The sequence below is a fragment of the Trichosurus vulpecula genome, chromosome 5 (assembly GCF_011100635.1).
Source record: "Trichosurus vulpecula isolate mTriVul1 chromosome 5, mTriVul1.pri, whole genome shotgun sequence".
Classification (NCBI taxonomy): Eukaryota; Metazoa; Chordata; class Mammalia; order Diprotodontia; family Phalangeridae; genus Trichosurus; species Trichosurus vulpecula.
This window is the reverse complement of record NC_050577.1, coordinates 95,949,280-96,021,136: the sequence shown is the minus strand read 5'-3', so window position 1 is coordinate 96,021,136 and position 71,857 is coordinate 95,949,280. Positions and strand designations below refer to the sequence as shown.

Below are 71,857 nucleotides of genomic sequence, written 5' to 3'. Positions count from 1 at the left end.
CTACCGGGCCACATGTGACCTCGAGGCTGAAGGTTCCCCACCCCTGCTCCAAACTATACTCCCAATTGAGTCCCCTACCATGTATAATGAGTCTCAGCAAAATAATACAAAAGAATGATGGTGATTGCTAGAGAGTTCTTGGAACTTTGTACTAAGGTAATTTTCTATTTGTTAAAAGAAAATATTAAGTGAACGTGCTCTGCAAGTTAGTATTTAGTTAGTTTAAAGTTTTTGAGCCTTGCCTTTACACCACAACTTGTCCAATAATTGCTTCTGTGTGGTACGGATTTACGAATCCAAGAATTAAAAACAGAGGCATCACAAGGTGAAAGTAGAAAGGAAAATTTATTACGATCCTGTAGGAAAGGGCAACTCCAGGCACCTCTCAGTGTCAGCGTACACTGGACACGGAGAATTGGGGTGTTTATATAGGTCGCTAACCGCAATTCCCCCTCCCAACCTCCTTCCTCTCGGCTTGAAGACGTAAGCTTTGAGGGTACAATCTGGACGCAATAAATCTATCCCAGGGACAATGGCAAAGAACGAAGTTTTAATTGTTTTTGACAAGCAGGTGACGGACATAACCTTCCCACCATTCTTATCCCATTCTCCAATCAATCTGAAGTGATAAATCTATCTTAATGACAATGACAATGAACAAATGGTTTGGTTATCTGTGACAGGCAGAAGCCAGTTGTTGGTTACCTCATCTTCACATCTGTGGCAGACTAGCCTTTCCCATCACCCTTGCTTCTGCTACGGATGCCTCCCATCACCATTACATCTGTGACAGATATCCCCCAGCACCCTTACATTTTGTCTCCCATCATTCTTATACCTAACTGGTCTTGCACGTCTACATTGCACCTGGCTTTCCGGCTTTTCATCCATTCTTCTCCCAAGCCAGGGGTCCCTTATCCTGGGGTCAGTGCACAGGAGGTGAGCATCCTGTGTCCTATCCTTACTTTCAGAGGATTTTATGGTTGCTGACTTATTCACCTCAACCCTTCTTTCTTTCAAGGCTCTCACCATTAGGTAAATACACAGGATGTGAGCATCCTGTGTCCTATTCTTAACCTCGGGGGCCTTACGGTCGCTAGCTTGGCTTATGGAGGGGAAAACATCTAAGTAGAGAAATGGCTTTACAGAAAGGAAAATATCTAAGTAGAGAAATGGGACTCACTATCCTACTTATTTCTATTTATCTAATTTGCTCCCTTTTATGAGAGGTCTTCACTTGTTCCACACACTTCCAATTTTTTGCTGGTAGAAATAATGCCGCTATTTTCACAGATCTGTCTTTTCTTATCAATAGAAAGTAAGTTTTGTTAAAGGCAGGAACTACTTCCTTTTTGTCTTTTTGTCCTTGGTTCCTAGGACAGTGCCTGAGACACATGTAGTAGGGACCTAATAAATGCTTGTTGAACTGACCTGAACTCAGAAGTTGATCTCTGGGTCAAAGGATGTGGACAACTTTGTTACTTTTCTTTCATTAAATTCAATTCAGAAAGCGTTTTTTTTTTTTAAAGCGCTCACTATGTGTTAGGCACTTGGGCTATAAACATAATAAAAAGGAGATAGTCCTGCTTAGGGAGCTAATTCTGCTGGGGGGATAATGACATGAACACAGATAAGCAAAGACAAAATAAATACAACTTCATTTAATTAGTGACTAGGAGGAACATTAACATCTAGGGTTATTGAGAAAAGACTTTGGTAGGAGGTGGTACTTGAGCTGAAACTCCCACTTAGGTTTGTGACCTCTGGCAAGGCAACACTCCTCATCTTTAAAATGAGGGAGCTAAATGAGATGACCTTTGAGGTCTATTGCAGTTCAGAACCTGTGATCCTATGCCACGGGATTGGTTGTCATCAACATTCTGGGATGAGGAATGCTGGGCAAAACTACCCTACATGGAAGCCAACAGAGCAAGTACCTGCCTATATACACAATGTCTGAAATGCTATTAGAGATCTAGCCCTTTGGTTTTTAACGTTTTCTGGTTGTCAGGCCTGTAACTCAGCTGACACCTGAAGCCTAGAGCAAGGTTCTTAATGTGTATGTGATAGACTCCTTTGGTAGTCTGGTCAGCCTGTGAACCTCTTTTCATTTGATGCATAAAATATATAGAATTACAAAGGAAATCAATTATACTGAAATGATTATGTGTTTGTATTTAAAACAAGTTCTTGGACTTCAAGCTAAGAATGCCTGTCCTAGAGGATCCTAGATTGCTGGATAGGTGGCTGAGAGGAGGGACCAGGAAGTAAATAAATAATAATAGCTCTCATTTACATAGTGCTTCTTAAAAACCCCATGAGGTAAATAGTGTGGGTACCCCCATTTCATAGATGAGGAAACTGAGGCTCAGAGAGATTAAGTCCTTTGCTTGAGGTCACATAGGTCTGTGGTGGGATCTGAGAGTCTAGAACTCTTCTCATACCAGGGAGGGAGAAAGTCTGAAGAGCAGGTGAAGGAGCACCAAGGATGAACTGCCCCTGACTTTTCAGTCTGGTTTAGGACAGGCGCTGGTGCTACACTTCCCAGAAGTATCTGCATGGAACTCTAATAGTGGAATTTCACTCATCCGTTGGGAAAGTAACTATGGGTAAAGAGGACTTTCCAATGCCCCTGTAGGTGTGGAAATGCCTTTGTAGGAGGTTAAGAGAAAGGGGGAAGGACGTTGGGTACAAGGCTAACAACAGGGGAAGCAGGGGAGGGTGTCAGAAAATGGTGGCAGAAGATGCTTCAGACAAACTTGGGCTACTTCAGGATTTTGTTGGTCAATGTCCAGCTCCTACAGCCACTCTTTATTCACCCTGGGCCTGGCGCCAGGGGTGGGGTAGGGGGAATAATATAGACTACAGAGTGTAGGCCTCAAGTGGAGCCTATTAAGGGAAGTTTACTTGCTTATTGGAAGCTTTACACACCCTTTGTTAATAAGCTAATTAGGCAATGAGTCGGGTTGCAATACCTTGTGGCTCTGAGCCTATTAGCTGAAAGAGTATATATTGTGAGAGGTGAGCTTTTGCTCTGGGGGGCTTGCTTATGAGAAAGATGTTGGGACCCAACTAACAGCCCTGAGATAGTAGCATTTGGTTCCTGGGGCTGCTCCTCAGCTCCCCTCCCCCATCACAGCCCCTACCCCGTCCCAGTCTTAGGGAAGGACCAGCCGCCCCAGATTCCCTCCGCCCCTGAGGCTCACAGCTACCCTGGGAGCTTCTGGGATTTGTAGTTCTTTTTACTCGGGAGGCGGGCCACCCAGGCAGGCATTCCGGAGACGGGAGGGATGGAACTACAACTCCCAGGGATGCGAGACTGGGTGGGGAGGCGGTTCCACTCCGGGGAGGCAATCAGCTGGAGGAGAGCTCCTGGCTCTCAGACACTCCCCTCCTTCCTTTAGCACCCCTAGCTCCCATCACTCCCCCAACCTCGTGTTGCTGGGACCGTCCAGAGCCTCTTCCGCCCCTCTCCGATAGCCACTTACCCAGCTGGGGTCGGACAGCCCTTCCCCCAGTTCTCAGGTCTGCTGCTCTGCCATTCCGTCATCGTGCCCTGCACTGCACAGCCCAGTTCCTTGGAAGGGGTGGGACGTACAGACAAGCAGACAGACAGAACCCCCCCCCGCCTCCCCCGCCAAGTCTTGGGGGAGACAAAGGCCTGGTGGCTGGGGTGCGGGGGATTCCTGGCCTCGGCCCCTAGGGTAAGTCAGTGGGGAGGCTGCCCCCGGCGGTGATGGCTCTCCAGGTAAGCTTATGTGTGCATGGGTGTTGGGGGTGGTGTTGGACGTGAGCCCTGTACCCTCTATCCTCCTCCTCCCACCCCCCAGGCTGTGTACCAAGTAAGGAAACCCACGGGGATGTTGTCACCCGACCAGCTAGTGGGGCATCATCCCCTGTCCCCTTAGGGGAAGAGCCCAGAGCTGGGACACAGCACTTTCTATCAAACTTTCCCCCGGCTGGGACAGCCCGCTAGATCCTGCATCCGGGCGAGCCCTTCCCTCCTGGTCCCCAGCTGTATGGACGTGGGGTGCTTAGCAGCCCCTTGGCCCTATTCGAAGACTGAATCCCGCGTGGTTTGAAAAGAGAAAGTCCAGAGGAGCCTCCGGGAGACTTATCCTGCTCCCCTAAAATCTCTCTCCTATGCAGTTGAAATCCTAGCACTAGAAATTCATTGACTAGGTTTAAGCACTGAGTTCTCTGCACTCCCCACCTCCCCCACCTCCTTCCCCGAAAACACAGGCTAAGAAATATCAGAGATGAGGGGGCAGGAGGGTTGGTTACTGAGATACCGGACTGGGAATGAGTTTATAAAGATCGAGAGCCAAAGCCAATGGAAAGTTGCATAAAGGTGTGCCAGTATATAGGCACTTTTGGAAAGTGAAGAAGACAGCACTGGAGTTTGATGGAAGGGGTAGGGATGAGACTATACAACTCCTCCCCTTCCTGGGTTGAAGAGCAGAGTCATAGTAGGGACACCTCTGATGAGGGAGGAAGGAGAGATTAAAGTAGGGAAGCAGCTACCTGGGATCAATAATGGGGAGTGGTGATGTCTGACCTCATGTTTTGGTTTTGAGGGGAGGAGGTCCTGATCAGCCTCAGCCCTGTTCTACAGCTTTTGAGAGGAGGGTTTCTCTAGGGAGAAATGATTGGCAGAAAGCTCCTTGACTCCTCTTGGAAGAATGGGCCCTTAGAGTTGTTTCTTCAATTGTAGGAATGGGTTGTGCTAAGCTAGGCATCCTTCCATCAACCCATGACCAAGGGCAAGCATATATAGGACGGATTGATAAGAATTAAAGATCTGAGTCACGTGGGCTAAGGGTCAGTCTATAACCAGAGTTAAAAGTATCACCTGAAGCTGACTTAGAAGTATGGTGTGTGGTCTAAGTATTCAGGGGGAATATAACCCATGACCTTGACCTCATTAGCCATAGAACACTTGAAGCTCAGACAAGATAACATAATAAGGGAAAATCCCTGAGAGGGAGGTGAGCAGTTTCACATGAAGATAATATTGTGGATGAGCTAGAACAAAAATCTCTTAAAGTTTAGGTGAAGGGGTAGAAGAGGGAATAAGTATTTCTTAAGCACCCAGGCACTGGCACTTAACAAATGTTATCTCATTTAAGTTAGGCTAATAATACCTATATCCATGGATAGGCCCAAGAGAGCAAGATCTGATGAACCTCCAAAAGCTGACTAGGCTTTTCCTCTGAGATTGCCTTTCATTTCTGATATACACACACATATATACACATATATGTACATATATTCTTATGTTATTTTGATTATTTACATTTAAATTAATAAATTTATTTTATTTGTTATTAATAGTATTATTTATTCTCATATATTCTCTCTCTATATATTTATTCTCATGTTGTCTCTCCTATTAGAAGGTGAGCTCCTTGAGGGCAGGGACATTAACCTCACCTTTCTGGCACAGTACCTGGCACATATATAAACACTTAATAGATGTTTTCTGACCAACAAAACAGTATCCAGTGCCTCAGACCTCTCTTGCTATTTTATTCTCCCCAGGGATTTCAACACAGTGTCCATTCTCTGACACCTTCCCATTCACTGAGGAGGGGGTCTCTTCCCCTAAGAGATTTAGGTTCAGAGAGAAAGAGGAAAGGGAAAGGAAATGAGTTTGTATGGTTGCAAGAACCCTGGAATGAGCCTTTTAAAGACCATATCAAAGGGGTGCATATACAAAGGTCTGTGTGTCAGGAAAAAAAAAGACATTTTCCATGAAAAAGTGACAATGATTTGCAAAGGTTCCTTCTATATTTGGGATCAGAGGTTAGAATTAACTATGGTTTCGAATCTTAGCTCTGCCACTTACCTCCTGTGTTACTTCGGGCCAGTCACTTAACCTCTGGGCTTGAGTTTCCTCTTCTGCCACATTAAAAAGGCTCTGATTGGCAATAATATGGCAAGGGTCATTTCATATCTGGAGAACAGCTGGCAACAGGCTCACCTATGAAAGCACAGGAGCTTGTTCCCTCCATCTGGCCTTGGTGGTAATAGAGTGTCCTGGGAGGTCAAGTCAGAAGTGCCAGTCCAGCTCTGGATGCATTTGGTTCATTCTGGTTGACTGGCCTGGGGCATAGCTTCAGCAACAGGTGCTGCTGGACATAAACAAAACATACTTGTTTCCCAGTTCTCCTCTCCCCTCACCCACTTAGAATTCAGGGACTGACAGAATATAGAGAGCTAGAAGAGACCTTATCAGGGTGGGGAACCTTCAAAGGATCTGAGTCCAGGTTTTACAGAACAAATCCTTTTATTTTTTTATTTTTATTTTTTAACAAATCCTTTTATTAAGGAGATTTGTTCCGTGAAGTTTGGATTCAGTCAAAGGGCTGCACTTGAGGACCTAGAGGGCCACACGTGGCCTCAAGGCTGCAGATTCCCCACCCCTGCCTTAGATCATCTAGCCAGTCAATAAACATGTTATTAAGCACCTAAAATGTGCCAGGCACTGGGAGGATCAAAGGCAAAAGATAGACCCTACCCTCACAGAGCTCATTATCTTAATGTGGGATCCATGGACCCTGGATAGATTTAAAGGGGTCTGTGAACTTGGATGAGAAACAAATTCACATCCTTATTTCAATTTATTTATTTCATTTATTCATTCAATTTCATTTGATTCATTTTCATTTAATTTATTCAATTTCATTTATTCCCTTGTAATCCTATGTATTTTAATTGATGCACTTAAGAGAAGGAGTCTGTAGATTTCATCAGACTGCCAGAGGGGTCCAGGACACAAAATACTTCTACACCAGAAGGTAGGGGAGGCAGAGTAATGTAGAGGCTGAGATTTTTAATTGTGTATTTTAAGAATATTTATTGCCAGCCTAGGCCCAGCAAAGCTGAGATCCAGAATATCCAGAAGGGGCCTTAAAAGCCTTCTAGCATACCCTCTAACTTTACAGATGAGGAAACTGAGGTCCCAAGAGGATAAATAGCTTTCCTGAGGTCATTCAGGTGAGTGACAAAGCTAGTCCTCCCACTCCAAATCCAGCACTCTTAACACTATCCCATGGACCACTTCACTGAACAAAGGTCTGATAAGACATCTTTTATGACTTGTGACTCTCCCACAGTGATGCAGTTCTTCCAGATCCCCTCTTTGAAACTCTTTTCCTACCCCCAACCAGAGGCCCCTAATAGTTGTTTCTTACTTCCTTCTGTTCTTTTAACTATGCATGAAACCCGTCCCATAATAGCCTTGTAAATGGCTAGAGTGAGTGCATCCCCCACTGCTGGTTGTTGAGAATTCTGGACAGAATTGGGCGGTGTGTGAGGTCTTCCCTTTCCCATCCTCTTGATGGACACTGGTCATTTCCACAAGAACTGAGATACCCTGTCCATCTAAGTATTTTCACAGCTGGTTTCTAAGGAGTATAAACTTTGCCTAACACCTATGACCCTTGTCATAAGAGTTTTAAATTTCCTTTCTATTGGCTTTAGTACAGCAATTTTATTTGTAAAGAAAATCATATAATTGCCTGAGGCTTTCTTACAGTTTGGAATTTAACTGAGACCTCCAAAAAGTTCACCCAGATGATTAACTGGCCAAGGGTAAAAGAATTTCTGGCTCAGCTTTATCATAAACAGTTTCCTCCTGGTGGTAAATTCCATAGCAAAACCTCTCAGGGTTTGTTGGTCAATTTACAACTTGAACTGATGTAAATTTTCCCCTTCTGTACTTTGACATGAAAACCTTCCTTTCTGTTTGCTGGCTATCAGTTTTGCCTTTGAAATGTAAGTCCTTACCTTTCCTTTTTGGCATCTGTAAATTCCAATTGTATCTTTCTTATAGATATAACTAGAGATGTAAATCCTTACCTTTCCTTTTTGGCATCTGTAAATTCCAATTGTATCTTTCTTATAGATATAACTAGAGACCATATCACAGTTATGAGAACTGTGTGGTCCTCAGTGGTTATTTAACTATCATGAGCCTGTGCTCTGAGCTTATAATAAACCAGTTATGAAGATGTTTCTTCATGTTGATAGGTATGATTGGCAGCAGAACCTATCAACATATCCTTGGCTATTTCCACACTACCCTGGGCTAGGCCACTTAAGTCTTACACTGACAATGACGTAGAAGCAGATGTATCCTCTGGGCCTAAGTTTCTCTGCAATTCTTTCCCCTGACATTATGTGCCATCATCTTGACATATAATGGGGCCTCCCCCTTATGCCTTAAAGTGAGATCTTCCTGACAAAATAAAGCGGGCTCTCCAGTCCGATAGTCAAGGTGTTCCTTATGCCAACTCTCACCGTGCAAGTGGCATTATCCCTATTTTTTTTATAGATGGGAAAACTGAGACTCAGAAAGATGAAATGGGCCTAAGAGAAAAATATGGTCAGTCAATAAATGTTTATTAAGTGCCTACTGAAGGCTGCTTATAAGTGAAAAGAACATCTGTGGCCTGACTAAGCTGGTGAAACTTTTAAATGGGTTAAAAGGAAATCAGAATTTTAGTGGGATTATCTGGCACTAAGTGGGGAGAAGGTGGGCAGAACTCCGGATTTGGAATGGAACTGGAGGAGCAGGATTCAGACAACAGCTTTGTCACTTACTTTCTTTGTTACCTTGGGCAAGTCATGACCTCAGTTGCCTCATCTGTATAATTAGGAGGTTAGACTCTATGATCTCTAAGATCCCTTCCAGCTCTAAATCTGTGATCCCATGAGGCTGTTAGGTTACAGCCAAAAGGGTGACAGGTAGAGTTGGAGAGTGGCACAGATATCACTAATGGACAAGTCAAGTCAACAAACACATCAGGGAGGTGATGCCATGATGTTGTGACAGCTACTGTGTTAGCTTTTGGGCATTCAAAGAAGGGCTAAAATAATCTCTTGCCTTCAAGTAACTCACTTTATCATGGGGGAGACAACATGCAAATGAGGTTGTACAAATGAGATCTATATTGGATTAATTGGAGATAATCTCAGAAGAAAGACACTAACATTTGGGGATCAGGAAAAGCTTCTTGTGGAAGATGATTTTAGCTGTGGATGAAGGAAGCCAGGGGAAGCTTCCCTGGAGATGAAGATTGAATTCTTTAGAGGAGAGCCAATGAAGCATTCAGGGAGTGGGGAGATGGAGTATCTTGTGCAAGGAAGAGTTAGGAGGCCAATGTCACTGGACCACAGTATCTGTAGAGGGTTGGAAGAAGACTGGATAGCTGGTTCTGTTTAGAAGACAAGACCATGATTTTATTAAAAAGTACATTTTTAAAGTAACTGAATTAATAGTTGAACATGCAATTCTAATTTGGTAACTTTGGTATTGCTTTGTAGTTTCTTCCAGTAGGTCTTACTCCACCCATGTAATAGTTACTAAATTGTGTTATAGAAAGGTAAGAATGGGGTAGAGGGAAGCATCAGAAGACCTGTGTCCTTTAAAGATCCGAGGTGCTCTGACTGGCTAGGGGCAGCTCTTAGGCTCACTCTCCTTATCTGCAGAACTGAGATAATAATCATATGCTATCCGTGAGGCTGGTTAGAGGGAAGCAGCATTTTGCAAGCCTTGAAGCCCACTATATGGGGTGTCCCAAAAGTTTTAGTGTAGTTCTACACCAAAGACTACACTAAGACTTTTGGGACATCCTATATCAAGGTAGGTGCAATCAAACAACAAGCATTTCCTAAGCTCCTACTATGTGTTAGTTTTCGAGATTCAAATACAAAAACTGGATAGTTGCTGCCTGTAAGTGTTTACATTTTACAGATGGTGGGGAGGGCTTGAGGTTACAACATGTTCACGGATGGAAAAAAAAAGTACCAAGTGATTTGGGGGTGGAGGTGGATCACAAAAGGCTTCTTCAAGGGGATGGCACTTGAGCTGAGCCTTGAAGACAGCCGGGGGTTCCTGGAGGCCGGGGAGGGAGAGTGTTGCCATGCGATGGGGAAAGAAAGCCTGTGCATAACTGAGAGATGGAGTGCTTTGTATGGGGAACAGTAAGCAAGCCAGTTCAACTGGAGGTGCTGTACTGGAGGGAGAGTAAAGTATTAATCTCCCTGGAGTTGACTTTGGTCCAATCGAGAAAGGTTTCTGTAAGATAAGATTTGTAAAGTGATTTGCAAATCTTCCTGTGTTATTTAAATGCCAAACTGAGGATTTTATAATTCATCCTCGAGGCAGTAGGGGACCACTCAAGCTTCCTGGGAAGAAGATTGACTAGCTCTCAGTCCTAGGTTTAGAAATGCCAGGTTGGCAACTTCGGAGGACTAGAGGAGGGCCAGGCTGACTGCAGGGGCACCAAGTAGAAGCCATTGCCACAGTCTGATTGAGAAACTATGAGGGCCTGAAGTTGAGTGGATGTGGTGTGAGGAAAGCAATCATTATTAGTTGGCAGCTTTCCTTTCTGAATTGGAAATACATACTGTCTTTGATCTAAATCACTCTCTCTTGTTTACACAAATACTGAAGTTACTAGACCAAGTACCCAACCACTTCTGGGCTGTGATGGTACATAGGCCAAAGGGCCCAGTGAAATTCTTAAAGCAGGGGTGGTGCTTTAAAGACATGGTTAAGACTTTTTTTAGGGGGTGGGGTGGTCTAGAGCTGTGATTTCTTTGTTTTGGTGGCCTCTCAGTGAGGAAATACCATCTACCAATGCATATCACTGTCACATGATTTTTCGTTAGATCCATTGACTAGCCAATGCCAATAAGCCAGAATGAGACAGAGACAATATCACTGCAGTTTATTCACTTAGAGTGAGACACACTTCACCAGCAAGTATATGGAGAAATGTATCCCTTACAATTTGGTTAGTAATATTTATACATTGCACAAGACAAAGGAAAAAAAAATAGCTGCTTGTTGCAGTGCAGCTGGTCATAAAAAGAATAAAAGTTATGCTTGTTAAGGAGAATGTATATCACAAGTTACAGGAGATAAAGGAGGAATGTGTCCTTGTTAGTATAGCCAGTTGCACTAAATCAAAGGGGACCATTTGTTATTATCCAGTTGTGTCCGACTCTGCATGACCCCATTTTGGGGTTTTCTTGGCAAAAATACTCAAGTGGTTTGCTGTTTCTTTCTCCAGCTCATTTCACAGATAAGGAGCTGAGGCAAACAGCGTTGTTGCCTAGGGTCACATAGCTAGTAAATGTCTGAGGCCAGATTTGAACTCATGAAGAGTCTTCTAATTCCAAGCCCAGTGGACCACAAGTCCTTGGGCTGTTAAAGCCCTCCTTTGTGGCAATTAAGTCTCCATAGCAATTAGATTAAAGCACGGAAGGAAAGTAACTCTTGTGAGCTGGTCCTGAAGTACTTGCAGAAGTCTAATGTAGCAGAAATGGCAAATACAGAGTAAAATGGAATTAGCTATATCAGTTTTTAAAAGACCACTCTTAACTCTTAAAAATCCACTTTTAGGGGCAGCTAGGTGGCATAGTGGGTAGAGCACTGGCCCTGGAATCAGGAGGACCTGAGTTCAAATGTGCCCTCAGACACTTGACACACGTACTAGCTATGTGACCTTGGGCAAGTCACTGAACCCCAACTGCCCTGCTTTCCCCCCTCCAAAAGAATAAAAAATAAGAAAAAACTTTTAAAAAAAGCCACTTTTAACATTACCACTATTTTTGAATTTGTAGTTTTAAATGGGGGTGGGGAACCTGTGATCTCACTAAGTCCTTGGGGGTGCGGCCTTTTGACTGAGTCCAGGTTTTATGGAACAAATCCTTTTATTAAGGGGATTTGTTCTGTGAAGTTTGGATTCAGTCAAAGGGCCACACTTGAGGACCTAGAGGACCACATGTGGCCTAGAGGCTGCAGGTTCCCTCCTCCTATTTTAGATCATTCCCTTGGGGGCACTGAGAGGTTAAGCAGCTTATTCAGCATCACACAGCCAATCTGTGTCAGAGATGGGGGCCAGTATGTGTCAGCAGGCCAAGAGACTTGAACATGTCTTCCACTACATCATATAGCTTCTCAGTCAGTCAGTACTTTCATTGTAGTTACAGTATTATAGTACCTTCATCTGTTAAAAGTAATAAAAATGGCAGTGATGATCATTAGAGGCAAATTTCCCTGGGAAAGAAGAGAGTCACAATTTAAGCAGAGGAACAGGATAGGATAGATTATGGGCCAAAATGTGTGGTACCCCTGAAAGTATCTCCAGGAAATTGTAGGAAGGAGAGATCATCAGGCACTAGGGTGGTCGTGGACAAAACAGGGTTTGACCTTGGCTTTTGAAGACTTGATCGACTTTAGAAAGATGCAGAAAAGAAGGGCTTTTGAAGGTCAGGGAATAGGACATGTTTTTTGGGGTGGGGGTGGGGGAAAGGAAGGAAGGTGGTAATGAGGCTCAGGATAGGTATTGAAGAGCAGTGGGAAGGTTAGAGTGAATAAAAAGGTTGGGGTCAGGTAGGTTATGGAGACTCTTAAGTGCAGAGCATGTATTTGATGTATGTATGATAGTTCTGTTGCCTTCATAGCTGCTTTAGTGCTGTCTTGTTTCTGATTGCAATAGATTCCCATCCATTTGGGAGTTGAAATGCCATATTGTAGGTTCAGTTCAGTGACTGTCCTCATCTTCTCCCCACCTCCCCAACGAATAACTGGAAGCTCATCAACAGTGCTTATGATCAGAAAAGGCAGTGGGTTGGTTATGCCTTGAGAGTAAAGGGTAAAAATAAAAGATGGACAGCCTGAGTGCTCCATGAATATCCATGAAAAATTAAAAGAACTAGAGGACTATATTTAGAACGTAGGGTAGATCATCTTTGTAGGATTTCTTGAAAGCGCTGGGAAGGAATTGGATGGGATGAGAAGTCATAGGTAGTCATTTTCCAAGTCCTTATCAATCCTACCTCCCTCCCATCTTTTGTATCCGTCCTCGTCTGTCCAGTCATGTGCTCTGATTCAGGCTTTCATGATCTCTCCCTTGGAGTGTGGCAATAACCTTCTGAGAACTCTCCCTGTACAGCTGTATGATGGATATAGAGAACCATCTTTCACATAGCAGTCAGATTGATAATCCTAAAACAAGTCTGACCATGCCATTCCCCTGCTCAGAAATCCTTAATAGCTCCTTATCACATAGAGCACAGGTCCCCAAATTTTCTTGGTTCACACGGTCCCAGTAAATTTTTCGAAGCACCCCTAGGCAAACAAACAAACAAAAAAACTGAACCAAAAAAACCCTTAACAATTCCTTTTATTAAGGAGTTAGGTCGAAACAACTTAATAGGTATTTATGCCCTAACAATCTAATAGTAATTTAAAAAAACAACACATTAAACAAATAACACATAAATGGAAAGAAATAATGGTTTTCTTTCATTCTTACATTCCCGCAGTTACTTCCTAATGGGAATTGTGCTCCTGTTGGGCACTGCACAGCTTCCCAGATTTTGGAATCGGGTTGCCTGCCACCGCCTTCATTCCCTGCTCCACAGTGATTTCACTTGGTACTTCTTTTTATCGTATCATTTCCCCAAAACCTAGCTTCACAAAGGCACGATATAGCAAATGACAAAGTCCCAAGAAGTTACTGGCTGGCCCAAAGTACAAGCAAACAAAAACATCTCAAACATTTGAGAAAGTCATCTTCATTGAAGCAGCTCAATTGAACAGACTACCTGGAACTGGCAGTTAGCGCTCAGTATCATATCATGTGACAGATATTGTATATTGCTGTGTTTCCCTCAAATTTAAAATATCCCACTGCCCCTGGGAGCTTGCATGCCTGGGAGCACAGCTTGGGAACTGGACATAGAGGGTAAAACACAAAATTTATAGTGAGGCTCCTGGGCCTAGAGTCAGGAAGACCTGAGTTCAGATTCTGAGACTAGCTATATGACTGAGTCTGCCACTCACTTAACTGACTCAGTTTCCTCAGTTATGTTGTTCAGTCATGTCCGACTCGTGACCTCAAAGATACTGGAGTGGTTTGCCATTTCCTTCTCCAGCTGTTTTTACAGATGAGGACACTCAGGCAAACAGGGATAAGGGGCTTACCCAGGGTCACATGTCTGAGGCCAGATTTGAATTCAGGAAAATGAGTCTTCCTGACTTAAGGCCCTGTGCTCTATCCACTTAGCCACTTAGCTTCCCCCTTCCTCGACTATAACATGGGGTTAATACTAGTACCTACCTCATTGGATTGTCCTCAGGATCAAATGAGATCCTATCTGTAAAGCACTTACCACAGTGCCTGGCATAGAACTTAACACTTAACAAATGCTTGTTCCCTCTGTTCCTTTCCCGTTAAAAATCCTTCACAATCTGATTTCCACCTAGCTGCTTTTCCAGTCTTATTTCGTGTTGCCTCTATTCATGAACTCTCCAATCCAGTCAAATTGGCCTCATAGCTATTGGCTGAACTTGCTATTCTAGCTTCTGCCTCTTTTTCTTGTTAGTCTCTCTCTCTCTCTCTCTCTCTCTCTCTCTCTCTTTTGAATGCCAGTCTTCCCTCTTTTAGCCTGTGAGCACTGTTGAAAGTCTGAAGGGCTTCCCCTCCCAGACTGATTCTTTTGTGAAGGCAAACTATGTCATCTTTTGCCTCATTTCTTACCTAGCGTTTAATTACTGAGTGGGCATTGCCTCAGACAAACTGAGACCTGGGAAAGACCTAAGCTTTAAAAGGCTGAGGGGCCTCGCTGCATTCAGGGCCAGATTCTGTCATCTTCATCTCTATCTTGCCACTGAACCTAAATGGCTCTGGAGGAGAAAGTGAAGCTGATGAGTTTGCACAGCCCTGCCTCACTTACATGCAATTCAAGACCTCACCCTCCTGATGTCTTGGGTCCTCTTTGAGAATGAACAGCCACAACAAACCATGAGTGTTGTTAGTTGCCTTCTAGACTCTGCTCGAGTGCTACCTCCAATGTGAAATCTTGCCTAATTCCCAGCCCCCCACTTCCCACCCCGCCAGGCTGTCAGTGCTACCTCCAGTGTGAAATCTTGCCTAATTCCAACCCCTCCACCCCACCAAGTTGTCGATGTCCTCTTCTAATTGTCTTGTATTTACTTGTGTCTTGTATTATTTGTACAGGTGTCTTGTATTCTCTGTCATCTGTTTTATATGCTGTCTCCCTCTGTACACTGAACTCCTTTGGAGCTGGAGCGTTTCTTTTTCCCGTCAGAGTATGATGCTTTAGGTTTTCTCTCTGATTGATGTAGATTGCTCCGGGCGAGAAACTTCCTTCCTTAATGCAGATCTTCTGCTATTCAGTCTTAAAGGGAGGCCAAAGGCATTTAGAGATGACTCTGTGTCACTCAGCCTGGTTGTGGCTGAGGAAGAAAGGGAATGAGCTTTTAGATAGCACCTACTATTCTACCTTGGAGCACCCAGCCTGCAGTCAGGAAGACCCGAGTTCAAATCTAGTCTCAGACACTGACTATCTGGCAAACCACTGCAGTATCTTTGCCAAGAAAACCCCAAATGGGGTCACAAAGAGTTGGACACGTCTATGACTGGAACGACTGGAAAACAAGCATGTGCTGTGCTAAATGCTTTACAAACATCACATTTGATCTTCACTCCAACTCTGGAGGTAGGTGCTATTATCATCCCCAATAAAAACTGAGGCAGACAGAGGTTAAATAGTTACCTAAGGTCACAGCTAGTAAGTGTCTAAGACTCTGTTTGAACTTAGGTCTTCCTTATTTCAGGCCCAGGCCTCTGTCACTGCTCTGTCTTCCTAACTCTTTGGCTAGCTCTCTATCCACTACGCCACATGCATCCCTAAGAGCTTTGTACATAGTAGGCACTTAATAAATACATATTAAATTGAATTGCTTGTTTGGAAATATGCCCCCAAAGTTATTAAAGTGTGCATACTTTTTTGAGCCAGTGCTACTAGGTCTGTGCCCCAAAGGGATCAAAGAAAGAGGAAAAGGACCCAAATGTTATAAAATACAGCATCTCTTCATCAATTGAACATGATGGAATAATACTATTGTGCTACAAGAAATGATGAAGGGGATTGTTTCAGAGAAAGCTTGGAAGACTTATGAACTGATACAAAGTACAGTGAATAAAACCAGGACAATCATGTATCTAACAACAGCAATATTGTAAAGACAAACAACTTGGAAAGATTTAGAAACTCTGATCAGGAACTCTGCTAAATACAACAACCAACCATAATTCCAGACAACTCATAATGAAACATGCTCCTCACCTCCAGATGGAGAGCTGATGGACTCAGAGGGTAGATTGGAGCATATTTTTTTATTAATTTTTTTTTATTTTTAGTTTACAACACACGGTTCTACATAATTTTGAGATCCAGATTTTCTCCCCTCCCTCCCCCCTCCCTCCCCAAGACGGCATGGAATCTCATATAACTACCATGTATGACTTCGCATTGAATTAATTTATACACTAGTCAAGTTGTGGAAAAGAATTATGACCAATGGGGTGAATCATGAGAAAGAAGAGACAGTACCAAAAAAAAAAACAAAACCGAAAAACAAAAACAAAAGAGAAGAAAAAAGGCGAGCATGAAGTGTGCCTCAATCTGCATTCAAACTTCACAGTTCTTTCTCTGGATGAAGATAGCATTCTCCATCGTGAGTCCCCTGGAGTTGTCCTTGCACCTTACGTTGCTGAGAAGAGCGAAGTATGTCAGGGTTGGTCCTCACAGAATCCATATATCTGTGGTTGTGTACAATGTTCTCCTGGCTCGGAGCATATTTTTTTAAACACAGCTAATGTGTGATTTTTTTTGACTTGACTCTGCATTTTTGTAACAGGTTTTGTTGTCTTGTTTTCTCATGTCAGGTCAGGAGAGGTGGGAAAGAGGGGGTGTAGATCTGAAAATAAAATAAATAGCATTTTAAATAAAATTTAAAATAATATAATTAAAATAATAAGGACAAATGATTATAAGTTATAAACAATAAAATAAAAGTTTCAAATAATAATATAATTTTATAAAATAAATTGAATTGCATGGAAGCATTGCCTTCTTCATCAGTAGAGGGTATATTCCCACAAGGAGATCAAAGAGCTAAGAATCAAAGTAAGGGAACCAAAAATGTATTTTTTTTTTTAGAAAGTGTACATTTTAAAAAGTACTAAAAGGGGAAAAAAGCACATCAAAAATTAGTTTTGTTTGGAGAATGTTAAAAGGCCTTGAGCAGAGTGGATATGATGAATGTTTGTTGAGTAGTCTTTTTTTTTTTTTTGAAGGACATTAATTCTATTTGGTAGTGGCTCCATACTTATACTTAGGTGGATAAGGATGTCTTTGGATTTGGTTCAAGAATTCTCCATGAACTTAGGGAACACCTTTGGTCAGCAAAAGTGACAAAGCCAGGTCAGGGAACCATTACATGGTCCTGTAGGGCCATTAAAAAAAAGATTCTGTATACACCAAATGAAATTTAAAAAAATTTAAAAAAAATTTTTTTTTTCCACATGAAGTTTTGATGGAGGAGGGAGGCATAAATTCCAAGAAGTGTCACACAGGGAAGTGAAACATACTTAGGCAATGTAAGAAAGACACTTGAAGGCAGGGAATCCTATCCTCACCATAGCCCCTGTGTCACTGGTAGATTAGTTCATCCTTGGGCAACCTTCTAGGAGAAGGCTTCCTTTTACTGCTATTTGATACTCCTGGTTAACTTTCAGGATATCTTAGGTGACTGTTTTAAGGGAAGTGGGGCTGTCATATGTCAAATCTCCCAGATGGAGGAACCAACAGTGCCAGGCCGCAGGAGTAGGGCCAGATCCAGCTTTTCCCTAGTGACTGACTCTCCCCCACAGGTTCCTGTGACCTTTGAAGATCTGGCTGTCAAGTTCTCTGCTGATGAATGGCATCTCCTAGAGGAATGGCAGAGGGAATTTCACCGGGATGTGATGAGGGAGAACTATGAGACACTGGTCTCCCTGGGTATGAGTCTGGCCAAGGATGGTGTGGTGTCTGGGAGTTGTAGCCAGATGGGGCTTCCCACGTGATTTCAAGTCACCTCTCAGAAGGCAACATGATACTAGAAGGCCCTCGCATCTCTATTACTAACTAATTGTGTGACCTAGGGCAAGTCACTTAGCCTCTCTTGGGCCTAAATTTTCTTACCTCTAAAATAAGGAGCTTGGAATAAATCAGTTTCTTAATGCAGGGTCTATGGGCCTTCAAGTGATCCGTGAATGGATTTCAGGGGCTCTGTGAACTTGGATGGGGAAAAAAATACATCTTTATTTTCACTAACCTTTAACTGAAATCTAAATGTTCCTTTAATTATTTAAAAACATTCTGAGAAGGGGCCTTTATGCTTTACCCAGATGGCCAAAGGAGTCCATCACACAAAGAAGATTAAGAATCTCTGACCAGATGATCTAAGGCCCCTTTTAGCAGTAACATTATTTGATTTCTAGACAGAACAGCAGGGGCTCGTTGAATGGTATTTGTGCCAATAAAGAAGAAATGGAGGTATTCTATGAAGCCGGTTCCCTAGCCTTGACTCTCCCTGCAATTGTCTTGGCCCTTTGCTAGGCAGATTTGAACTACAGGAGTCATTTAGTCCCTGTGAGGCAGGAAGCCAAAGGGATTGGTTTATATGACACAGATAAGGCAGGACCTTTCTGTAATGTTTGCTGAGAGAATAGCAGCTTTCTTGCTATATCTCCATTTATCTAAAGGGTTTGCTGATGGAAAGATTGTGGTTTCCATAGCATTTAGACAAGTGAGAGATTCTCCTGAGGACTGAGGTGAGATGGGAAAACCTTAGACTAGAACATATGAGTATGCATAGAAGTATGTGTGCCCAAGGCTTTGTGCATGGGTATATGCCCACAGTTGTGTGTATGTGTATGGGGGAAGAGAAGGGGCTGGTTCATATACTATATTCATGTTGATAAGCATGTGCATGTTTATATGCACAAGAATGGTGCCTGGTTCCCCTTCCCAGAGTGAGGCTTCCTATTCTCTTTCTTAGGGACAGCTCAGTTGCTTCCACTCTCTGCATTCCTCTCTCTGACAGAACCCCAAGAGGATATGGAGGACAGTGGCTGTTCTGATGGGGAATGGGAGAGGCCTGGTGGAGGATTCCAGGGTAAGTGAAAACGGGCCTCCCCCTAGGTCACTCTGACCATCTCCAGGCATCCTCAGGCTGGATGGTTTCCTGAAACCTCACTACCTGGCCTTCCACCTGGATCTTCTGTCCTTAGCCCCCTGATCTCAGCTTTTCTCTGTCTTTAGTTGCCCCAATCCCAGAATATGAAACATTTGAAGATGTTTTGAGCTGATCCAGGCCTTGGTATCAATAGCCTGAGTCCACACATGAAAAGCTCTCTCCCACTCAAGTCTTGGAGGCTAACTTTTTGACTCTTAACCTTCGACTGGTGTCATCTTGGCCATATCTTTGGCAGAGAAATCTGGCAATATGCACACACCTGCCCCTCCTCTTCATCCCAGGAAAAGAGCTGGAGATCTCTGATGCTGATGCCTGTGCAGATACCACCCAGAGGGCTCAAGCCTTGGATGAGGCGCAGAGCTCAGGTGGGGCAGGTGAAGGTAAGACTGACATGACTAAAGGGAGTGGAATGGAAAAGGCTGAAGAAAAGGGCCCTTTGTGGCACTCCCTGTATGGTCATGGAGAAGCAAGGGGAGGGCTGGCCACATTCTCTAGAGAAATAGGAATCGAGATATTTTTGGTTCTAGTTCTTGTTGTGTGGCATACAGGACTCCCCACTCCGCCTCTGAGAGGTTGTTGTGAGGATCAAATGAGATAAGATTTGTAAAGTGCTTTGCCCAGTGCCTGGCACATAGTAGGTACTATATACGTGTTAGCTATTATTGTCATTGTTAGCTATTATCTCTCATTTTCTTCCAGGCTCAGCTCAGGTGCTATCTCCTTGTGAAGCCTTTCCTCATTCTTTCCTGCCCCCAGTTGTTAGTGTGCTTTCCCTCCTCAGACATTCTGTATTTGTAATTATCAGGTGTCTGGGTACACGTTACATTCTTCCTAGTAGAACATAAGCCCCTTGAAGACAAGAATGGTTCCATTTTTGTCTTTGTGCCACCTAGCATAGTAGTTTGTGTGGGGTCAGCACAAATAATGAATTATTGAATTATTCCAAGATGTTGGGTGGGTTCCTTAAAGTTTCTGGGCCTCATCTTTTCATATGTCATCTTCATTTTTGCTTTACCTGCCTCAAGGTTGTTGTGGCAAGCAAATGAGAGAATAGATAGAAATTGTCTTGTTCTAATTATATATGTACTAAATTAACTTTATTATATATACTTTATATATATTAAACATATATATATATTAAATTAACTTTAAATTCTGCTGATGATAACAGCAACAGCAGTAACAATAACAAAGATTATGTTCTTTGAACCTGCCAGTGAGTCAGCACCAGGGCAGCCTTCACCTCAATGCCCTGGTCCGTCTGGTGAAGGAGATTCCAGAGTTCCTGTTTGGTGAAACCAAGGCCATGGATACCCCAGACACCCCTGAGAGCAAGGAAAGTGGTTCAGAGGGGGAGAGACTGGGCCTGGAAGGTGAGTGTGGCAACTACAGTAGGTTGTGCCCCTTTTGCTGTTTTCACTGATTTTCTGTCTAGAACATTTCATTCAGGCCATTGGCCAACACTGAACTGAGAACCTGTTGTGTGCAGAGCCACTTATGGGACTACAAAAGACATAGTTCCTTCCCCTGAGGAGCCAGATCAATACTTGCCCTCTCTTCTCATTTCCATGCCAGCAGCCATGACTGTGGATTCCAGCCCCCTCCAGGGCTTGCTGAACTACCTCCCAGAGACCCCTATCAGCAGGCCTGCCCTGGCTGTCACACCTGCCAGCAGCTCATCCAACAGCAGTCTACAAGGGGATGGAGACCGAGAGCTGAGGACCCCAGAGCTGGGACCCCAGGCCCTGTATCCCTATGGTGAGACTCCCCTGGTTCAGCCTGAGCTAAGAGCCCTTGGGACAAGGAACCCCTAGGGCCTAGGCCAAGGGGTGGATGAGATCCAGAACTAAACTCTGAGATGCCAGTACTCCTTCGGTCTCCAACTCCTGATTGATAGATAGCAGGACTCTGAAAAGATGCCCTCCTATTTGATAGGCCTAGATTTCTTCTCCTAAAAAAAAAAATGAGAAGACTTCCTACGTAATCACTAGGTGAGTAGGGAGAAAGTTAGGAAATTTTTATTGAGCCCACCGAGGTCTTAGCACATGGGCTGCAGATTAGTAATGAGATATGGCCTCTTGCCCTCAAGAGATTTCCATTAGAAATGGAGTTGGTCACAGAGGCACAAAGTTAGCAGAGATTATAATTGCATATGAACCCAAAAGGAAAGAGTCAGTTAGCGTGCATGCATAGGTAGCCACAACTATAAATATTTATTAAGTGCCTGTTGTATACAAGTAATGGTGCTAACCATGAGAGGGGGGAGGGATGAAGAGGGAAGATTAGGTAAGACTTAGTCCCCTCATTCACGGACCTTACAGTTGGATGTACAAGCACCTTACCCATCGGCAAGGTTTATCCATACTGATGGTCGTATGCAATTGCTGGTTTTTCTCTGCTTAGGCTGAGTTCCAAGATAGTCTAGACAAAGAAGGTACCCTTTAGCACTTTATGGGAACCATCTTGTTCCTTAGAGTTAAAGCAGAAGGGTAGGGAAGAAACCTCTCCTCTACTTCCAAATGAGATTCCTAATGGAGTTAGCCCACCCAAGGCCCAGAGCCCAGAGCTCAGCCAACACCCAGGCACTTGCTGTCTCAGTTGGAATTCATGGGTATGTCAAGAGCTGGAAATAATTTGCTGTTTTCTCCTTTATTAGAACCGGCTGCCAAAACTAGTCCCTTGGACATCAGCAGGAATCCTAGTGGGAAAGAAGATCCAGAAACATCAGCTAGCCAACCTAATACTCCTGGTTTCACTGGCACTCAGGAACAGAAGCAACTGGGGACCATGGGACAAGGTGAGACATCCACTCTACCGTCCTGGGAGAGCCAGACGTATGGGCAAGGCAGAAGCAGACAGTGCCATGTGATGGATCAAGCACTGGACTTGGGATCAGAGGGCCTGGGTTTCAATCCTACTTAGATCTACTAAGGGCATTGAATGAGTTTCCTTTTTTTCAAAATTAGTTTTCCCATCTATAAAAATAAAGAGATTAGACCAGATGATGTCCCAGATCACTTCCAGCTCTACAGGTCTATAATTCTATGACTAGAAATCAGGAGATCCCAAATTTAAAACTTGCCTTGCCACTAGCCTGATGTGCAACCTTGTGTGAATCTTTTTGCCTCATTTTACAAGGGCCTCAATGTCCTTATTTGTAAAATGAAGGGGCTTTTGAAGGTGAACTTCGAGGTGCCTTCCAGCTCTAAAACTCTTTGTGCTAAGGAGGGTAAATAGAAAGAACTTAAGGAAATATGGAAAAACTAATGTGAAGTGAAAAAATCAGAATCTGAAGATTGATATACACACCGAGTATGTAAAAGGAAAGCATGTACACAAATACAAGGATGAACGGATAGACATTAAGGGAAGAAAATAACAGACAAACTGCTGTCTTCAGGTTGGAAGTAGGGTTAAAGTTTGGTATGGACCTGTGATTTCATTGGTGCAGTGAACTCTGGGTATAAACCCTCCCTCCACTGATGCAGTTCGGCAAATGTCAGTAATTTATAGTCTGTGAGTGTTGCCTGGGAGCACTTGGGAGGTAAAGTGACATGGTCATATAGCTGTCTGGGTTAGAAGCAGTATTTGAAACTTTCCACCTGAAGGACCAACCATCTACCCCAGGCCTGCACAACTTTCAGCCCTAGGGCCCCTTATGGCTCTCATGCCACTGGTGGTGTGCCAAAGGATTTCAGCCAGCCTGCGATTTTTACGAAATCATTTTCCCAAAATCCTTTGGCGTGCCGCCAGTGACCTGAGAGCCATAAGGGGCCCTAGGGCCAAAGGTTGTGCAGGCCTGCTCCCCCACTATTTCATGTTGCCTTTTATTTGTTAAAATGATTATGTTTAATTGGTTCTGTTAGTATATAAAGTTAATTTCACAATGTATTCCTCATTAAACAATAATTGACCTATGTATGTATTAAATCCTTTGAATCTTCAGGAATGCCTCTTGAATTTGATGATGCTTAAAAATTTTTCATTTACAACTTGGTACATTGCTAAGCTCTTAAATGATGTTCATTCTTAGGGGTATGGCAATATAGAATCAGAATTTGAGGCCTGTCTCACTCCCTTGTGCTTCTAGGGAGCTTGACATTACTGCAAAGGACTGTGGGTAGACTAGATGTTGCTACCTTGAAATCAATCAATAAGCATTTATTAAGCACCTACTATGTGCTCGCACTTTGTTAAGACTATGAGAAATTGTCTTTGCCATAAAACTGCCACTTCCAGGCCAAACAGTGGAAAACTGCTCTCAACTGTCTACAACCATTGCTCCTGGAATGTTTCAGCCACTCCCAAATCCACACTAACCTTCATTCATCTTTTTGTCTACTCAATCTAGTATGAGGGATTAAATAATCTTTCATTGATTAATTTTAATTTAGTCCGGATTTTGCCCTGCTGCAAGAATAACTCATCCATGACATTTATGCTTACATTTGTAGAGGGCTTTGCAGTTTACAAAGCAGTTTTACCCACAATATACCATTTACCTTCCCAATAATCCTGAAAAGTAATTAAGAGTAGACCTATTATCTCCACCTTACAGGTGAGGAAACAAGCCTCAGAAAGGGTCAGTGATTCCTTTAAGCTCACCCACCTGGCAAGAAGTGGAGCCAGGACAAGGACCAGGACTAGGACCAGGCCCCTGGTCCTCTGATGCTGTCGGCTTTGCATTCTACCATGGTTCTTTTCCATAATGGATGTGACATGAAATCAGAAGCCCAGGGCACAAAGAAGGCTACAGTGTATGGCTGAACTACTTCTCTCTGTAGGAGAGAATCAGTCTTATTGTAATCACCTATCACTTTCTGCCCCAAAATGGTCTTAGCCAATTTATTCACTCATCTTACTCCTCACACTTGGTTCCAAGTGACTTTTGGCTATTTTTAAAAATTAAAGCCACCCTCAAAGGATGAAGATTTGTCGCCATGGAGGATATCGAACAGAGTATGGCACTGACAACAATTCCAAAAGAGGAGTCCCAACTCTAAGATTCTATAAGAGAACCCAGTGATGGCCCATTGGAATAGGTTTATGGCCTCACAAGGAAACTGCTTTGAAAGGGTTGTAACATACTTTTGAATGTTTGTGTACTAGTGTTTGTTTTTTAGGGGATCAGTCTCTTTTCTTTATCTACACCTTATGTGGCGTTCTTAAAGCTCTCTGAAGAAAGGGCTTCTCCAGCCTCTTGTTAATGTTATTATCTTCCTACTTTTTACGTTAAAGGAGTTCTTTAGGTCTGATCTCAGACACCACCGGTTTCCTTGTGTTGCTGCCCTTAATATCACTGCCTACATTTAAAAAGAATGGATACTTTTAGAAATATCGTAGCAGTAAATCTTGGCTTCATTTTAAATTATGCAAGTCAGTAAGGCAGAGTAGCAACACCAAACATGTGGGGGGAGTTTTACGAAGTATTTTTCTCTTAAGACCTTGTGAGGTAGGTCTTAGTGGAACAGAACTATTGACTGACCTATCTAGAAAGTGTTGTCAGAAGTTGAATCCAGGGCCCCTAAATCCGGATCCAGCGTTTGTTCTTCCTTTCAAGTTTTAGCAGTGCCTTTTGCAGAACTGTCTTTGCCTGGTATGTCCCATTGAGCTCTTCCTTGTAGCAAAGATAAACACTTAAGTGAAACTGACAAGATGACAGCATCTAGTCACTTTCATTGGCCCTCACCTCTTAGGATGGGAGGGAAACATCTTGTCATTTGTTCCCCAGGACCAGGGTTGATTATGACAGAGTAACTCGAAGAATCCTGATTTTTGCACTGACTTCATGTTTGCTCTGACAAATGCCATAGGAAGTTCTTCTGAGAACAGCCCTCTCCAAGGCCTTATCAACTGCCTGAAGGAAATTCTCGTCCAGGGACCCCAGCACCCCCGGCCTCCTGTTACTGGATCACTTCCTCAGAGCAGCCCAGGGGGTATGAGACTAATGACCGCAGACCAAAGACCCAGAGGCACACCCTGGACGGGTGAGTCACATACAGCCAGTATCCCCGAGGGCCCTGTCTCTGAGGCCAAAGCTTCTGAGTCCTGGGCTCCAAGAAGAAGGGCAGCAGAGATGTTGATCCAGACTATGGCCCTGTTTTGTGTTCTTGGAGTTGGGGGTGACGATGAGGGGAAAACTTGAGCTAGAAAGCTGGAATCTACTTTGTGGGCTTCTTTCTATCTGTGATTTAAGGACCTCTAAGGAAGAGGGAGCTGGACCAGACAGACTCCCTTCTTAGAATGATTCCCTACCCTTCTTTTTCAGTCTGTGATTCACCTGTGAACTGGCTATGACCCACCCACTTGGGGGTCGGAAAGGCCAGGAAAGGTCGGAAATGGCCAGAGTCGTGCCTGAACAGCTATCCAGTGGTCCAGTATGTCTGGTTATGTATTTAACCAATCCACAAGATTTTATTGAGTACTTATTGTGTTCTTCTTGCTGATGTACAATCATTTTTCAGAGGATATACTTGTGATTTCATTGGCATAGGAAATTCCCTCTGCCGACACAGGTCTGCACTGTCTCTGCAATTTGTAATCTTAGAGAATTGCCTCAGGTTAAGTGACTTGCTCCAGGTCACACAGCCAGCGTGTGTATGTATGTACGTCAAAGGCAGGTCTTGAGTCTTGGTCTTCCTGCTTCCAAGGCCAACTCTCTATTCACTACACCACACTGCTTCTTTTTATTTAAAGTCACCCAGCTTTTATTATTGTTAATAGTAAATATATGCTTTACCTTCATGAGAGTCAGGGGGCTTGTGAGAAAGAGAGTTGACTTCAGTTTGTGGATGCACCAGGTTTAAGTCCTGTCTCTGACACATACGGTCTCTCTGACTCTGGGCAAGACACTTGAATTCTCGGGGCCCGAGGAAACTCGGGAAACTCTGTAAGTTGTGGAGCAGGTACAGACCTACCTCGGTGGAGGGAGTTTCTTCACTGGGAATTCCACATACCAAATTAAGTCACAGGTCTGGACAAACAGAATATAGTTTGTATATACCTACCTACATACAGATATGCATATACACATATATCACATGGTCTGAAGTCTCTAGAAGAAATGACATTCACTAAAGTAAAGTAGTTAATTTTTGGTTCCCGGGCATAGGAAAACTACTTAAAGGTACCATCCTCACCGGCCTGCTGCCCCAAACTACTGCGTATCATTTATGATGCCATCTTCCTTTTAACTTTGTGTGACACTATCATATCTGTTTCCCAACTTCATCCCCAGAAAACAACCAGCAAGGACTGGTATCATTCTTACTATCTTCCAGATGAGGAAATCGAGGCATGTGGAAGTTGACTAACTTAGATACTGACTTTCCCCCAGGACCAGGCAGTAACTTAATAGAAGAGTCAGAACCAGAACCCAGGTCTCCAGATCCCAGCCCTGGACTCTTCCCCACTCCTGACTCCTGTGAGTTCCCATTTCACTCTTTACAGTCCCTGTGACTGAGGGTCACATAACCAAAGAATATGCCTGTGGAGTTTTGGCTAAAAGCCTTTTCTTTCTTCCCTTAGTGAAGGCAGAAACCATTTCAGAGAATTCCCCACTCCAGGGCCTGCTGAACTGTCTTAAAGAAATTCCAGAAACTCAAGCCAGATGTGCTGGCCTCCCAGGAGGAGGGGTGAAGCAGCAGAGAGACGGTCCAGGCACTTGGCAGAAGGATTCTGGAGGTAAGGGGTGGGTTATCACGCCCATAAACCTTGGACTGGAAAGGCAGCTGGAGGAGTGGTAGAGTGCTGGGTGTGGAGTCAGGAAGACCTGAATTCAAATTCAGACTCAGACATGTTCTAGCTATGTGGCTCTGGGAAAATCACTTAAACTGTCTGTCTCAGTTCCCTTAACTGTAAAATGAAGATAATAATAGCACCACCTCCTTGGTTTGTTATGAGGATCAAACAAGGTGATTCGTAAAGTCTTTAGCACAGTGTCTGGCATATAACAGGCACTTAATAAATGCTTGTTTTCTTCTAGTTCATGGAATGCTTGTTTTCCTTCCTCCAAATAGGCCTAGACCTACTCTAGATTAATGACCTTTAGTGCTGTTTGAGTGTTGTCTAGGGATAAAAGTGAACCTGATTCTGAGCCTATATGTCATATGCATTTAGCCAAGATTGTACAGAGCACCCCATACTTAGAGACTACCTCGTTTGTGATTGATTGCTTGTTCCATCCCTGTATTAAGAGTTGTGATGGGAATCAAGAATGAGAAGGCCCAGGCACCGACCTCCTGGAGTGCGCATGGAATTCAGCAAGAGAGACAGGACATAAAGAAAAAGGAAACAAGACAACATTTTTTTTTCAGTCAGTACTCAGACACTGCCACTTACAGCTGGACATTAAGGCATGGGAAATCCTAGAATTATTTATGTTTGACTTTGGACTATACGAGCACATTAAATTAACTTGCATTAATTTCTCTTTTCCAACCCCTATTTTTCATTTGTTATTTTATGTGGAAAAGGGATTCAATTTGTTCTCCATAGCCCGGGAAGGTTTACCCACACCAAGGGTTGGAAGTTTCAGGGTGCCATGCTTCAGTATTTTTTAGAAGACTTCCTAGGAAACAGCAGCTTAATTTGGTGGAGATCAATCAGCAAGCATTTATTAAGAGCTCTCTATATGCCCAAGGTGTCAGACACATGACCCAGGTTACATGCAGCCTGTGGATTGAGCCAGATTAAAATGTGACTGGGAAATATTTAACAGAGTAAATAAATATATAATAAAACACAGATAATGTTAATTTGTGGCTATATCAACATGCTGCTGTTTGGTATTTGAGTTTGATATCACCACTGTATGGCATAAACTAGGTGCTAGGTGGGGGAGAGAAATGCAAAAGTTTGACACTCCTTGCCCTCAAGAAGCTTATATTCTACTAGGTAAGGGATTCCTACTTTGAGGGTATATGAACTTGTTTTCTTTTTTTAAGTATTTTGAAAACTGTATTTCAGTATAGCTGGTTTCCTTTGTAATCCTATGTATTTTATTGTATGCATTTAAAAATACTATTTGAGAAAGAGTCCATAGGCTTCACCAGTCTGCCAAAGACTTCCACAAAAATGGTGACGAACTCTTGGATTGGGGGGGGGGTATGACATATTGATGGCTGGGGAAGGGAGCTCTGGTCTGCTCTAGGCAATAACAGGGATTGTTTGCAGTACCAATTGACTACTGTCCTCCGGAAAATCAAAGTGTTGGGGGAGGTACACAGGTGACAGCGGGGACGGGGTGTAAGGAGGCCTGCGGTGGTTAAGCCCTGGTGTGTGACATCTGAATGGGACAAAGCCTGGACTAGGGGCTGGCTGGACGAAGGGAAAATTGTCTCATTCACTCTCTGATCGAGGGCAAATCAGGCGTGGGGTGAATTCCTAAACTGATTAGATTTACTATGCCCAGAATGTTCATGGTGGGGCAGGGTCTCTAGGGTCTGTGCCCAGAGGGTTGCTTTTCTTGGTATAGAGAGATGGGCAGTGGCAGAGGAGATGGAAGGTTGCCAGACTGGCTAGCCTCTGGTCCTAGTGGAAAGAGTGTTGGAGTCAGAGGACGAGGAGCTGGTTTCAACTTCTTATTGGGCCGATTACTAGCTGTGCCATCTTGGATGGTTTCACTCAATCTCAGAGGACCTCAGTTTTCTAATTTATATAATAAGCTCTCTATTAAATCTGTGGCCTATGATTCTATGAATTAAAGTCAACTGGAAATAAAATTGTCTGCCTTATAGGGTGGTGAGTTTCCCCATAGGATGAGAGCTAGAAAAAACCTTAGAGGCTCAACTTCCTCATCTTACAGGTGAGGGAACTGAGACACAGAGAAATTAAGTGACTCCCCTATGGACACATAGGTAGTAAGTAGAAGATCTGGGATTCGAACCCAGGTCCTCCGACTTCAGTTTATGTGTTTTTTCTACGATACTATGCAATATAATACTATACAATACTATATTATACCACACAGAACTTTTTTAGGGGCTTCTGAGTAGAGGCTGGATCAACATTTGTTGGAATATTTTTGGGTAGGGGCTAGACCAAATGAACTCTGAGCTCCTAACTCTGATTCTCTGATTATTTTCTTTCTCTGGGGGATAAGAGAGAACCCTGCATCACCAACCTTTCCCATTTACTAATGGCTACATAGCAGTAGAGAGCATTGGAACCTATTTCTAATAAATGAGAAAATACAGGAGGAATCTTTGTGTGAGGATGTTAGCAAGTGCAAGTGAATGTGTTAATGAGGTGAGAATGAAAGTGCAAGTTGACTTGCAAAGTTGATGAAAGCTGGTGATTTTATTTAGGATTTTCTGTGTCTTTTCAAGTTTCAGGTTTGGGTCTAGAAGAACTACTAAGCATTTGCTGCAGCCTCAGGTCACACTGCTTTAGGGGCGGATGGCTAATTAGAACATCAAATCAATACACTTGTTTCTTTTCTGAGTCTCTTCATAGCAGTTATCAGGGTTTGTGGCCAAGCTTAGGGCCAACAGCCAGCAGAGGAGGTTAGGGAAAGCTAGAGAAGAGACTTTTGGCTTGTGGGCAGGAGCTGTTGGCTCTGCCTTAGTGGTTCTTGTTCTACAATTCACTGCAAAAACATTTACACAATGCCCAGTCTATGTAGATACAAGGCACTGTGCTAGCTTTGGAGGATATAAATGTTAAATGTGATACAGTCTGACTTCAAGGAGCTTATACTCTACTAGACTGGGGAAGGCAGTGGGAAAGTACCATATACACAGATAAGATAAGTATATACATGTTCTCTGCCATCCAGTAACACTGGTCTTCTGGTTGTTTCTTTTTTTTTTTTTTGAGGGGGAAGGCAGGGCAATTGGGGTTAAGTGTCTTGCCCAAGGTCACACAGCTAGTAAGTGTGTGAAGTATCTGTGGTCGGGTTTGAACTCAGGTCCTCCTGACTCCAGGGCCGGTGCTCTACTCACTGCACCACCTAGCTGCCTCACCTCCTGATTGTTTCTTAAACAAGACGCTCCATCTCTCCACTCAGGGATTGGTTCTGGTTGTCACCCACACCTGCAACACTAGCCCTCCTCCACTCCACTTACTGACTTCCCTGGCTTCCTTTACTTCCAGCTAAAATCCCACCTTCTACAGGAAGCCTTCCCCAGCCCCTTTTATTCCAGTGTCTTCTCTCTGTTAATCATTTCCTGTTTATCCTGCATTTAGTTTGCCTTGCATATATTTGTTTGCTTTGTATATATTTGTTTATGTATCATCTTCCCTATTAAACTGTAAGCTCCTTGAGGGCAGGGATGGCCTTTTGCCTTTTTGAACCCCTAGCACTAGTACCTGGCACATAGTAGGTGCTTAATAAATCCTTCTTGATTGATTGATAAGTATAATACAAGGCAACGAAATAATGAGGGGACCAAGGAAATTTCCAGACACAGTTCTCCAGGAAAACTGGAGGAGAGAGGTCACTTTCACCTGGAGCCGAGGTATCAGGGTAGAGGGAGTAAGGGAAGAAAGGCTTCAGGAAGAAGGTGTTGTCTGAACTGAGCCAGGAAGGAAGATAAGGTTTCCAAAGGGTAGATGTGGAGAAGGGCATTCATTTCAGGAATGCAGAATGGCTTTCAACGCACAAATTTGGGGAGCTGTTGGTGCTGGTTAGCTAGGATGTAAAGTAATGTGAAATTAGGTGAGAAAGTTTAATTGGAGCCAGATTGAGGAAGGACTCGAATGCGAGACTAAAGAGCTTATATTTTATCCTAGGGAGCCACCAAAAGTGGTTGAGTAGGGGAGTGACCCAGATCTGTCCCTCAGGAAGATTATTTCTGTAATGTTGCGGAGATCAGACTGGAGAGGGGAGAGACTGAGGGTGGCCACTGAGCCGAGCTGGGAAAGCTAAGAACAAGGATTTAGGCTTTTTTCAGCGTTTCGGGGGGAAAAGAAGTGAAAGCACTGCTTCTGGCATAGGTAAGATAGTAATCTGAACTGCAGAGAGAAGACAAAACTGTTCAACGTTCATTATGCATCTGTTTTCTCTGCCATGGAGAATGATGTTCAGGCTGGAAAGGATGGGACAAAAATGCCTAATAGGGAGTTGGCTAGCCAACAAGAGTAGGGGACTAGTGAGACAACAGCTTGACGCCCTTGATGTGTTCATGTCACCAGACCTAGAAGAACTGGCAGACATGATCCTGAGTCACCGTCAGGCACCTTTAAAAATGATAGAGAAATAGAGCCTGGGGACAGAGAAAGGGAAATCTGCTGATTTTTTTTTTTTAAGAAAATGGAATCTGCAAACTATAGGTCAGTACATTCATGCCAGTAGAAAGAGAACTGACTTCAGATTCCAGGATCTAGGTTCAAATCCTCTTGTTTCCGTGACCTGAGAAACTACTTCACTTCTTTGGGTTGTTGCAGGGTGATGGGTGCATGCTTCTGTCCATTTGTGCAGACCCTAAAATGAAGGTATCATAGATTAGATGACCTCCAAGTTCTGTCCTAGCTCTCAGCACATGATTCTTTCTGCAGTTAAGATGGAAGGAACCAGCGAGGATGTCTGGGCCCAGAGCCCCCAGAGCTACATCCTTGACACTCCCACTCCAGTGTCCTGCGAGCGCAGTGTACTTAGCCACAGCTCTTCCACTAGTAGCAGCGTGGAGGGCGACGGGAACCTTGGGGAGCCAGAGGTGCCAGTTTGGACCCCAGTGAACCAAGGTGAGCCTTGGATGCTGGTGCAGCAGAAGGGAGGGTTAAAGTGCATTAGTCTGGGTTGGGTGCATCATTTTCCTTGTCTGTCAGCCCTGTGGGCTCCCAGTTTCTATCTTCCCGCTCACAAGAACTCTGATAGTAAATAGAGAAAGAACTGGTCCTTCTTCCCTGGAAATAAAGCCTGTCCTTTCATTTTTCAATAGTTTATTGATTATTTGAGAATCCCAGAGACTTTAGGCTCTGAAAGCTCTCCACAAAATTTCTGGTTCCTACCCTTATCCTGAAGGACAAGAGAAGGACATTTGCATATTCCAATGGGTGAGGAATCCCTATGTTATGAAGTGTACCCTAATCTCTAATACTAATACCTAGTCTCAAATAATCCCTCATACTGCAGATTAAGCCCCCTTCTTGCTCAGTGCTAAGTAATGATACAACATGATCTAACCAAAAAGAGTACTGGCCTGGAAGCCCAAAGACCTGGATTCTATTGCCTAATAACTACGAGACCTTGGGTAAATCACATTCTGTCGCTTTGCCTCAGTGTTTTCATTTGTAAAATGAGGGAGCTGGATTTGATGATCTCTAAGGAGCTTTTGTTCTTACCTACTGAGATGGAGAAAATCTAGAAACCATTGATTCTGTAAGGACCTAAAGACAGTTCTTGTTTCCTTTTTTCACTCCTTTCATATTCAGCTTGTCCCTGCTCCTTTGCTCCAACATGCTGATTGTTTTCACAGCCCTCTTTTCTGTAATGATTTAATGACTAACATGAAGCTAAAGTCCCCCATCTTCTTACTCCTTGTCCCAGAGCTGAGCATGGAGCACTTCTCTGCATCATTAGAAAGGAGATTCAGTATTGCCCATAAGGGCATTCCCTTACAAACTGGCTTCCCTGGGGCCAAGGTCTCCTTGTGGTCCTTATGTTGAGGCCTGAAGTATGGAACAGTGTCATGCAACATTGGTATCTTGCTGATGATGACGATTGTAAAGGGATGTCTCTTGTCCCAGCTGGCAGTGCCCAGAGTTCACCCCTGGAGGCCCTGGAAACCTATCTGAAGGACATCCCCCTGAACAGATCATTACGACCCCAGCCACTGAGCAACTACTGGTGCCTGAGCCCTGGGCAGGTGGAGACAGTTCAGCGAAGGTCTGATCCACGGGCCCGGAAGTGGCATGTGGAAGGTAAGTGTGTGGTGCTCGTCATAGAGGAAGTGAGAGATATTAAGTGATGAGGGAGAGAGGGGCCTACCTAATCCTAACTGGGACACCCCAGCAGAACCTCAATTTAGTTTGTCCCAGCACCCTTTTAGATTTCACTTCAAAAACCTTAGTCCACAGGGCCCTCATGTGGTTCCCTGATTTGATGATCCTAGAGTTCTAAAAAGAGAGGCTGCCCCTGCCTCACTAGGGTGCCCTACACAGGCCTACCCTCACCAGACAACTACACAGAGTCCTCTCATCAAAAGGCATCTGTCTCATTCCAGTCCCACAGGGCCTTCAATGTTCTGCTGTTGAACTTGGTAAATGAATGCTTGCTGAGTATATGAAAGAGTACAATTGGGTCAGTGGGTTACCTCATCCAAACAACAGTCACATGTTAACAGTGGCCTTCAATGCCTTAACTGAAAGGAATGACTAAAGGGACTTTTAGGCCCTGTGGCAGACTGTCAAAGAGATGTTCTGAGCCATGGGTCAAACGATACCACAGAATTAGCTGGCTTCTCTATATGCTCTTTGGATCGTCCCTGACAGTGGCACAGTAGAAAGCATGGCCCATTGGAGGTCAGAGGACCTGGGTTTGGTCCCAGCTCTGCTCTTTGTGACTTCACCTCTCAAACATTCCTCATATGTAAAATGACGGGGATGGACTAAATGTCCTCTAGGGCTCCTTTCCAACTCTTAATTTCTGACCCCATGGTGCTGGACTAGTCTTGTATTCTAGATTATAGGTGAATCCAGGGAATTTTTGCTTCATCCTGGAATAGACAGAGCCAAGCCATCTCACCTTCATGCATTGCTGAGGGTCCTACATCATATGTCTAGTCCCTGTTTCTCCCACTCTGGGAGGTATTTTTCACTTGGGCAGATCACTAAAGATTATTTCTGGACCAAAACCTTGATGATGTAGTATGTTTTTCCACGCAGCAGTGACCACAGGTTCTCCCTCTTCCCTGGGGACACATGGTTATGTAAAAGATCTCTCTGCTCGCCGCCTGGGTCACCTTAACACCCCCAATAGCTTCTCATCAGCCAGCAGCACAGATGGGGACCTGGATCTCAGAAGCCCAGAAGGGAGCCGGGGTCGATGGTGCAGAGAAGGTGAGGTGCACCTCCCAGGCCATGTCTTCAGTTATTCAGATGCGGTGATGGTGGGAGATGAGGTGGGGGAGGTAGGAGTGGTTTGGATCATCTAGCGAGGACTTTGAGGAATCCATTCCTATCTCTGTCACTGGGTAATTTCACCTAATCAACAAGGCACAGCTATCTAGGGAGTGCTTGAACTCCCGAATGAGGAACAGAATTGGTTCTTGCCCACAAGGAGTTTCCAATCTAATTACACAGGCCATTAAAGGTTGCCTTTACATTTACCAGAACTTTCCTCTGCCCCGAGGACACCATATTCCTTGCAGCTTTCTTTTTCAGAGCTCATTCCTGTGTCCACTCTTCATCTCACAGAGCCGCTCTCAAACACCATTTGTAAAGTGGACATAACAAAACCTATCCTACACACACCTTGACATCCACTGCCACTTCCAGAGACCATCCCTCAACTGGGTTTTCTCTTTCGAAGTCCGTGTGATTCACTTGTACCATTCTACCTTTGTTGCTGCCATCCAGTGACCTCCCAACTCATTGAGGGACTTGAGCCCCACCTGGCTCCTGTGCTCCATGTTCCTCATTCCCCATCCCCTGCCATGATCCTTGGGAGATCAAGCATAAGTATCTATATTGGTAACTGTTTTAACCGTTTGACCACACAAGTCTTTAACCTCCTCCACTCCAGTGACTTCCATTTGTGCCTCACTTAAGCTACACACTAGCATGGCTGAGCCTTAGACCTCATTGTCTTATGGGATTGCACCAACTGTAAGGTTCAGAATTTTGAAATTCCAGCTTCCAGATCCTACCTCTTATCCTTCTGTCTCCCACTCCCTTGCTCACACTGAAACCTCCCCTTGCCCTTACAGCAAGCCACGCTTCCTCTCCTGGTCTTTGTTCCTCTCTTTAGTTTCCCTTGCCTTGTACTTATCCTAGACCCCATATCCTTCCACTTTAAAGTTTCACTACCCCAGGCCCTTGCTTCCTATTTCAGCCTCATCTCTGGGTAACCCCCATTATTCACTTTACTATAAAATCACATCATATAATCTCATTCAAATAGGTCCTTGGCACTACTTGAGAATCAAAATCACAGAATCACAGAATCTCAGAGCTGGAAAAGGAGCTCTGAGGCCATCTAGGCTACACTAGCACCTGAACAACAACCCTCTAGTGCTTTCAGTTTTTTTGCCTTTGTTCTTAAATTACAAACATTTCCCTTTAACCCTCCTCCTGCAGTGAACTCTTCCTTGTATTTAAAAAAAAAACCCACAAAAACTTTTAAGCAGAATTGACTGACACAGTATCTAACAGTGCATGCCACATTCTACATCCATAGTCTCTACCTCTCTACTGAGATGAGAAAGGAATCATTAATTCCCTAGGATCAAGATTGGGGCAGCTAGGTGGCACAGTGGATAGCGCCAGGAATAGTCAGGAAGATCAGGAAGATCTGAGTTCAAATCCAGCCTCAGACACTTACTAGCTGTGTGACCCTGGGCAAGTCACTTAACCCTGCTTGCCTCAGTTTCCTCATCTGTAAAATGAACTAGAGAAGGAAATGGCAAACTGCTCCAGTATCTCTGCCAAGAAGACCCCAAATAGGGTTGAGAAGAGTCAGACATGACTAAAATGACACAATAACAACAAAGGACCAAGATTGTTCAACCAATGAATTTTTAATAAATTTATTTGTGTAGGCCTTTTTAATTTATAGTGAGAAAAAAAAAGATTGTGCATGAAATTTTAGATCTCCCTTATGAAAAGCTTGCTTTTCTTTTAAAATATATAATAAGTTCAACTTGGAATTTTCAAAGCTGTCTTGCTTCTTTGTGCTTTCTGACCTTCTTTCTATTTTCTTCTCTGAATTAAAAAAAAAAAAGATGTCTAAATGACCCTCTTTTCTCTTTTCTTTTTTATCACCGACCTCCTTGAGGTATAGTTGTGGAGTTTCTGGGTCAGAATAATTTCATTTGCATAATTCCAAATTGCAACCAATTACCTTTTAATTGCCAAGTCCAGTGGCCTTTTTGTCAGTCCTCATCCACTTTGACTACTTCCTGTCACTACATTTTTTTTCCCCTTCCCATCCCCGCCTTGGCTTCAGAGACACACCAGTCTCTCTTGGTTTTCCTCCTAACTCTTTAACGCTTCCCTTCCTGTCTCCTTTACTGGTTTATCTTCTTTCCGACCTTTCAGTCTATTTCCTGAGAAATTCTGCTTGTCTCTCTTCTCAAGTCTTGATTTTTCATCTGTCCTCCAGACCTACAGGTCTGTGTAAACCCCACCATTTGCAGGATATCTCCACCTGGATGTCTTCCAAGTAGTCCAAACTCAACATGTCACAGTCTGAGGTCATTATCCTCCTAAACATGTTCTTCCTTCCAATTTTACTATTTCTATTTGTAGTGACACTATTATTTACTCTTTCTCCCATATTTGAAGCCTCAGGGTTATCCTTGACTCTTCCCTTTCCCTCAGCACTCATACACAAATAGCTACCTAGTCCTGAGATTGCACTTTCTACAACTTCTTTCCCAACTATCCATCCCCTGTTCTCTGTTCCCACTGGCCATCATTACTCCTTGCCTGAATTCTTAAAAAATCATAGATTAGTTATCTGGAAGGGATAGTTTTGTCCAACCCCTTCCTTTTACATATGAGTAAACTGAGGCCCAGGGAGGTTGTATCTTGACAACATCACTCTGCCAATAAGAGAAGATGGATTTAAACTCAGGTCGTCTCACTTTAAATAAAGACCAGGTCGTTTCTACTACATCGCACTGCCTCCTCACAGGTCTTCCTGCCATAATCCCCTTCTTACTCCAATCTGTCCTTCATACCACTACCAGAATAGCCTCTCATATACAAAATTTTAGTGTAGTTCTAATGACTAAGTCTTTGCTGTGGTTCATTCACGTCCGCCTCTATGATCCTATGAACCACAGCACGCCAGTACTGTCCCTGTAGAGTTTTCTTGGCAAAGATGCTGCTTTGCCGTTTCCTTCTCCAGTGGATTAAGGCAGATAGAGGCCAAGCAGCTTGCCCAGAATCACACAAGTAGTAAGTATCTGAGGTCAGTTTTGAACTCAAGTCTTCCCTACTCCAGGACCAGTGCTCTATCTACTGAGCCACCTAGCTATTTCCTAGGTCTAGTATAGGTCTAATCCAGTTTTTCTGCTCAGAAAAGCTTAAACTCTTCAATCATCTAAGGCCTTCCCAAATCTGGTGTGACTGTATGTTAATATCTTCTGTATGATCTACATTTTAGCCAAACTGCAGTGCTCTCACTCCCCACCATTGTCCTTCCCTCCCCTCCCCCCAACTCTTGCCCAACATAAACTGTTATGGTTTTATACCTTTGCGCACCCAACTCTTGCCCAACATAAACTATTACGGTTTTTTACCTTTGCTCATGTTGTTTCCTAGGCTAGGAATGTTCTGCTTCCCTCTCTTCATTTGTTGAATTTAGCTCATCTTTCAAAGCCCACCTCATCCAGAAAGCCTTTGATCGCTCTGTAGTTAACAACCTTTGTTTCCTCAGACATTGTATTTCCCTTTGTAACACTCTAAGGCACTTGTTAGGTAACGTTGTGTATTATAGACTTCTGTGTTTGATGTTTTATTCCTCTAATAGACCATAAATTTCTTGAGGGGCAGAGACATGTCTTACCTAAACTTTTATCTCTACCAGTACCTACCTAGTAAAGTGCTCTGAACACAGTAGGTACTTAATAAATGTTTGATAATGTGTACTGTCTATAAAACGAAGCCAGGACTAACAAGGACATCTGGTTTGACGAAAATGATTGGCCATGTGCTTGTGGACCCCAGCTAGCCTGGGCAGAGATTTGGGAGATCAAAGCCCCAAGACTTTCAGACTCCAGTCTGCATAGCTAGAGCTGAGATTGTTTGGTTTCTGCAGTGAGTCCAGTTGGGAGCTCTCCCCTCCAGGGTCTGGAGAACTGTCTCAAAGAGATCTCTGCAAACAGGCCCCACCTCAGCCAGCCTGCCTCATTGTTGGCTCCAGCAGGGGATGGGATATCGAGAAGAGTGGAAACCAGGAGTTGGATATCAGACAAGGAAGGTAAACCAGAGAGATTACCCCTGGGGGGAGGGCGTGGGGGGGGGAGGGGGAGGGGGAGAGGGAGAGGGAAAATCTGGTCCAGGATTTAAGAGGGAAAATATTATCATTTCAAGAGACTTGTCATCCAAACCTAAGTCAGACTGAACATTAGGAGTTTGTGGCTAACTTGAGCTAGCCCAACACTTTACCGTTTTGGAGAAGAGGAAACAGGTCCCCCTAAAGTGACTTCCCCAAGAGGACACAGGAAATGTCACAAGTGGGACATGAGGCCAGATCCTCTACCTTCAGGGCCAGTTTTCTTTCCTGCCAAAGTAGAATGAACGTGTCCTTTAATTTTGCCAGCGTGGTACTGACATTGACCAGTGCTGGTTTTGTTGGCTTTCTATGCTGTCTTTATCTACATCGTTGTAGTAATTGTTAATTCTTTAGACTCCGTTTTCTTTGCCCTGAACAACTTTCTGCAGGGCCCCCATGTTTCTCTGAATTCTTCATCTTCATCATTCCTTATGCTGGGTTGTTTCCGCTGTATCCCAAAGTACCTCAAGGCTGGGTTCTAAGCCTTCAGCAGCGTCAGTGGCCCCTGTGCTTACCAACTAAGTCTCTTTCAATTCTCCGTGAATTGGCAGGACTGGCTGTGCTATTCCTTCACTCCCAAATGTCCTGGCCCATTTCCCAGGGGGAATAAAAAGAGCCATGTCTAGAAGCAAAGAGTATCCTGAAAGATTCTAGGGGCCAGAGCTCCTGAGAATATGACTAACCTTTTAAAAAAAATTATTGCTTTTTCTTCTAATTACTATTCACCAATTTTCTCACCTGCCCACCCCTTCCCCCCTTTCCATTAAACAATTTAAAACAAAGAAGACCAAAAGCCTCAGAACAAATATACATAGTACAGCAAAACAAATTCCCACATTGGCCATGTCTAAAATATATATGTCTCTTCACTTTTAATTGATCACCACTCTCACAGAAGGTATGGGTGATAGGTTTACTCTTTAGTCCTCTGGAATCAACATACTTGTATCCTTTGAAACTCAGAGGCTGAGAATGGAGCCAACAGGTCTGACTTTCTTGTTGCAAACAGGACTGGGGAGTGAGCCCCATGACTCTCTCTGCTCGAGGCAAGGTGGAAAGGAGGCCCCTTCTGAGAGTCTGAACCTCAGCAGCCCACAGACCAGAGTCTACAGCTCCTTTGCTCACCACCTGGCTGAGAAAAGAGACAAGACAACTGAAGCAGGGCCTTGGAAATGCCTTGGGGAAGGTGAACTTAGATCCCTTTGTATGTATGTCCTAGTGGTTCCTTTAGAGTATGAACTTCTTGAGGCTAATATTTTATCTCTACCACATTTCCTTGCCAACAGGGCTCTTTCTTCAAAAAGAATTGAAAGGCAAAATAGGGCTTCCTGCCCCTCTATACTTTTCCTCCATAACTGCCAAATGTAGTCACTCTGAAAGTTTAGCAAGAAGAGTTAGAGAGCTTTGAATGATGGTAATTGTGGAAAGTGGAGGATGCTTAAAAACTGTGTGGTGCATGTATAACCTCTATTGGATTGCTTGTCTTCTCAATGAAGGGGAGAGTGGAAAGAATTTGGAACTCAAAAATTTTAAAAAATAAATATTAAGAATTGTTTTTACATGTAATTGGGAAAAAACAAACTACAACAAAGAAGAAAAAATTGCGTGGTACAGTCAGGGCAACGCTGGATTTGGAGTCAGAGGACTTGCGTTTGGGCCTCGGCTCTGTTACTTAATAGCAGCAGTAGTAATAGCTAGAATATTGTGCTTTAAGGTTCACACAGTACTTCGTGTTATCTAATTTGAATCTCAAAGTGACACTATGAGAGGTTCTTTTACTATTCCCTTTTCACAGATGAGGAAACTGTGACAGACAGGTCAAGCGATGTGCTTGGGGTCAAACAGCTAGTAAATATCGATGGCAAGATTTAAATTTAGAAAAGAAAAAAAAGATTTAAATTTAGGTCTCCCGACACCAAGCTCAGTGCTGTATCCACTGTGCCACTCAGATGCCTTCTCGTTAGCCGTATGACCTTGGGCAGATCACTTGATTTCTCTGGGACTCATCTTCCTCCTCTGTAACATGGACCAGACAATCTCCAGCATTCACTCCAGCTCTACTTTTTTAAAATGTATCAATCAAATATTTGTTAAATGTCTACTCTGTGTCAAATTGTACCATGGACCGGAGATAAAGACAGAAGTCACAATTCTAAATTCTACAACCTTAAGTGTGATTTCCTTTTTCTTTTTTTTGAGGGGGGAGGTGAGGCAATCGGGGTTAAGTGACTTGCCAAAGGTCACACAGCTAGTAAGTGTCAAGGGTCTATGGTCATATTTGAACCCAGGTCCTCCTGACTCCAGGGCTGATGCTCTACTCACTGGGCCACCTAGCTGCCCCCTAAGTGTGACTTCTTTCTTTTTTTTTTTTTGCATTTTTTTTTTTTTTGCTTTTTGGCAGGGCAATTGGGGTTAAGTGACTTGCCCAAGGTCACACAGCTAGTAAATGTGTCAAGTGTCTGAGGCTGGATTTGAACTCAGGTCCTCCTGACTCCAGGGCCGGTGCTCTACTCACTGTGCCACCTAGCTGCCCCCTAAGTGTGATTTCTTTAGCTATTCTTACCGAGCCTCCAGAGGCTCCTCTGTGGGAGAAGCTATGGTCTTGGTTGAATTCCCTTGGGTCCCCTCTGGTCAGTCAGAAAAGCCTGATCTAGTTTAGTAGAATAATTTCCTCCAGCTTTAGGCCCAGTAAAAGATCTACTAAAGATAGGAAGATGGTGATGGGGGGCGGGGGTAACTGTGGTATTTCTTTGCATCAACCCACCACTTCCTCGGAGTCCTGGGCCTTTGGTAGACAGCAGGTCCTGGGCTCTGGACACCACCTTCTCTAAGGGGGTAGGAGCACCCCTGTTTTCTAAGCAAGCCAATGGTTTTGGCCCCTTCTTGTTTGCTCAGGGGCAGCCCCCAAGCCCTCTCCACTTCGATGTCTGGAAAACTCATTGAGAGGGATCTTGGCCATGAGGCCCCTGCGCTTCACCTGTTTGGCTAGCCCCAGCCTTAGTTCCAGCTCTAGCCCCAGCTCCAGCCGCAGCAGCAGCAGCAGCAGCGGTGGCTCAGAGGGAGAAGACCAGAGGTTGGAGCCTGAGCCGTGGAAATCTCGTCTCAAGGGTAAGTTCTTTAGTGGGATCAGAGGAAGAACGAGGTGGAGAAGTCGGGGCTCTCCTAGCTCTGACACTGGGTGTGCTTTCTGTTGACAGAGTGCTCCCTCTTCCCCATCCCTCGGGGGCCTGTCTCTCAGGCCAGCAGCCATCCCAGCCCCCTCACAGGCAGTACCAGTAGCCCCACAACAAGCAAAGACCAGAGGAGGACTGAGCCTGTGCACTGGAGAGCTCTCAATGCAGGTGATCTTTGGAATTTCTTATTGAGGAAGAAAGGGAGGGGACACTGTTCTCTTTAAAAGAAGGGAAAGGGGGCAGCTAGGTGGCGTGGTGAGTAGAGCACCAGCCCTGCAGTCAGGAAGACCTGAGTTCAAATCCAGCCTCTGACACTTGATACACTTAACTAGCTGTGTGACCTTGGGCAAGTCATTTAACTCCAATTGCCCTGCCCTCACCCTCCAAAAAAAAGGGGGGAAAATTATGTATGGTGACTCACTGACCTATTGCCAAGCAGTCTCTGTATTTTCTTGTCTCAGTTTTCCTCTGTAAAATGGGAGTAGTCAGACTGGCCTACATTCTAGGCCTAGATGAGAAAATTAGTTTAAACGTCATGCCTAGGGTCACACAGCTTGCCCATTATTTAAGACGAGATTTGAACTGGGGGTCTTCTTGACTTCAAATTCAGATTTTTATCTACTAGGCCACCTAGCACCCATACAGTATTGTGGTAATTGTGCAAATCATTCTGGTTTTGCTGAGCCTTTTTTTCCTTCCAGCTCTGAAAGTAGAGGAGACTTCAGGCTGTAGCCCCAGGCTCCATGGGAAAGATGTACCTGAAGAGACTTCTGGTGGGTTCCCCACCCCCAACAGCGCTGAAACAGGTGAATATCAGTAGGAGAGGGGCAGAGAGTAAGAATGGTGGCTCAGAGGGCAGTGAAGAGGAGAAAGGATGGGTTTCAGCAGTGCTAGAATCTCATCTATTCATGATATGAGTCCAGAGAGTTGGACATGGAGTCAGAAGACCAGCCTGGGTGTTAGTTCCAGCTCTGCCATTTTCCAGCCTTGTGACACTGAGCATTTCACTTTTTTCAACCTCACTTTGTTCGTCTGTAGAATGGGGATAATGCTATTTACAATACCTACTTCACAGAGCTGTTCTGAAGATCTGATGTGAGAATGTATTTGAAGTGCTTTCCAGACCTTAGAGCATTCTGTTAATATGATGCTGACACGTTAGAATTCTACCTTCCCCCATCAATAGTCTGTAGTCAGGGCTGCAGTGCAGTGGCCACAGGCTGAGCAGGTAGAGAGGAGGATACAACCTCTATGTGATCTTTGGGGCTCTCCAGCGCTGCTCGTAGTCTGTCTCCTGTAGCTTGGCCTAGGAAGAGCCTATCTCCCTGGTAGAAGAGTCCCCAGGTCAGAGATGTCACAAATAAATAAAGTCTAGCTGATGAGGCAGTTAGGTGGCATAGTGGACAGAGTGCTGGACTTAAAGTCAGGAATAACCTGCGTTCAAATCCCATCTCAGAGATTTACTAGCTGGACAAGTCATTTATCCTCTCTCAGCCTCAGTTTCCACATCTGTAAAATGAGGCTGATAATAGTACAGGTACCTTCAAATGAAAGAACGGATGTATAGCACTTTGCGATCCTTAAAGCACTATGTAAATGAGACTGTTTATTTCAACTCCCATATCGCAGCTAAGGAAACTGAGGCCCTATACACACCCATTCTTGAATGGAGACAAAGGTGGATTCGTTAACAGACAATTGTCCTCAATGGCAGGGTCAGGGCTTATGGAGGCTCAAAGCTCTGTCTTCTTCTAGGGCCATCTGCTGATCCCTGTTCTGCCACCGACCTGGAAGAAGCTCCTGAGGTGCCGGCACCCTGCCCCTCTTCTAGAGGGCCTGAGGTAGACGAAGAAGCTGACGGCCCGAAGGCTGCGCCTGGAGGACTGAGTGTGGCAAGTGAGCTAGTCAGTGTCCCTTCATTTCCCCTCAGGTGGAGCAGACCACTAGGAGTCTGGGGACAGTCCCAGGGGCAGGGGGAGGGCTCTGTGAGGACCCAGCATGACCTGGGTGTGAGCATCCATTCTCCTCTGCTCAGCGTCCCCAGCGGGGTTGGAGCCCTGAGCTGTGCTTGCCTTGGGCTGTCGTAAGTTCTGGGTCTCGTTCCTTGGCCCAGCTCCTTGGCCAGGATCACCTTTGAAAGGGCCCAAAGTGTGGGAGCTTGGCCCTTCCCACAGTGAGAGAGCCTTGGATTTGGAGATAGAAATCTTGGTGCTGCCACTTAGTTATGTGATCTGGAGTCAAGCACTTCAATTCTTGGAGCCCTAGTTTCCTCATTTGTCAATAAGTATGATGCTGGTGCTGTCTACCTCCCATGCTGTATCAGTAAGGCAGTAATAACAATGTAGATGATAATTGTCAAAATGCCTGTGCGGTTCTGTATCGCAAAGTATACGAGGCTCTCCGCATAAACGGTAGAAGAAGTAAACCATTGATTCAGCACCAGAGATCCAGATCCCACAAGCCATTTATCCAGTCTATCAGAGCAGTAAAACATTCAATACACAATATTACAGCCTGGAGCCTCGCCATCCCAAAACCTCTCTGCCCCCCTGCTGGGGTCTTCCCCAAAACGAATTCACAGGACAACTAAGTCAGCCTGTTCAGCTCTAATAATAACCATGAGGGCAGTCATTAGGCCATAACTGCACTCTCTCCTGTGCTCTTCCTCTCCCTTCCTCTCCCTCCCCCTCCCTCCCTCCTCCTTCTTCCCTCCTTCCCCCTCCCTCTTTTTCTCTTTCTCTCTCTCTCTCTCTCTCTCTCAGCATTTCTGTGACATAACTTCCTTTTCCTGTCAGGAAACTCCTCCCACCACATGTAACCTAGACTTCCTGTGATGTAAGCAGGTCACGTGGCCTATTAATGGGTGGGAAACACCTTCAAATCTAAATTGCTACTACACATACCTGTCATGAGGAAAACACATTTTAAATTGTAAAGCACTAAATAAATGTTAGCTGTCATTACTGAGTCCTCTGATGCCTTGGAGATGGAGGTGAGGGTTTGTAGATGCTGACCCTGGATTTTCAAAGGCCCTGCCAAAGGAGGGTGAGATCCGGCTGGTTGTACTAGGTGGGAAAGGCTGACATGCAGGCTCAGTGACGGACTGTGTGTCTCTTACACGAGGACTAGCCTAGCTAATTTTGGAGAGCCTCAGAGGCAGTCTGGCAGCTCTCAAGGGCCATCTATTCAGTTACTGAGGAGCTAGAGCTATGGTGTAATAAGGGCATCTTCACAGTCTTTTCAAGTACTATTAGTCAGAAATACTAAGGAATACCAGGAAAGACAGAGCTATGTATGTACACCCACTAAGTGATCCTCTAACATGAATGCAGATGTGCTCAAGTATACACTCAGACACACCAATACATACAAATCTCTTCCCCTCCAGAGGAACAGAGCCGGAGTCTAGTGACTAGATAAGAGGATATGTCTGCTGTCAGGTCTCAGATGTTTTCCTGGGGACCTGGTGCTGGCCCCTGGGACTAGCTGACTCTTTTATCACTTCTTCAAACAGAAACCAGCTGGAGAGGCTCCCCACTCCTTGGTCAGGACTAATGCTCGAAGGACCCACTCTGCAGTAGCTTGGCCCTTCCCAGTATCTCAGCTTTCAATGTTCCCTCTGTACAGGTCCCAAGGATGCTAAGCCAGACACCCCGGAGACGAAGGCCAGGGATTTGACAACACTTGGTGAGTAAGCAGAGGGCCCAGTCAAAGGAGAGAGTGCCACGGGCAGAGAGTGGAACACGAAAGGCAAGAGTTCACTCGGTCTTGGTTGGCCTCCTCTTGTGAGCTCTCTCCTAGGTTTGGATATGACAATAAACAGATGAGCGGATAAACATTGAGCGGATGGCACTATTTCAGAGATTCTTAACCTTTTTTGGGTCCTGAACCCCTTTTGCAATCTGTCGAAGCCTACGAATTCCTTCTCAGAATAATGTTCTTAAATGCCTAAAACAAAATATATGGGATTACAAAGAAAACCAATTATGTTGAAATGCAGATGTAATTTTGTTTCCCATTCAAGTTCATAAACCCCCTGAAATCTGTCCAGGGTTGGTGGACCACACCTTAAGAAGCTCTGGACTAAATGATCTAAGGCAGAAGTGTCAAATACATGGCCCGTAGACTGCCTACAGCACTCTCAAGTGTGGAGGAACCAGATTAAAGTGTCATTGGGAAATACTTAACAAAATAAAAATACAGTGGAACATAGCTAATGTTAATTTGTGGTTTTCTAAATCAAAATGCAGCCCATAGGGATCCTTATGTTGCCTAGAGGCCCCTTTCTATTTGATTTTGATACCTATGATCTATTAGTTTGTGAATTCTAAATGGGCGAGGAGAGAGGGGTGGAGGAGCACTAGGGGCCAAACCTGGTTTGCTTATGGCCTGCAGCACCGGGTGCTGAAGCTATCCCCCAGTCCAGCCCACCAGAAACACCTGAAGGCATACAGACCTGGAATGGTACTTCTGTCCTGACCTCCCAGGACCCTCCATCACCGCCAAGGCCAGACAGAGGAAACAAGCGCCTGCGCTCTCTGGGTGAGCCTGCTGCCAGCTCTTCTGAAGGTGTGAAGAAATGACTTTTCCCTTATTGTTGTGGTGACTTTTTAATGTGATAGAAACTGGAGGGAGGGGCCAGAAGGAGCACTAGCTTTGAACTGGAAGATGAATTTGAGTGGAACTTAGATCAGCTCAAGGAGAGGATGCTCAGGGTCTTCTTCCAAAGCCCAGGGGGCTGGACAGGCCAAAATACCAGTTAGATGCCATCCTAGTTGGGACAAGAAATCTGTGTCAATCCCTATGGTTACATTAGGCTTAGATTAACTCAGTACTCCGCAACTTCACCATTATGTACTCTAAACTTTATTTTAGCTTATTTCCCTTTCTAACTATTAAAGTTCTCTAGTGTCTTGGTGTGACCTGCGAGTCACCCTAGGTTCCTGAAGGCTGTGCCAAACTCTGATAGGTCCTAGTTAGCTGGAAAAGCTTCTAGGACAGGACTGATCAAGGACCACGTGTCTGAAACCAAACTCAAGTCAGAAGATCAGAAAGTTGGCCACTGAGTGGGCAAGGGGCCTTCAAATCCTGAAGCATTCCATTCACTCTCAACCCCTTTCCCCTCATCCCCATCCCTGCCTTACAACAACAACCACGGACTTGTGACACCTTTGGTATAGATAGGACCTCCTAGCGAGGACATTCCCCCAGCCGTGTAAGTCATTATCTGTTCTGCAATTTAGTCTTAGAAAAAGTGCTTGGGGCACTGAGAAGTGAAGGCAGGATTTGAACCCAGATCTTCCTGACTCTGAGGCTGCCTCTCTTTCATTATTCCCCACTTGCCTCTTTCTTAAGGGTCTAACCAGCAAAGTTCTTTAGATAAACCCAGTCTTGGTCTTGAATAGTTGGAGGGAAAGAAAGCAAGGTGTCCATTTTTAGCCTTTTGAGTATGCCTGAGGCCAGGGGGCTTTGGGGTGCTGACAGAAAAGACTGAATAAGGAAGAGCTTTGCAGATCCTGGGTGGCGCTGGATCTCCCCTTCCTGCTGAGAGCCCATTTCTCTGTACCAGGCACAAAGGCCTCATGGAGCTATCTATACCCAAGGGTCTCCAAAGATCAGTTTAGTGAGTATAGCACAAACTGCTCCTCACTGTCTCCCAAAGGAAGGAGTGCCCGTCTGCACAGCGGGAGTAGCTCGCCATGCTAATTGAATTGGTGATTTATCCTCGTCACGGACTGGATTAATGGAAGCAAAGGGATCAATCATCCTGGGAAGGGTCCTAGTTATTCCTCCCCCCGGATCAGGGCTGTATTCCTAAGAACTCCTCATTTCCTTCTAGAAAGCCAGGATTACATGAGCAAGATGAGTATAAGTGATGTCTGAGGGGACAGGGAGGAGGTCGTCCAGACCTTTAGATCTGAACTCGATCTCTTTTCTGATTTCAGCTCAAATGGGCAGGAGAATCTCAAACAGTCAGATATGTGGCTCAACCGAGACCCCTAGCAAGACCCCACGACTGGCCTTGCTCCCAGTGGTCAATGCCCCCCCAACCTTGCCAGTTAATTCCCCACAGTCTTCCTGCCACTGTGGGGATGCTCTCCGGGGGGAGCTTCACAACCTTGGCACTGCCCTCACAGAGCAGTTGACCCGTCTCTCCTCCGCCCTGGTCACCCTGTCCCAGGACATGTCAGCCATGAAGAACCACATGAAGTTGCTGGGGCGGAACTTCCGGTCACACCAAAGGCTAGGAAGGGGATCACGACCCTGGACTCTCTGCCGGAAATACCAAAGGTGCTATCATTCTGTTCGAAGACATCGACTGGGACAAAAAAAGCCCACTCAGCCACAACCCCTACAATTTGAGGGGCAGCCAAAAGGTCCAGGGGTTGGTGATACCTCAAACTTCTTATGGCAGGAGCTCCATATGGTGCCACAACTGCCTCCAGATGCTCCCCCAGGGATAACACCTATGGTACTGACTACTTCCTTTAGCGCCAATAGTGGCTCTTCCCCCTCCTCTCTCCTCTTGTCCCCCACTTCCTCTACATTACCAACTGTGCACTCACCTCAAAGACAACTGGAGCACTACCAAAGCCCACCACCCACTCCAGCTGCCATATCATCTTCTCAAATTGCCCCTCCTCCAAGCCCAGAGGAAGGGTTCAAATCCTGGCAGGAGCTGGAGCAGTGCAAGTGGAAATCCGCTATGGACACAGAGATGAAGGGAGCCTGGTCCCAGCAATCCAGAGAGCCCTGTAGTAGGAGGCCTGGGGAAGTGAGCACAAAAGTCCAACATGGAGGACCTGGCTAACTAACAGGAAAGCCCATTAGCTAGAGGCAGAGGCCCTTCTTCAGTGGTCCCCTGTGGGGGGAAACCATTGCTTCCTTCCATGTCAGCTCCAGATGAGTCCTCCCCTCCCCCTTCTCCTGGCTGCATATAGATGATGGGGTTTCTGCCTGTTTTTCTTATTAGTCCTAGTCTTTCCCAGGCACTTTTGGGACATTTTCTTCAGAGAAGAAGCAACTATTTGGGGATGTTTTCTTTCCCTTTTCCTTAGCTTACGCTTCAATGAAACCTTGATTACATGTTTCTTCCCACCATTATCCCTTTGTCCAAGAACTGCCAAAGTGAACATAAGAGTCTGTGTATTTATGTCACTCAAGTGGGCTACATAACACCTTTGGTTTCCAGTCTCCTTTCCTCCCCTGCTGCTTCAGTTTTCCTAGGGTGAATTGAGTATTATCCCTTTCTGGTGAGCCAGAGGCTGCCTGTACCTGGTACAGACAGCTCTCATGCCAGGAGACTCTGTCCACCTTTTGATATAATTTGTAGGTTTTGCCTTTGGCTTCAGGGAATAGAGTTTGATTCAGACACTAAAGTGTTCAGTTGCTAAGACTAAATGTGGAAAGCTGGATTGGGCCTCCTGGGGCTGGGCCAGCCCCAACAATCTTCCTGAAAAATGGGGCAGGGGCAGCATATGCCTTGGCAGACTACCTCTTCAGATCACAGTGGGTAAGGCAGTTCTTCTGGTGATCTAGTGAGGGGCATGCCTTGAGCTCCTTTATGGAGGAAGTAGCTGACTGAAGGAGTTAGGGACAAGGTATCTGATTAGGGAACAGGCCAGCATGGGAGGAGAATGGCATAGCCAGTGTTACGGGCACAAATATAAGATGGAAGAGAGACAGGATTTCAGTACCTTGTCTGACAGAAACCTGGGGGTCTTGGTGTCCTGCTAGCCCCAAAAGGCAATGGTATGATAGGAGGGCCCGAAATGCTAATATAATCTCAGGCTATGGTAAGAAAAGTGTAGCTTCCAGGAAAAAGGAGGGAATAGTCCAACTCCTCTGTGCTCTCCTCTTGGTTAGGTAATATCTGGATTATTGTATTCACTTCGGGAAGGGCACTGTGAGCTAAAGAACAGGGCAGCCAGAATGGTGGAGGGCCTCGAGTCGTTGTCATATCAAAATCTGTTGAAGGAACTGGGAATGTTTGATCTGGAGAAGGAAAGCGTTGGTGGGTGGGGGAAGACAAGAGAGATGTCTTTAAATACATGATAGGCAGTCGTGTAAAGAAGTAGACGTGTTCTGCTTGGCTCCAAAAGGCAGAACTAGGAGCAGTGGGTAGAAGTTTCAAAGAAACAAATATAGGCTCAGTATCAGGAAAAACTACTTTAGTGGACAACAAAAGTGAAGCAGGCTGCCTTGACGTGTGCTGGGTCTCCACAAGTGGCTATCTTCAGGCAAAAGTTGGATGGCCTCTTGTTGGAGATGTTGGATGAGATGGCTGCTGACCTCCCTTCCAACTCATCCAATATGATTCTGGACAGAGACAAGTGGAGATGTAGGGATGAAAGCAAGGAATGTTCTGGGTTGGAGGTGGGATCCGATGAAAGGGGTGTGAAGCTGGAAAGGGCTTGTGGCCTTCACTTACCTGTGAACTACCCTCCCCACCACCTCCAGGGCAGCTAATTGCTAAAATGACAAATACAATGTGTATTGACTACAGAGTTTGCTATGATGACCATAGACTAGACTATAGCATAAAATCTGGGTCCCAAGTGAACATGTAGAGAATGGTGTGGCAGAAGCCATGCCTCCAGAAGGGATGAGTGATGGAGGCCACAAACACATTTTATTCCTGTCAGTCCTCAGCCCACCACCCTATAAGAATTGAGAGATACTTGGGGGCCCAATTTTCACTGCAGAGAGAGGGCCCTCTTGAAGTCTTTGTGGGGAGAGATAGGGGGAGCACATTGATCCTGCTCCTTGTGGTAGGGTCACCTTGGCTCCTTCCTTAGGCTTTGCATTTCTAGTGGGTATTCCTATAACAATCCCCTTGTACTTCAATCTTCCCCTAGTCTTGGTCATCTATGTAGACAAAATAATCCCCTTTCCTAAAAATATCTCCCCTTGAGCTAATCCCAGCCTTAAATTCTCAAAATATCCCACCCCCACCCCAACACACATTTCAGCTTGATATTGTCTCCAGAAGCCCTTTGTTAAAACTCACTTATTGGTTGAGAAGCCTGTTGTACCAGGGCCCTTTGACCCATCAATAATAATAATGATAGATATCAAATAGTACTTTTAAGATTTACAAAGCACTTTACAAGTATCTAATTTTTACCCTGACAACAACCCTGGGAGGTAAGTGCTATTTATCCCTATTTTACAGATGAGGAAACTGAGGCAGACAGGTTATCAGGGTCACACAGCTAGCAAATGAGGCCAGATTTGAATCCAGGGTCTTCTTGAGTTCAAGTTCAGTGCTCTATCCACTGTACCATTTAGCTTGTTGCTAACTTGGATTGCAACCTTGGTAGATGCTTGAAGATTTTCTTCACTAAAACTCCATGAGTTAGGTCATCCCTGTTTTACAGAGGCTCAGGAAATCAGGTTCAGATTAAGTGACTTTCCCTGCTCAAGTCACATGTCACTAGGTCTGGTGTCAAAACCAGGGCTCAGAATTCTGACTCCAAACCCATAGCATTGTCCAGCCTTAGCTGTTATCTAACAGAGATCCGGCCCCAGAGATAACAAATAGAGTGTATAATAGGGATGTTTGGATGGAAGGGTCAAGGAATAGGGTCGAACCAAAGTGAAGACCACTCCCCGAAGATCAGGTCTGGCAGAGCGCTGCAGTGAGAGAGACCCTGGACAGTTAGATTGGGTGCAGCATGAAATCACTTGAGTGTTGAGGGGAAAGATGAAAGGTCAGGCCTGGGGGCATAAGGGAGAGAGAAAACCTTCTACAGTGAAATTTTGCTAAGGACAAACCGAACTAACTAGTCAGTCAATATATACAGCCTCTCTGAAATCACTGGGGCTATGTCTTTTTAAGTCTGTGGGGTCACCATAAAATAATGAGCCAAGGATTCCTCCATGACTCCCAAACTAGCTCTGAGGACAGCTGAAAAAAAAAATCCCAGATGTGTTCTGAGCAAAGGCCAAACTTTGGGAATCAGTGTGGCTTCCCAGCAAAAAGCTTTGAAGAAAGACACTCAACTGGATGCTTATGTCCTAATGTGTTTGTTTTCTGGAAAACCAGTCTCATTGTTTCATGTTTTATACAGAAGAAGGAACACAAACCCGTCAGAATAAAATGTCCAGAGAGGTGGGGACATCTTTTTGTAAGACCTGCCCTGTAACATGGGGTAAATCACTTAACATTCTGAGCTATTTTCTCACTGGCAAAATGAGGGATTTGCATTAGATCATCTCTAAAATCCTTTCCAGTTCTGCATCTAGGATTCTATGATGCTCTATGATCTGTGAGCTAGAGGGAGGAGAGTCCCCCATGGCAGCTGCAGAGAAAGAAGAATAGAAAGTACCCTGGATTACTGAGGGTTGATCCATAAAGACAAGTGTGGAGGTGGAGCAGAATGGGATAGCATTTTCTCTTGCTCCAGTTTCAAGTGCCCCTTCCTATGGAGGTGCCAAATGTGAGTCACCTTCTAGTTCCTTACATATAATAAGTGCTTAACATATGCTGAATTGGAAATTCTAAAAGATATGCCTAATCATACCTAGGAGCCAGCAATAAGATCTCCCATCTTTGCTTCCTGAAAACCTGAGTTCCATTGTATTCCCCTGTATTTCCCTATGCTACAATGAGTTAGGCACTCCTGACTGATTCTACTCTGAAGCTCTGGGAGTCAGGAGACCTGGATTCTAATCTTAGCTTTGTTTCTCATTTGCTGTATGACCTTACACAAGTTGTTTCACATTTCTGACTATCTCAGTTTTCCTTATCACTTCTGGCTCTGATGCTCTGAGTATAGAATCCCAGGGCAACCCACATTGTCCTCCAGCTGAGTAGCTGTTCAGTGATGTCAAAGCAAGCTCACACTACTCAAAATAGGTCAATAGGTGCCTCTTCAAGGAGGTTATATGGATATGGGGAGAACAAACTAGATCTTTCATATTTGTGAGACACTTCAAGTTTTGATGAAGGGGACAGGATCTACAAGGTCTGGTTCACAGTATGTTGTCAGAGATGACAGGTCAGTTACCATCTTGTGATGGGTGATCTTGGGCACCCAAAGGGGAAATTGGATTCCAGTTGGGGGCAGATGGAAGATGAGAAGAAACGCCCTGCTGCACGATTTTGCCTATGTCTGAGCTAGCTTTGTTACATTGGGAGCAAAAGTCTTCTTCTAGATATTCAATTCCTTTTCTGTAAAATAAGGAGGTTGGACCAGATGATTTCTAAGCTTCCTTCTAGCTCAAAATCCTATGAAACAACATATGGCTCCCACTCAGTGTTTGCTCTCACCATATCCCAGTCCATCCTTTTGCCATTGCTCCTAAAACATACTGAAATCTATCTACTCAGCACTGTACCCCCTAACTAGACTCTTTGTGCCTTGCCTTCCAAGTGAGCAAAGAAAAATCATAATATAGTAGGAAGAATACTGGGTTGAGAGTGAATACAGAAAAGGTTTACTTTGCACTTTGCCACAAACTGTTCAATCATGGACAAGTCAGTTCATTTCTTAGGGTCTCAGTTCCCTCATAAGTAAAGTGAGAGGTTTAGATCTGAGGATTGCTATCTTACTTTCAGCTTTAGATTATGAAACTGTTGACCTGGAAGTTTGGTTAAAGCAGGCAAACAAGCTAGGTGATATGTAAATTCATATTGTTTATACCCTTAAAGCTAGCAGAGCTAACTCACTTTTGTGTACAAGGAGCCAGAGCCTAAGTTCTGACTACTGAACAACAGAATGAGAAGGCTTAAATGCATTTCAGACAGTCCCAACTCAGCATGTCTGTGTCACTCAAAATTTATGATCTCCATGTATGTTTAATCACAGCATAAGAAAGGAATTTCATAATAAGAAAGTTGACAAGATGTCCATTGAAATTATGATCCAGGACATCTGTATTTTCTTTACCATTAACATACCATAACATAGTATATGTCCATAAAATATTAAGATAAGAAAAAGTCCCATTATTCAAGATAGTGTCTCAGGTTAAGGGCCTCCTCCTTAATGGCCATAGACAGAGGAAAGAATGCTCTTAAGTCAGCCCTGTCTGGGCTTGTTGACATAAGAAGAAGTATTCTTTGAGTTTACTCAGAGGACAAAGAAGTTGTTAGGTCCAAACTTTTCCTCTGGTTGATTAGTTCAGGCTCTGGCCCTTATTGGAGTTACTAAATTGATATTAAGTGATTATCAAAACCTAAGTCTCACCTTCCCTGTAAAGTGAGCTCTGTCTATCCAAAGACTGTTCATTATTGCAAAGCTCACTAGAGCTCTAACATAGCATCTCTCATCAACTCTGTCTCTGATACATAAATCCATACTTGTGGATGATAGGAGAGGGCTAGGAGACAAGGTTATGAACTGAGCAGTGCTTTCATAACAGTGACCTCTGAAGCAGTTGCTATAAGCCTGTTCCTCTTTTTTTTTTTTTTTTTAAGCAAGGCAGGATGATGTAGTGGATAGGGCACTAGACGTAGAATCAAAAGGACTCATTTACTAGTTGTGTGACCCTAGACAAGTGACATAAATTGGTAAGTCAAAAACAACCTACTATGTGCTAAGAACTGGGGGTAGGAAGCTAGGTGGGGCAGTGGAAAGAGCACTGGACTTGGAGTCAGGAAGACTCATTTTCCTGAGTTCAAATCTGGCCTCAGACACTTACTGGCTGTGTGACCCTTGGCAAGTCACTTCACCCTATTTGCCTGTTTCCTCATGTGTAAAATGAGTTTGAGAAGGAAATGGCAAACCGCTCTAGTATCTTCACCAAGAAAATCCCAAATGGGGTCACAAAGAGTCAGACATGACTGAAAAATGACTCAACAACAAGAACTGGGGGTACAAAGAGAAGCAAAAACCCCCAAACCCCAGTCCCACCCCTCGAGGAGCCTGCATTTCAGTGGGAGAGACAACATGCAAAAAATTTTACACAGAAGAAATACATGTAAGTGGAAGGTAATCTCAGGGAAACACCTCCTGAAAAAGGTAGGATTTGAACTGAGTCTTGAAGGAAACCAGGAAGTGGCGGTAAGGCAGGAGAGCATTGTAGGCATGAGGAAACATGGAAACTGAAGGTGTGATGTCATGTTCGGGGGAACAGCAAGAAGTCTACCATTGGGTCTTGCAGAGTACACGGAAGGGAGCAAAATGTAGGAAGACTGGAAAGGTAATGATAATGACAGTCATATTTAGATATTGTTTTAGGTGTACAATTTTTTAAAAAAATATATATTGATTAACTCTGGACTCCTTCTTCCCTGAGGAATTAGAATGTGTCTTAGCCCACACTAGTGCATTCTCCTCCCACTGCCAGTCTCCCCGCCCTGCCCCCCAATTCCATTTAACCAATTAACATTATTCGACTTTTACAAATAGATATTTTGACATAGAAGATATGACAAGAACAGAAATACATTTCCCCCAAACATTTCGGGGCATATTCTCCCCTATAGTATCTTAGTCCCTACGGAAAATGTGTTCAAACAATGAAATATCTGCATAGCATTAGCCCCACCAAGTTCACTTCCCAATGGGTAGGAGGTATAGCCAATGGGTAGATGAGTCCATATCTCTGCTGCTGTTGGACAAGGTTAAGTAAGTTACTTGAGGACTTTGCTCCTCTCCATCTGACTTTTCACAAATCCCAGCATGGGCTACAGCTTCAGGACTCTGGTGGCTCATTCTCCTGAGCTTTCTTTTTTTGGTGGGGAGGCAGTTGGGGTTAAATGACTTGTCCAGAGTCACACAGCTAGTAAGTGACTAAGGCCATCTTTGTATTCAGGTCCTCCAGATTCCAGGGCCAATGCTCTATCCACTGTACCATCTAACTGCCCCCTCCCCTGAGCTTTCAAAAATTCACAAGGTCATAAGTCATCTCAATGTCCTTCACCTAACACAGGAAAGAGTAGATGCAAAGAGGCAAAGAACAGAGAGGTTCATAATCACGAGCAACATGCTGGCCTCCGCTTATATTCTTGGTCCTCTCACCCAAACAGCAGCTAAGCAGGAAAACTACAGAGCAAAGTAAAGGCGAAGCTCTAACTGATAAGTGCTTTTTGAATGCAGCCCAGTTTCAGGCTGTGCAGTCAATCAATTGTTTGACTCCCTATCCCAGACTAGACTAGACTAGAACCAGCTAAAGAATGGCTATGCATACTATGTTTGTCCTTCATTCTCAAAGCTGACCATGACATCAGGAAAATGATGACATGACTTGCAGTTGACTTGGATTTGAGTGAAGGAGGGCTGTGCAAGGTCACCAGCCTCACTTTCTCCTCCAGAGCCATCTGGGTCCAGTGGCCTGATATTCATCAGGATGACTGGGGATGACCCAGGATGCAGCGGGAGACCCTGGCCCTTTTAGGCTAAGGTCTTTTCAAGTTCTCACTTTGAGTGAGGACCATTCAGAGAATAGGCCTCTTTAAGAAGGTAATCAAGGGATGGCTCCTTTAATCAAAACTTAAAAAAAAAAAAATTGAACTAGGAGGGGAAGACCATCAAGGTTCCTGGCCAAAAGAGAAGCAGTTACTATTTAGTATTTACATTCACTCTGTGCTAGGAGGGCAGGGACCTATGCATACTCAGAACTAGGAGCAGGGCACTTCCATTTCTTGTCATGATGTCTTTCCAGAAGCAGCTTCTGCCATGGAGTCAGATAACCCTGGAGGAGAGAGTGGGGCTGATGACTTTGCACAGCCCTGCCTCACTTAAATCCAGCGCACTCGCCAGTCTAGATATTCCCCTCCTGATGCCGTTGGTCTTCTCTGAGAACTAAGGACAAACAACAGCAACAATCCCTAGCTTTAGCCTAGCTCTCTCCTTCCTCACACCATTACACTCTATCAAAGAAAAACAAAATGAATACTGTTCTCTGCACCTGTCTGCCAGAAAAACCTTTAAGTTTAGTTTAATTCCAAGTCATTTCTGACTTGGATGTCCAAGAGAGGGTCGAGTTTTCCCTTGTATTTTGACATGTGTCTGCCCTGAGGCAATTTTAGGTAATGTTTATAGGAATCCAAGAAATAATATCAAGATTTTTAACGATATAGTTATAGGTTAACATTTAGAATAGTTAGCAACCAATCTCTGTCTTCTTCCTCATTCTCCTGGAGGGTTCCTCCCGAAGATCTATATCAGAATACAAATTGAATAGGTGTGGTTTGAGTGCCTCCCTTAGAATGGAAGAGTTCTAATCCCTTCAGATGGTAGAAAGAGGAGATTACTCATACTTGGGTCAATATCATTGGAGGGGGAAAGGCAGTATCTAAACAAGAGGTAAGTGGTTAACTTTCTGATTACTAACATTAATCCATTCAGGGAAGGGAATAAGCATTTATATTGCACCTACTATGTGCCAAGCAGCATGCTAAGCTCTTTACAAATATCACTTTTGTATTTATTTGTTTGCATGTCTAATGCAGAACAGCGTAGCCTGGAGTCAGGAAGATGCATATTCCTGAGTTCAAATTTGGCCTCAGACACTTACTAGGTGTGTGACCCTGGGCAAGTTACATAACTCTGCCTCAATTCCTCATCTGTAAAATGAGCTGGAGAAGGAAATGGCAAACCACTCTAGCTAGTATCTTTGCTGAGAAAACCCCAAATGGGGTCAAAAAGAGTTGGACACGACTGAAAGGAATGAAAACAATGTTTAATACCCCCATTAGATTGTAAGCTCCTCAAGGGCAGGGACTATTTTTTGCCTCTTTGTGTCCCTAGCACTTAGGGTGATGCCCAGTACACAGTAGGCACTTAATAAATGTTTATTGATTATTCCATTTGATTGTCACAACAAAAGTGTGAGGTACATGCTGTCATTATGCACATTTTACAGTTGAGGAAACTGAGGCAAACAGAGGTTGTGACTTTCCTCGGGTCACATAACTAGTAAGTTATGTTTGGGGCCGAATTTGAACTCCTGACTCCAGGTAAAGCATTCTATCCCCTCTGCCATCAGATGCCTCATTGATTCACCTATGAAAGGCCCTTTTTCACTTTATCTTGGTCTAATCTACCTTCAAACTAGGAAGTACGTAAAACGCCTTTTTTATCACACCAGAGAAAATATTTCATAATTTTTTTCAGCTTTACAAATAAGGATTTTTTTTTAAAAATATGCCTATACAACTTCCCCATTTGTGCTACTAGTACAACTTTTTCCCAAAAATATTCTCTTCATCATTTTTACTTCTTTCTCTGTCTGTTCCCATTGCTCTTCAAAATACATTACTTTAGTTGGTTCATTACAAATACGGAATTTTTTGTACCTTGCTTTACTGTGGTGAATATAGCAAAGCAGTAAGATGAAGAGAAACTCCCTTGTGTGGCACTGAAAGCCTTTGCCAGTGTGGCTCCATCTTTAGGCTAATAACACATTCATCATTCTCATTTACTCTACCCAGGGGTGGGGAACCTGCTACCTTGAGGTCACGTGTGGCTCTCTAGGTCCTCAAGCGTGGCCTTTTGACTGAGTCCAAGTTTTACAGAACTTTGTTCTGTGAGGTTTGGATTCGGTCAAAGGACCTGGAGGCACATGGCCTCGAGGCAGCAGGTTCTCCACCCCTGCTATACTTTGGCCCAGCTGGCCTGCTTGCTGTTCCCTGTCCATGATATCTCATCTCCTCTTTGGTAAGTAGGCCAGGCCTGACTCAGATAGTTCAGAATGCTCAATGATATAAAATGATTTGCTTGGGAACACTCCACAATTCACAAAAGGAGGTATATTTAGCCATAGCATGAAAAGGATGCTCACCTCTCCAGGGAACCTGCCCCACCCCCACCCCCAAGTCAGCCCATTTCATGGATATCTCTGTTAGGAAATTTTCTCTGATATCAGGCCAAAATGGGCCTCCCTGCAACCCCCACTCATTGTCCTGATTCTTCCCTCTCATGCCAAGTCTCATCCTTCCTCTAAAGGAGAGCTTTTCAGATACCTGCACCCACTTTTGTATCCTCCCAAAACTTCTTTCTCCAGATAAATAGCCTAGATCTTCACGTGACAAGAACCAGGCTCTTCGCCATCTTGGATGGATGTTCTCCATTTTATCAGGATCCTTTTTAAAGTGAAGCACTGAATAATATACTCCAAATGTATATGAACGGGGTAGGGTACAGAAGGACCCTTCATATTCCTGGAACATAAGCCTCTCTTAATGCAACATAAGATTCTACTCCTTTCCTGGTTGCTTCATCATAATGCTGACTCAGTGAAATTTGTAGTCCATTAAACCCTCTAGATATTTTTCAGATAAACTGTTGTCTAACCATGATTTGCCCATCTTATTCTGGTAAAATTGATTTTTTTGAACCCAGGTGCAAGACTATTTATCTCTATTAAATTCATCTTGTTAGATTCGTCCCAAAGTTCAGCCTGTCACAGTCCTTTTGTCAAGTCAAAAAGGCCCAATTTACAAACTAGAATAGCTATTTGTTAATTTACAGTGGGGAATATATATATATATATATATATGTACACACACACACACACACACACACACACACACACACACACACAGAAGACTGGAATACTCAACCCCCTTCTTGCTGTTAAGATTAATAATAAGAAAGTTGTTTTGTGAGCATCAAATATTTGACCAAAAAAACCCCACTGAATGTCTATAAGGGATATTTTCATCAAGATATGAGTTACTTTTCTCAACTATAGAGGCATATCTGCTAGATTACTCTTCCTAATGTATAGGGTCGATTGCATCTCTGCTCAAAAATTTTCAACATTCTATTACCTACCGAATAAAGTACCCATTTCTGATTCAGGTGTTCTGGGTCCTCTATGATCTACCTCACTTTCCAGCTTTTTTTCACTCTGCATTTTCTCATGTAAATCGATGTTCCACCTAAGAGCATAAAGCAATTATTCACTGTCTTCTAAATATGTCATTTTCTTTCACACTCATGAGTCTTTGCTCACAATATTCCTTATACCTGGAAAGTCCTCCATCTCTGCCTGTTGATAGTCTACCAACTCAGATGCCCTCTCCTCCATGAAGCCTTTCTTGATTCCCCCAACTCATAGCACTTTGTAACCATTTTTTTTTTTTTACTTTGTAACCATTTTATGGACTAACCCTATCCTAATTTATATTTCATGTAATAGGTATCTCTAGAGGACCATCTTGTCTTAGTGAGACATGGTTAACATAATCAGTTCACTCTGGATTAACTCATAATATGACTCATAATAATAACTCATAATTTTAAGCATGCAAAACTGAGGATCAGCCTGGACTTTCATCAGGTAGGGACCTCTCCCATAATTTCAAATCAGTAAGGAGAGTGGTTATTCCTTTCCATCTCATTGAGTCAAAGAAAAAATGGACACCCAATGGCTTTTGCAAAGAGGGATGGCTGAGTCCACTATGTATGGTTGTAGATTGAGTCCCAGAAGGAAGAGATGGTACAGGACTTGAAGGGACTTCTCCAGTAGGCTCTTTTGGGCCTCTCTCTCTTTAGGGTAAGTAGTGACATCAAGACATCTTTGAAATATTAACAATTATGATAGGATCATAGGACATCAGAGCTGGAAGGAACTGCCCATATACTATCTACTCTGATAAATTAATATACTTGTATATCCATTTTCTCAGCTAAAGAAACTGAGTCCCAAGGAAGTGAATTGACCAAAGTCATACAGGGCGATCCTGATTATCATTTTCCCCCTTCCTCTGTGCAATGACAAAACCATAGGTACTAATAGAAGTAAGGAGTATGATTTTCTATCGCTACTCCCAGAAATATGGATGGTTTTCTTCTCCTTTTTACTCCTGCATTCCCTCCCCCAAATCTGTAAGGTCATTGATTATTTGAAATTGAAGGGACCATCTGCTGGTACAAACTTCTCATTGTACAGCTGAGAAGACTGAATCCCAGAAAAATAAAATAAATGCCTTGCTCCAGGTCACATAGTACAACCCTGAACAGCAAGGTTAGTCATTTTTTTTTCCTCCTCTGAGACACACCAACTTCATAGCTACTGAACAGAAGCCAGCAACCTGATCTTCCATCGCTATTCCCAGAAATCTTAAGAGCTTCTCTTCTATGCCCACCCTACTTGCAGTCCCTCAAATCTTCAGGATCTCTTGGCAGATGCTCCTCTGGAGCTCTCTGCTTTCTCTCCAGGGTAACCCCAAAGTTCCTCTCCAGGCCCAGGCACTAAGCTGTGTGATTCAGTGATGTCACGCTGAAGAAAACTGAACCCCTCATTAGTATCAACAAGTATTTATTGAGCACCTATGTTGTGTAGGATACCCAGAGGAAAGGGTGAGGGATGGGACCTTTCTGTGGACCTTTTATACTGGAGGGGGAGATTCTCAATGCCTTCCTCTTATCTTGTCCCTTCCCCTCGTCTCCCGTCCTAATTCTTCCTAGTCACTCTCTTTCCTCTTCCCCTCCCCTTTCCAGCCCTAGTGAAGACGAAGAGTAAATTTGATTATGCCCAGAAGTCCCAGCAACCTTAATCCCTGCCCAAGCTCCCTTTGTCCTTGCTCTGTTGGAGCCAGGAAGAGAAGGGAAAGCAGGCAGCTCTTGGATTTCTTCCAGGCAAGGTTCTTAGGAGTCATTAGTGCACAGGCATAGATCCACCCCTAATCAGGCTGGTTAAGAAGTCACAGAAGGAGACATGGAAGAGGTCAAGGCAGCTCAGGTCAGCTCCCTGAATGACGTTGTGGCACTGGGAGGGTAAAGAGGCCCTTTGGCTGTGGCTCTGTGTGTTTGACTATGTCTGTGTGACTGTATGTGGCCCTGTGTAGGATGCTTCCTGAAGGTCTAGATTTGTACTGAATGCTTGTTGAATAAATGAATGTATCTGGGTGACTTTCCAGTTGTGTGAGGGTGACTAGAACCCTTCCTAGGGATAGGAAATTGGGGTGATTTACCTATCTCCTTTGGAGACCCTAACCCAATTAACCTCCCCTGCTGCAATGGGGTCTTTTAGTAACTGACTCATAGAGTTGAGAAGCAGTTGTTAGAGGAAGAAATAGCTTAGTCAGCCAATGCTAAAAATAAACAAACAAAACCTTAATAAAACTTAGGTCTTTCGATGCCCCTTCCCACTCTGTATCTTCTCCCACTCCCCCCCCACCACTAAGCAAAAGGGTGGTACCTCTTCTCTTTTCCTTTCATAAACACCCCACCTGGTTCCATGTTGCCCTTTTGTGATTTATTTGCCCCATCAAGGTTGCTTGTAATGTTCATATTATAAAATGACCCGTATGACTGGGTCACTTCTAAGCTCTGGCGAGCAAGACTTGTGTTGGGCATATTTTGCACAAGCAACCCATGGGTTCTGGAAATTTCATCCAATTCAACTCAACCAAGTACCTAGTATGTGAAAGGGATTGAACTAGCTGCTAGAGACTAAAAGATAAAATGAGACATGGCTTCTGTCCTTAGGTTTTCAGTCTGATGGGGAAGGGGCATAAGATATGTACAAGTCAACATAATGTAGGACAGTTTTCATTTTGGGTTTCTTTCAGTGCTTAGCACAGTACCTGGCACAGAGTAGGTGCTTAATAAATGTTCAATGATTAATTGATTGGTCAATTTCAGGGAGTGACTAGTAGATTCTTTATATTTCTACTTTGTCCTCTGATTCTAAGAGATCTGAGCAGTTTCCTTCTATGATTTCTTGAAATTATATCTAGGTTATTTTTTGGTTATGCCTTTCAGGGCAGCCAAAGATTCTTAAATTATCTCTTCTTCATCTGTTTTCCAGGTAGGTTATTTTTGCTATGAAATACCTTATATTTTCTTCTATTTTTTTCAGTCATTTGTCTTTTAATTTTTTTTTTTGTCTCAAGGAGTCATTAACTTCTTGGTTCCTTCTAATTTTCAATGAGTTTGTTTCTTGAACAAAGTTTTGCACCTCTGTGTGAAGTTATTAATTCCCTTTCTAATTCTTTCTTCCATGGCTCTCATTTCTTTTCCAATTTCCCCCCTCTAGTGCTCTCATTTAATTTATTGAAATATTTAGACACTTAAACTTTAAAAAAAAATTTTAATTCATTCCCTTTCATGAATTCTAGTCGAACTTGTGTCTAAGCTTTTGAAGCTCTGCTTGTAAATGTTTTGGAATAATTCCCTTCCTCTTGGGTTTGTCTTAAGTGTCTCTCAGCATAATAGCTCTTTATGGTGGGATTTTTTTTTGTTGACTCATTCTTTTTTTAAAATTATAAATTTATTTTTTACTTTTAGTTTACAACACTCAGTTCCACAAATTTTGGGGTTCCAAATTTTCTCTCCCTCCTCCTCCAAGATGGCATGTAATCCAATGTAGGTTCTACATATGCTTTCACTTATTTACATAATAATCCAGTTGTAAAAAAGAATTATAACCAATGGAATGAATCATGAGAAAGAAGAAACGAAACCAACAAAGAAGGAAAAAAAAAGAGAGCAAATAGTTTGCCTCAATCTGCATTCAGACTCCATATTTTTTTTTTCTGGATTTACATAGCTTTTTCCATCATGAGTCTTTTGGAGCTGTGTTTGAACCCTGCATTGTTGAGAGGAGCCAAGTCTATCAAAGTTAGTCCTTACAGATACTGTGTTTCTGTAATCATGTATAATGATCTCCTGGTTCTGCTCCCCTCACTCAGCATCAGTTCATATATATCTTTCCAGGTTATAATGAAGTCCATCTGCTCCTCATTTCTTATAGCACAATAGTATTTCATTACATTCATATACCACAATTTATTTAGCCATTCCCCAATTGATGGGCATCCCCTTGATTTCCAATTCTTTGCCACCACAAAAAGAGCTCCAGACCTCTTGATTCTTACGTTAGGGCTAGGCTCTGCATACTTCTGGAGGGAATATCTGGGCTGCTTTTATTTCTTTGGGGTATTGAATTTTGCATTATTTTAAGATCTCAGGAATAGCTGCAAGTCTTCCAAAACAGTCTGATCCAGGGCAAGAGATGATTGCTGTTTCCGTGTTCTGGACTCTGCCAAGTTCTAACATGGGTTTGGCTCTGAGCAGTAGGCTTGTGGAGTTTCCCCTTTTGGAGTTTCAGTAGACTGCCTCTGGACTCAGCCACTGTTAATCAGCTGGAAAACTCTGCTAGTCCAGAGGGACTGTACTATAGGTTCCCCTTTAATCTGGGATTCCTGCCCTCATTATTTTGTTTGAGGCTTAAGTCTAGGCTGGAGTCTGGAACTTCAACTCTGCTGTATTCCTGGGGTCTGAGCCACACAGCTGCTTCTAACTTTTATGTCCTGCAACCACTCTTTATCCTAGAATTCCATCACTAGGTGAAGGTCCCCTCCTCAGTGTACTTTGGATCTGTGACTTGGAATTGAGTAGTGAGCCACAGAACTTCCACCTGGCACCTGTTCCTGAACTATCCCCTCTATGTTGGATCTGGGACCTCTTCTTGTCTTGGTGCACAGCTTCTTCTTATGCCGGAATGTTCGATATGGTGAGGTCCTGGACAGATCCCATTTCTAATGTCTGCAGACCTCTTTGTCTGGCTCCCTATGCTGACATGGGCTGGAAAAATGGCTCACTGTGATGTTTTTCTCTCTGGACTTCCCCATCAGGATTTGGTCCGGTATGTTTTCTAGATCTTTTTGGAGGAGTTTCTTTTTAGGGGAACTCATTGAATTTCTTCCTCCTGCTGTCTTCTTTGCTCTGCTCTCAAACATCTTTGTCCAGTCATTTACTTACAAACCTTTTCAACCCCTAAACCTCAAAATGAAGGACTTATCTACTAGATATAAAGAAATGACAGATGATTCCACAAAATAAGAAATCAAAGTTAAAAAATTTAAAACTCCATAATTAACATCAAGGAATTTTCCTAATTAGAATTTTCATCAATCTCATTCAGCTCCACAGGTCCTGTCTGCATAAAGTTTACAAAAGCAAAGTCCCTGACTTATGACTGGGGTCCCTGTAGAAGAACCCTTTTCATCCGTGACTATACCTGAATTTTACCTCCCTCGCATTGATTCTGCAAGAAGAAGCAGGCACTGATTCTGTTCAGATACTTGAGAGAAAGAAGGAAAGAGGAGAGAGCGATAGGGCAGGGCTGCAAATGTGCCAGCTTATGTGGGTATGTTCAGAGCCACAGGCTAGAAGGAAGCAATGTGTCAGGCTGCATGGAAATGTGACTGGAAAAGCAACCAGGGCTAGCCCTCTCTGGCTGGAAGTTCTCAAAGCAGGGTCCTGGCCTGGAGACACCATATCCCAACACTCCCCCACCCACCCACCCCCACCCCTGCCCAGTATGAGGAGGCTGAGACATCTCAGAAGCCCAATCCCAGGGTTCTATGTACCAGCCAGAGAGAGGAGAAGCCAAAGAATAATGATGGAGAGTACAAAAACAAAACAAAACAGAAAAGGCTGAAACATCAAGAGACAAAACCCCACTAAAAGCCCATGGTAGAAACAGATAAACCGAGAAGATCCTCAGAAACTTTCATCTGCCCCTTTCCCCTTTCCAATTTCCTTTTGTGTGCAGTTAGATTGTAAGCTCCTTGAAGGCAGGAGATGTTTTTCTTTTTTTTGTATTTGTGTCCCCAGTGTCTGACACATGATAGTCTCTTGATAAATGTTTATTGGCTGATCTTAAATCCAAAAATAAATCTTAAAAGAGAAACCAAAGTATATTAAAAAAATACTTTAATATGAAGGAAAATGAATTATGGTTGTCTAATGAAAGACAGAAACCTATGGATTCCTCAGAGATCATAAAACAACAGAAAGAATGTCCAAAATGGTTCAAAAGAGAAATAAAATTCATAGAAAAAACAGTTATGGTTACTGTTGTTTTACATCTATTTTTGAAATACAATAACTCAGGAGGGTGTTTTTTTTCTCCTAGGTACTTTATTGGGATGACCTACTACCATGTGGTGGTGCTACTTTTGGCTATGGTGTGAACCAGTGAAGTTTTTCATAGGAATAGTTGTTCGAGAGATGTAGATTATACATGATACACTCTGTTCAAGTATATTTTTTCTTTAAAATCATAATTCTTTCTCAAAACAGGAACCAAAATGAAACAATACTGTATTGAAAAAAGATGAGTAGAGCAAAATTTAAAGAAATATAAGCAACTAAGTACAATTAAATACTTTTCTTACTAAGTTATTTAAGTATTACAAGTAAGTAATTTACTAAATTATTGCTTATTGCTGACTTCACCTGAAAGATTGTTAAACTTGCAACTTACCCTGCATTTGAACATGATGCATCTAGTCAAGAGCTCTTCAAGGAAGTATGTAGATTTTTGCTTTTGGTGATTTGGATGTTTTCTTTTTTTGGACACTTGGTGTCACAAACCCTTGGAGATATTCCTTACAGTCATTAACTCCCTTGGTGAGAGAACTGTTTGCTTACAACTTAGAGAAAAGAAAAGCCCCGATTTTTAAACCTACCCTGTTCCTGACTTTCAGCTCCATGCTTTTTTTTTTCTTGTCTTGTGGCCAAGCTGAGAAAGAGAGAAAAGGGTAAACTGAGTATGATGCTACTGGTTTGCTTGAAGCCTGGCACACTGGCTTTTTCCCTGTAAGGGAATTTAACAGCCATTTAGCTAGTTTGTTCTAAACTTCAACCACTGCCCCCACCCCACCCCTACCCGCATATTTGACTTGCATTTGGAACAATTGGTCTCCTTATCAACTATCATCCAAAAGAGTAGCTTGCTCTAGATCTAGACAGTTCTTTGAATGAGCCTGGTTTTCTCAAAGGGACCATAACATAGTTATTCAACATAACATTTAATAAGCACACATTTTTGTTTCTAATAGGAGAGTAAGTTTATACATCCTTTGGTTGAGATTTCAACAGAGAACCTGTGACAGGGCCAGGGTGTACTCCAAACAGTGATGTTTTCCCTAAAAAGGTGACAAAGCTGGCCCCAGGACCTGATTGGCCCCTGCCTTTCTTGATGAATCTTCCCCATCACCTAAAAGCATAAAAGTCCCACCTGCATGGAATAGGAGCCCTTCGGACACGTTGGATGTCTGAAGACCACTGGAGTCACCCTATTCTGCCCTGCTGATCAGACATTTTTCCATATAGAAATGGAGGGGTGGGGGGAGGGAGAAGACGCAGCTATAGAGCTTGTGATGTGACTGTCCTCGTTGCAAATCCTTGCTATGTCAGGACAGAATCAATCTTTTACTTCTGTTCAATGATTTCCAAGTATCTCATTTCATCTCAAGATAAAGATTCATCTCAAACCTGAACTAACATGGTGCTAAGCATTAGGCCCATCCCTAAGAGACTGATCACTGGGAACCTGAGATAACAAACACATCCTATAGTCCAGACCACTCATCATCATCATCATCATCACCACCATCATCATCATCATCACCATTACCACCACCACCATCATCATCATCAACATTACCACCATCATCATCATCACCACCATCATCATCATCACCATCATCATCATCCACCACCATCATCATCATCATCACCGTCATCATCACCATCATCATCATCATCATCACCACCATCATCATTACCATCATCACCATCATCATCATCACCATCATCACTGCTACATTTATATAGCGGTTTGATGTTTGCAAATATTATTTCATTTGATCCTTGTAACAACCCAGTCAGGCAGGGGCTGTCATTATTCCCATTTAACAGATAAGGAAGCTGTGGCAAACATAAGGTAACTGACCTGCCCAGGGTCACATAGCCAGGAAGCACCTGAGGCCACATTTGACCTCAGATCTAGCTGACTCTGAGTCCGGCATTTTATCCGCTATGCCACATAGCTGTCACTAAACTGAAGCACCACCGCCTGCTGAGATTTTACCGAAACTGCAAGTTCATTTTCTTTTTAAACCTTTCTAAAGGTTGAATCAGCAATCCAAAAATGATGAACTAACAGGCTGCGCTACAGGAAGAACAGTCTAATTGAAATATGACTAGTGGTGTCACCCCACGGAAAACCCCATCCCTGGGTAGCTATTTGGGGTAGGACAAAAGACTCACTGGACAATTGTTCCTTTCTTTTAGTTTGAGAATAACCAGTGTAAGCAAGGCCCTGATGGGTTTATAGGAATTAATATGAAAAGAACTTCCTTGTTATTTTAGCTGTGGGTCTGATGGCTTGTTCTAAGCTAAGGAATGTGTTTGCCCTTTCAAGACTAGGCAAATACATTTTCTTTAACTTAGCCCCTACCATCATTTATTAGCATATACATGCCCTGCACACATTCCTGCCCCACGTGGTGCTAATACTCTGAAAAGAAATTATGGCGGCCATTGGAGGAGGGACTTCTCAAGTTGGGAAGCCACCAATGAGGCTGAGAGCGCTCCAGCTGAGGGCAGTCTTGCTTGGTTTCCTGCTAGATTAGCTCTGAGCCCAGGAATATAGGCTGCTGAGAATAGCAGACAGAGTCAGGAGCCTTGAGTTCAAGATCTGCCTCACATACTGACTAGCTCCATGATCATGGGCAAGTCAACTCATCACTGCCTCAGTTTCCAGATTTGTAAAATGGGGATAATAATACTTGCACTACCTTCCTCATCAGGTTGTTGCTAAGAAAGCACTTTTCAAATATAAAAGTGTTTTCTAAATAGGTGTTGATAACTATTGCTTTTCAAATCAACCAGGAATCAGCACTGTATGCCCTTCTTCACCAACCTGCAGGTAGGGAACTGAGATGGTGTCACTGACTGTACGAGTGGGAGAGAGGAGAAAAGAAGAGAAAGAAAAGACCTCAAATTGGGATTGAAGCAAAGAATCAGAAATATCCTAGACCTTGGGCAATAACTCTTGCAAACAGGTGTTCAGAGGGACACTGGAAAAAGAAGTTAAGTGTGACTGGTAATTATTTGAGGATGTGCCTGTCACTTTCAGACAGAATTGGGGTTACTGGTTACCTGGAGACAAGAGATGTACTAGGCTGTGATGAAGGAGAACTGTGACATCTTGAGTTCTTCGAGTGATGGTAAGTTTGACATTCTATGCCCTGGAGAAGATAGAATTTTAGAAGAAGTACAGGTTGTGTCTCTGATCTATGTCTCATCTAGTGTCTGAATTGGAAACATTGTGAGAGACAGATCTGATAGACCGAGGTTGGTAAGAGGCTGTTACTGAAGAGAAACGTTTTTGACTCATATCCATTTAGGAGGTAAGAAAATCTATGTGAAGTTCCCAAGAATGTGAATGAAAAGGGAGCTGACTTTGGTTAGGGGAGAGCAGTAGAGAGGAGATGCTATAAGAGGAAATGGCAACAACCAGATTGGGATGAACTTTTGGAAGCCAAGATAGTAGAGGATGTCCATGTGGATGTGTTGATGTGAGTGCAGAGAGGAAGGGACATATTTCTTTTTCTCTTAATCTGACACCAGTCCTGGCCTGGGTTGAGCAATGGTTTCTGCAGTGCAAGGAAGAAAGAGAGCCCATGTTTGTTGGATATAAACCTTGGCATAATAGAAACACAAATAGAGAATTTTTGTTGACTTTGCTTCCAACAGGCAGATTGGGAGCCCTTCCAGACATATTCTGTAGGCTAGTAAAGATTTTCTGAACATGGAAGGATCATCAGAGAGGGTGAAAAGAGCTGTGGGGAGCTTACACTTGAATGATTTATCTTTCTCCCTCTTCCTGGGGGACTACCAATTCAAGTCAGGAACTTAGCCAACAAACATCTTGGATTGAGTACCCATGTGTTTATGATTCTAGTTACCATGGAGAAATACAGAGAAAATAACAATATTGTCTTTACTCTCAAAAAGCTGGAAATCTTATGATTTATCAGTAGGAATTCAATTCAGCAAACATGCATTAACACCTACTATTGGCAAGGTACCAATTTAAGTAGGTACCAGAGATACAAAGACAAAAAGGAAACTATCAGGGCAAGAAGCTTCCATTTTGCCGGTAGGTCTAGGCAGGGGTGGGGAACCTGTGGCCGCGAGGCCACATGTGGCCCTCTAGGTCCTTAAGTGCAGCCCTTCAACTAAATCCAAACTGAATCCAAATCCTGTTTAGGGTGTGAAGACAAGAAGTACAGAGAAAACTACAGACAAGGTAATTTGAGAAGGGAGAAATTCTGTATTTGCAACTGGGATTGGCATTTACTACCAAGAGAAGCAGGGCATGTGTCAAAGGAGGTGGCAGTTGAGGTGAACCTTAAAGGAAAATCAGGATTTTGGATGAGTGAGCAGCTCCTTGTCCCATCTCTCTGCACATACACATTTTAGCCTAGTAAGGTTTGAAGCCTGCTCAATTTTATGTCCTCACTACCTGTGTGGCTTGGGCAAATCACTTAATTTCTCCTCTACCAGCCCTTCCTATACTAAATCTGATCCTATGATCCTACTTTTACATAATCCTCACTCAGCAGCCCTCCTTATTCATGGGTTCTTACCCTATTTTATGTCACAGACCTCTCTTGGCAGTCTTTTAAAGCCTATGGAGATCTCAGAATAATGTTTTTAAATGCATAAAATAAACTACATATAGGATTGTGACAGAAACCGATTATATTGAAATACAATTATCAAAATATTGAGAAAACAAGCTAAGGGACCTTGGGTTAAGAATCCTGTAGATAATACCGGTTTCTTTTTCTTCTATGGGCTTTGTGGTTACAAAGCCTTTTCAGGATGATTCTGAGAAACAGAGATTAGATGGGGATTTCCCAGCGGGACAAGATGAGGCAAGTTCTCTAATCCTAACCCATAAATAGTCTGGGGGATAGAACCCATGTCCCCATGACAGATAGTTTAATGAGGACTAATAATAGAGGCTCTAGGATACATGATAGGGCTTTTCTCATGCTCTCTTCAGGTGCAGTAGCTTACACAGAGAAGCTTGAATACCAAAAGATATCAGTCTCAAAGCACTAAGGAACCCAACGTCCTCTGCAATCTTAGCCGTATCTTGACTCTGAAAAACCATCCAGAAAATGATGTGAGATGATGGCACACAAAGGAGCAGCCTTTCCTAGAACATAGAAAGTGTTCCTGACAGAAGTAGCCCTGATGACTCCTTCCCTAAGTGTGGGTGATGCTTTGCGCAGAAGCAATACCTGGAGTGGGTGGTACTTTTCCCAAAAGCAAGACTTCAAGAAACAGTAGCATATGCACAATGGTGAGCACCTATTCCCTTTACCTGAGTGTGAGTACCACTTCACCCAAAAGTAGGATCTGAAAAAGCATCAGTTGGTGCATAGTGGTGAAAACCTCTTTTCTTGCTTCAAGTGTGAGAGATGCTTTTGAGAGAAGTGAGCTCTGATGCTGCTGCACAATGAGGAATGGCCATTTTCCGATTTTGAGGGTAATACATGCTTCCAGTAGAAGCAGGCTCTGGTGATTGCTGTGTACATAATGGGAAGCAGCCATTTGACTGCCCTGAGTGCAAGAAAGGTTTTTGTTTTTGTTTTTTGGCAAACGCAGGCCCTGGTAGGCTCTGGTGACCCACTGTTTGGTGTATACTGAAGAGAATTCCTTAGGGTGCTCAGAGTCTGGGCACCACTTGATTCAAAAGCAGGAACTGAAGAAGTACCAGTGTATGCACAGTGAGGTGTGGCCATTACCCTAATAGGCACCACTTTGACCAGAAATGGGACCTAAAGATGTATCAGCATGAACAAAGTAGTGGGTGGTCCTTCCTTTCCTCTGAGTCCAAGTCTCTCTCCATCCAAATATATCATCTAAAGAAGCATCAGCACATTCACAGAAGTGAGCATCTATTTGCTTATCAGCATAGCTGGGACCAGTCATTCAGCGACATAGTCAATGGTTATATCAGCTTGAAGTCGATCAAGTTTGGACCACTGGACTGTAGCACACAGGTCTTCCCTGAGAGGTCCCTTTCAGGATGTACTCTTCACTACGGCACCATGTAATTCCTCTTACATATCCCAATTTACCTATCATGTGTTCCATTCTCTAAGGACCTTGCTAGATAAGAGATTGAAAAAGGGCATTGTTCCACTGGAGCATGCTCAGCAAAGGATGACTGGGACAGTAAGGGAACGGAAGACTAAGGCTGAACTGGTTGAAAGAAATGGGAATGTTTAGTCTGGAGAAGTTTTGGGGAGGAATTGTTGCTCTCTTCAAGTACCTGAAGTGCTACTACTAAGAAGTGTATTCTACTTGTCCCCAAAGGGCTGAACTAATGGCAATTGATAAAAGCGATGGAAAGAAGAGGTAGAAATTTTAGCTCAATGTAAAGGGGAAACTTCTGAACAATTAGATGTGTCTAGCAGTAGACAGGTAGATAGTGGTTATCTCTTCACTGGATATCTTCAGACACAAGATGGATTTGTTGGGGATGATGTAGATAAATACATCTATTGGGGAGCTCCCTTTGGGTTGGACTGATTGGTCTCTGAATCCCCTTCCAACTTGAAGATTCTGTTAGTCTGCATACTATTTCTGCTAAGGTCTGATTGTGGTTTAC

General features: G+C 43.7%; 1 protein-coding gene across 2 annotated transcripts; it reads left to right on the top strand.

Annotated features, from left to right (window-relative positions):
• The first annotated feature begins 13,446 nt into the window (after positions 1-13,446).
• KRBA1 (KRAB-A domain containing 1) lies at positions 13,447-48,602 on the top strand. 2 transcript variants are annotated; one of them, XM_036759089.1, is made up of 22 exons: positions 13,447-13,455; positions 17,763-17,889; positions 18,932-19,048; positions 19,411-19,509; positions 20,347-20,502; positions 20,705-20,887; positions 21,786-21,926; positions 24,943-25,116; positions 26,466-26,552; positions 26,657-26,812; positions 31,628-31,813; positions 32,819-32,992; positions 33,956-34,129; positions 38,055-38,216; positions 39,301-39,477; positions 41,187-41,399; positions 41,489-41,632; positions 42,166-42,270; positions 43,220-43,360; positions 45,092-45,151; positions 45,860-46,033; positions 47,410-48,602. In XM_036759089.1, exons 2-22 carry the CDS (start codon positions 17,856-17,858, stop codon positions 48,273-48,275), a joined length of 3,723 nt encoding a protein of 1,240 aa, XP_036614984.1. In that variant the 5' UTR covers positions 13,447-13,455; positions 17,763-17,855; the 3' UTR covers positions 48,276-48,602. The 2 variants fall into 2 exon arrangements, with proteins under 2 accessions (XP_036614984.1, XP_036614983.1); XM_036759088.1 differs by lacking the exon at positions 13,447-13,455 and having other exon boundaries at positions 17,790-17,889; positions 20,708-20,887.
• Positions 48,603-71,857: the final 23,255 nt, after the last annotated feature.

Excerpts from the sequence above, each read along its gene's own strand:
- KRBA1 (XM_036759089.1), top strand. The coding sequence starts at position 17,856 with ATGAGGGAGAACTATGAGACACTGGTCTCCCTGG. Across the intron at positions 17,890-18,931 it reads TGAGACACTGGTCTCCCTGG|GGACAGCTCAGTTGCTTCCA; the intron begins GTATGAGTCTGG and ends TCTCTTTCTTAG. Across the intron at positions 39,478-41,186 it reads TTGGAAATGCCTTGGGGAAG|GGGCAGCCCCCAAGCCCTCT; the intron begins GTGAACTTAGAT and ends TTGTTTGCTCAG.